General features: G+C 64.2%; 2 protein-coding genes across 5 annotated transcripts in view; one reads left to right on the forward strand and one right to left on the reverse strand.

Annotated features, from left to right (window-relative positions):
- Window positions 1–21,898, reverse strand: part of GPSM1 (G protein signaling modulator 1) — a 30,478-nt gene extending 8,580 nt beyond the window's left edge. The window contains exons 1-11 of one of the 4 annotated variants that reach the window (XM_027104281.1): window positions 21,722–21,895; window positions 12,983–13,204; window positions 12,180–12,315; window positions 11,310–11,452; window positions 10,894–11,017; window positions 10,540–10,655; window positions 10,029–10,184; window positions 8,993–9,101; window positions 7,723–7,846; window positions 1,500–1,570; window positions 498–677 (exon numbers count right to left, since the gene is read on the reverse strand). In XM_027104281.1, coding sequence (XP_026960082.1) covers window positions 498–677; window positions 1,500–1,570; window positions 7,723–7,846; window positions 8,993–9,101; window positions 10,029–10,184; window positions 10,540–10,655; window positions 10,894–11,017; window positions 11,310–11,452; window positions 12,180–12,315; window positions 12,983–13,204; window positions 21,722–21,786 — 1,446 coding nt within the window. In that variant the 5' untranslated portion in view covers window positions 21,787–21,895. Of the gene's footprint in view, window positions 1–497; window positions 678–1,499; window positions 1,571–7,722; window positions 7,847–8,992; window positions 9,102–10,028; window positions 10,185–10,539; window positions 10,656–10,893; window positions 11,018–11,309; window positions 11,453–12,179; window positions 12,316–12,982; window positions 13,205–15,638; window positions 17,980–21,721 lie in introns of those variants that run through there. The other 3 variants (XM_027104283.1, XM_027104280.1, XM_027104282.1) reach the window with 3 other exon arrangements.
- Window positions 21,899–33,026: 11,128 nt separating this feature from the next.
- CCDC187 (coiled-coil domain containing 187) lies at window positions 33,027–55,602 on the forward strand. Its single transcript, XM_027104090.1, has 12 exons — window positions 33,027–33,081; window positions 35,572–35,710; window positions 37,974–38,479; window positions 38,982–39,080; window positions 41,390–41,485; window positions 44,012–44,023; window positions 45,027–45,090; window positions 45,541–46,732; window positions 46,953–47,047; window positions 50,165–50,727; window positions 51,055–51,142; window positions 55,332–55,602. Exons 1-12 carry the CDS (start codon window positions 33,027–33,029, stop codon window positions 55,516–55,518), a joined length of 3,096 nt encoding a protein of 1,031 aa, XP_026959891.1. The 3' UTR covers window positions 55,519–55,602.
- The last annotated feature ends 12,066 nt before the right edge of the window (window positions 55,603–67,668 follow it).

The raw sequence follows: 67,668 nt of genomic DNA on the forward strand, positions 1-67,668 counted from the left end.
TCCTGGGCACCGTGCGACAACTGCCAGGCAGCAAGAGACCAGGTGCGTCCCTCCATCCCCCACCCGTCCGTCTACTCGATCACTATAGTCCACCCACCCCTCAGCCGTCCATCCGCACTCATCTGTCCACCAGACCCCGTCTGTCTATCTACGTCTGTACACTGTGTCCCCAGGACGAGACTGCTGGCTGGGCCTGAGGACCTGAGCTGCACCCCCCAAGCTGTCCTGCAGACCCTTCCTGGGCTGCCTGTTGCCCCACCACCACCAGCACGAGGCCTCCCGTCCAGCTGATGAGTAAACCCTGTCCCTGCCCGGGGTGCCCCGGGCTTTCAGCAGGCCCTGTGCCCACCAGGTCCCAGGGGACGGCCCAGGGCCATGACCTCGGCTCCCCGGAGAGGCTTGGCCCGGCTTCCAGGTGGGCCGTGTAGGATGCCGTGCAGGATGGGCAGTGGAGCCCCTCGCGGCTCCCTGTGGGCCCCTGGGGAGAAGTCGCCTACCGTGCGAGGCACCTGCACCCGGACGTCCGCGCTGTCCAGTGGAGAGTGGCCACCCTCGCGCGGCCTCCTCTCAGCAGCGTCCGGCCCTTCCTGGTACTTCCTGCTCCTCACGGGGGCGGGGAGCAAGTCCCTGCCCGGCCCCCGCCAGTCCCCTGCGTGGTGGCTGTCTCCATTCTGCTCCTGGGGAGCGGGGGGAAGACCGGGCGTGGGAGGGGGCCGGGCCGCCAACGCCCCCCAGCCCAGGACCCCAAGAGGGGCTGAGCAGATGCAGTCAGCCCCATTTTACTGACCCACACGGAGGTGCTCCGGGGCCCGAGGAAGAGAGAGCTGCCGGCAGCCTGGGGGCAGCCTGGGGGCAGAGAGAGGCGGGGCGGGGACCACCCCAAATGTCCACCTGCCCACACTAAGCGATGGGTGACCGTGGGCGGCGCTGAGCCTTGTCCCCACGGTGGGTCCCCGTGGCTGTCCACAACTGAACCCAGTGTGCACTGGAGGGACTGGAGGCTCCAAGAGGCCAGGCCACTGCTCCTGGGCTACACAGCACCCACCCTGGCAGGTACAGAGCGGCCCCGGGGCCCCCAAATCTGTTTGGGGTCTGTCAAGCCCCCGCTGCTTCCCCCTGGAGAAGAGCCCGAGTGAGGAGGGGGCAGGCGGAAATGGGGGCCAGCCAGGACGCTGGGGGTCTGCAACATGTAAGGAACCGGGGGCCTGGGTGGCGGGACCATGGTGAGAGGCAAGGGAGCAGCCCCCAGTGCTGCGGGGTCTCCTGGGGCCCTCTCTGGGCACATGGCCCATCCAGGGTCCTGGGCTGCACGGGGCACATCTGTCGCCCCTGGCAGGGACATGACGCAGACAGGAACCCTGGCGGGTGCTGGCAGCTCGGCAAACACCGCGCCAGCCTCGTATCCCACTGCCCACGCTCTGCTTCTAACCGCAGGCAGCTGTCGCTTGGCTGCCACCTGCCCCACGTGCCCCCGGCCGCCCACCCTGAGCCCCACTCACCCGCTCCAGGGGGAGCCTCAGCAGGTCCCAGGTTTCCGCGCTCAGCCTCTGTGTCCTCTTGGGCCTGGCCCCTGCAAGGCAGCAGGCCCAGTCAGCAGGCGCCGGCCCCGGGCCTTGAGGATCACGAGCTTCCCACCTCCCAGCCCACGTGGGGGCCAACGTGGCGTCTGCACGAGCGCCGCACCCCCGACTGGACAAGCACGCGGGCGTCCAGGTGGGGCTGACGGCGCAGGGGCCCCCGTTAGCTCAGCTCCTGAGCTCTGGGCCCGGCTCTTCCCCGCTCGCCTTCGCCTCCACCGTTCCCTCTCCTCAGATACACTTCCTGCGTCCACACAGCCCCGGGCCTCAGCCTTGGTTCAGCTGCTCCCCACACCCTGTGCCCGCACACCCTCACCCCGCCCACACCGCGGCAGCCCAGGTCCTCGGGGGGGCCGGGCTGAGTGAACTCTCCTCTGGGGGCTGGGCCTGGCGAGGCCAGGAAGCACAGTGGGCAAAGTGACCGAGGCCTCCGGCACCAGTGGACACCCTGGGGGTCGCGTCTCGGCACCACTGGCCTTGGACCGGTCACCCACCCTGCGGAGCTCAGCCCCCTCCACACCCCCCACCGACGCCCCCATCAGATGGTGCCGGCGGACACACTGCCCGCAGAGCGGGGGGACTGGAGAGCATCTCATGGCCCCTGGTGCGTCTCGGGCGCCCAGCAAGCTGCAGCCGTGGATGCAACGGTTCGCTCTCCATCCCCACCGCCAGTGCCCACCGCCCACGGCTCCGCTCGTGAAGCTAAGCTGCTCTGTGCACGCCTGCGGTGCAGCGTGGGGAGCCAGACCCGGAGCCCGCCCTGTCCAGCCCCTTGCTGCGGTCAGGCGCACGCGCCACAGCGAGCGGCCTCGAGGGGTGGGAGGGGAGCCCTCCACCCGGCCCCCGACCCCAAGCCTGGCCTGGGTTCTGGGCCCACACCCACTGCCTGGGACACGGTCCCCAGAAGGGTCTGGCGCTCGGGCGTTCAGACCGGCCCAAACCAAACAAGCAGAGCTTCACAAGAACTAACTGGGCAGGTGGCCTGCAGCGGCTGGCGAGGGCGGCCGTGCTCTTCTCCTGTCCTGGCCCCAGGCCCTGAGCAAGCCACACGCCGTCCCCCTGCCCTCCTAAGGCCGAGAAACGTGCCAGTCCGAGGTGGGGATGCAGTGATCCTCGGAGGGGCGTCGGCGGTTGCTGTCCCGGGAGCTGGGGAAGGAGTGGCCACAGCGGCCCGACCAGGTGCCAGCCGGGCAGTTCCTGGAAGCGTTCCCCCAGGACTAGGCCAGCTGACGGCCCCCTGTCCCCACCGCTTGGCCGTGGTGGTCGTGCGGGCCTGCCGCTGCCCCCCCAACCCCGAAGAAAACAGCCCCTGGCTGGCAGGCTTCTGCCAGGCCCCGAGCCAGAGGGGTGCAGCCTCGGGGCACACGGCCCACCCACAGGTGAAGGAGAGGAGCAAAGGAGGTCGGGTCCCCCCGCCCACCCCCAGCGGCACGAGGAAGGCAGCTCTGAGAAGGAAACGAAGGAACTGGCCCTGAACAAAAGGACTGGGGACCCCATGCCTGGCGGCCCTTACCCCACCCCACCCCCGGCCTGCAACAGCCCTGCTCCGGCTCCTGCCGCCCCAGCGAGGGGCCCCGCCCCGCCTGGCCCTCCACCATGAAAGGTCCCTCTGAGACGCAGCCCGCGCCCGGCTGCAGGGCGGGTCCCTCCCGGCCCATGAGGACAGCGGGCGGAAGGCCCTCCGGGCCTGGCTAAATGCATCCTCTGTCTGGAGAGCGTGTTCCGAACCCAGCGCTTCCAGCGGCCCCTGAGCTGAGCCCGCCCTGACTGGGGGCATTCAGGCACCACTGGCTGGCTTCCTGCCCCGTCCGCCCGAGAGTCAGGCCTGGAAACTTCCCCGGGACTGCGCACCACGCCTGACCTGTGCGGCACCCTCGTCATCCTCTGTCCCCACCAGGTGTCTCGACATACTCTGTCCCAACCCGCTGGTTTCCAGCTGCCCAGCCTGGTGCCCCCGGCCTCCTACCTCATGTCCACTCCCTATTCCTGGCGGCTCCACCTTCAGAGCCGACCCAGAATCCGAGCCCCTGAGCCCCACTGCCTCCCTGCCCAGCCTTGCCCCGTGGTCCCTTCTCCATGCAGGGGCCAGAGAGATGCCCCAAGGGTCTGGGTTAGATCTTCCTCTGCTGCTGGACCTGCAAGGGCCCCTCTGCTGTGAGGGCGGGGCTTACTCAAGGGCCCACGGCTCCTCCCTGGCGGGATCCCTCCTGCCTCAGGGCCCTTGCACGGCTGTTCCCTCCACTAGGACTGCGGTTCCTTCTCAGGCTCAGGGCTCCCTCCCTCCACTCTCTCAAGTCTTCACTCAAATGTCGCTTCTGGATTGAATATTCTGCATCCTCCCAGATTTCATGTTGAAGCCCCAAACCCCAATGTGATGGTACAGCAGGTGGGGCCTGGGGACGTGATTAGGGTCGGCTGAGGTCATGAGGGTGGGGCCCTCACAATGGGATCAGTGCCCACATGAGGAGACCAGAGAGCTCCTTCGCTCTCTTCCCCCCACACCCCACCCACCCCATCTGTAGATCAAGAGGCCCTCACAGAACCCCGCCACGCTGGCACCCTGCTCTTTAACATCCAGCCCCCAGAACTGTGAGAAGTAAATGTCCATGGTTTACGCCGCCCAGTCTGCGGAGTTCTGTTACGGGGCTCGAGCTGCCACCCGCTGCTGTACTTATGGCTACGCCCTGCCCCACCCAACTTTCCTAACCAGCCCCCAAAGCACCTGCAACATGTGATTCTCTTTCCACACGTTTATCATTTATCACTGCTGTGGCCCTAGAGCTCGGACAGGGCGTAGCGTACAGTAGGTGCTTTAAGGATGGTGGAATGAGTAGCTAGCGTTTACCGAGTGCCTACCGTGTAAGGCCCCATGGGCAGTTTCATTCACTGTCCCCTCCGGGCCGTCGCCAGCATAAGAGGTCCTAGCCACCCTCCCAGGACTTTGGACACAGGGGCTCAAGAGAGGGTGACCACCTGGCCAAGGCCAGCGAGCCCAGAGGGGTAGAGCCAGGTCAGGACAGGGGGAGTCGGGGCCATAGGCGTGCCTGCACAGGGTCCAGCTGAGAGTGGCTGGAGAAGAGTCAGACCTAAGGACAGATGAGGGCCCCTGTGGCCCCGTGGCCCTGACCTGTCCATCACAGGTGCCTGGCACGTGGGTGGGCTGCAGGCCACTTGCTGAATGCACAGATGGGCCGTGCTGTGTCTGCATCTTCAGCCCTCCTGGGGACATGAGCTGTGCCCGTCCCCACCAGGTGCTCTTCCCAAGATGACCAGCGGGCCTGCTTCCCAGATGGGCACATGGAGGCACAGCTAGGTCGCCACTTGCTCTGCCAACCAGGACGTGCGGAGCCAGGGCCAGAGCCCGCAGCCTAAGCAGCCGCTCAGACATCACACCACGAACATCCCAACCTCCCAAGGCGGCTGGATGCGGTGTTCCGGGACTCCTGCTGCTCTGGGCCCAGGACGCCCTGAGCAGGGCACAGGGGATGAAGGGACTGAGAAGCAACACAAGTGGGGGGGGCAGGGCAGTCCACACCCTGTAGGCAGGCAGAGGCGTCCACCAGAGGGGACGAGCAGGCAGCCCCGTGGGGCTCAGCGCCGACTCCCCCATCTTACGCGCTGACCGTGCTGCCATGTCGAGGGGGCGCAGCGGGACCTCCATCCAGCATGAGCCCCCGCCCGGTGCCCTCCTGGGGTGGGCAGGGTGGGCACAGCAAGTACCCTGGGAGGACCGACCCTGACCCAGGCAGCAGTGGCAGGGAGGTGCCCCGCCCACCCAGACTCACCCTGGGACCTCTTAGCTGGGGTGGGGGCAGCGAGGGCCGTGAGGGTAACACGTGGGCTGAACCCAGCCAGGCTCTGGGTCCTCCAGGTGCACGAAGTGCCGGCCACCCAGGCCCACGGCCCACCACAGACCACACCTGTGATGCAAGGCCACGCCCACCACAGGCCACGCCTGTGATGCAAGGCCACGCCCACAACAGGCCACGCCTGTGGTACAAAGCCACGCCCACCACAACGGTCACGCCCACCACAACGGTCACGCCCACCGGCTCCCTCCCGCCCCCGACCCAGCCCAGGGCCTCCCTCCTCCCCTGGAGATGCTCCTCCACCAGGGCTGGTTAAGGGCCCTCCGGGGGCTCACTTGGCCCCCTTCGCCCCCCCACCGCCCCCCACTGCCAGGCTCTGGATATGCAACACCCCCACCCCCGCACCCCAGGGACAGTTTCCAGAAGACAGGCACCCGGCTTTCTGGAAACTGGGCCAGCCCACCACCCACGCTCAGTACGCCCCTGAAAGAACGAGTGAACGAACGGATGAAGGAATGATGCTGTCCCTGCAGAAAGCCCTGCCGTGGCCTGCACCACAGGCCCTGCCCGTCCGGGCTCACCCGATCGGGGGTCTCCTCCAAGCAGAGCTCTTCTCCAGGGCCGCCTAGAGTCAGGGCGCTGGCCCACCTCCAGCAGCTGCATCCCAGGGCCGGGGCCCCCAGACCTGCCTCCACGGGCCTCGGGAGGCCGTCCCGGCCACTGTCCTCCCAGGAGGATGGCCTTTTCCCAGCGGCTGCTGGCTGCCCGGCGCCGGCAGCCTGGTGGGAGGAGGCTTCCTGGGGCCCCGGCTGGGAAGGGTCTGGGCCCGGGGCAGAGCAGAAGAGGCGGCGTGGGGAGGACAGAAGCCGCCTTGTTCCCGCACCCACCATGTGCCCCCCTTTCCTCAGCTCAAAGGAGAATGAAAACACCAGGAGAACCCGGGGCTGGGCCGCGCCTCCGCGGGAGCCTTTCCAGACGCCGGGCTCAGCCCTGTCCCCACCTGCCGCTGGGGCTCCCAGAGGGTGGCCTGGCAGGGCCAGGCGTGCCAGGGGCTCTGGGCGGAGCTGCCCACCCTCGGAAAACCCTGGCCGGAAGGGCAAACACTGGCCTGCACGTGCCGGGACGGGGTGGGGAGCGAAGGGGGCCACACTCCATCCCATCCCCACTGGCTACAGCACCCCCAAAACAAGGGTGGCTGAGGGTCCCGGCAGCCCATTTCCTCCCTTCCGTCTCAGCCTCTGAGCGAGGGTGTGGCTCTGAACCCTCTTCCAGGACAGGCCGTTGTCACAAATCCATGAGCGTTACAGCACAGAACCCCGGAGGCCTGACACCACAGTCAGATGGCTTCCCAGCCTCGTCCTGGGCGGGCCTGGGGGCTTTGGAGGTTGGGAAAGGTGGGCGACCCGGGAACACAGCCATGAGGGGCCTGGGTCTGGACTCTCCGAGAACTCGAGAACCACGAGTTGCGGACTGTGTGGGCTGGGAGGGAGGAGCAGCTAACCCCTGCCCAGAGCCTGCCCCGTACCCACCAGCAGCGCGGGAGGCCAGCTCAGGGCGGCCCCTGCCCCAGCGCCCACATTTATTGATCTACTTGCTTGGCCGCGAACTTCCTGTCCTTGTGTGGGTAGCATCACTGACCCACACAGGGCGACCAGCAGCCCGTGAACGAGGTCGTCACAGCAGCCGTGGCTGAGCTGCGGGCCTCAGTTGATGCGTCCCTGGCTCACGGCTCCCTCGGCCTCTGGCTGACCTGGCTTCTCCCTCCTGCCAGCAGCCCCCTCCCACTCCATCCCTACAAGAAGCCCTCCCCCAGGCCCAGCCCCCAGCCTGGAGGGGGGTCTTCAACCCCAGAGGAGTGGGGTGGCTAGGGAGGGGCAGGGAGGGGCCCCCTCCTCCTCGTGCCTGAGAAACCTGGGGGGTTCAGGGCAACCCCAGGGCCCCACTGCCCCAGAGACCTGAAGGACAGGCCTGAATGCCCCTTTGCCCGCGCTGTGTCCCGCACCTTCCAATCTCAGCGTCCCGACTTGCCCCCAGCACCCTGTCACTTGCCCATGCCACTGTGAGCTCTGGAGTGAGCTGGCGACGGGGCTCAGATGCTGACACGCCCCAGGGACAGGGGCTCAACACGTTATATGAGAGATCCCTTCCCTTGGCTAGCAGCTCTGTTAAATATTCTCCTGTTCCAGGGCGGAGCCCATTGGGCCCCAGCGTGAGCCAGCACCCCCTCTACCCTGGCAGCCCTCCTGCCACCCCCCTGCCCTCTCAGGCCCCTGCATCTCAGGCTGAGGTCTGAGCCCACGGGAGAGCGGCACCCCCCGCCCAGCCCAGGAGCTCACCTTGGGCCTCGTAGCCGGCCAGGTCTGGCTTCTCCGCGGCTGCCGGGCTGGACAGCCGGCCCAGCGCCAGCTGCAGCTGTGCCACGTTCATGCGGGCCGTGAGCTCCCCACTGCGGTCCCCGATCTGCAGCCGGGCAGGGCCAGGTTAGTGGGCTGCGAGGCCCCCGTGCACTCCCACGGGGCAGTCACGGCCCCGGGTCTCCAAGGGCACTAGGCCCACTGCGCCCCAGAGGTGGAGTCTGGCGGGGGTCCCGGGGGTGGGGGTAGCCTCACGTGCCCCTGACAGCCCCCCTCACACCCCAGTCCGGCCGTGCCACGTGGGGCCCTCCCGTGGGCAGTCAGCCTGCACCTTTCTCAGCCCCGTGCCCGCCAGGCTCCCGGCGGGGACCCTCCCTGCAGGGAGGCCACGTGCTTATCCAGGAGCAAAGCCACAGGTAAGGCGGGTGGGGGGACCCCCCACGTGGAGTTCCAGGGCCCCTGCCTGTGCTCAGAGGGACGCAGGGGCCGGTCCCGCTGGCGGCCCAGGCGGAGGGGCTTTTTCCAAGCCAGGACCTCCCCTGACGCGAGCTCTCCTCCCCTCCACCAGGACACCTAAGGGCCTTGCCCGCCTGTGGACTTGGGGCTGTCTGTGGCGGGTCTGGGGAGCGCTGGGGTGGGAGGTGACCTGGCTCTGCCGCTGGGGCTGCTTCCTAGAGGTGGGTGAGGGCTGAGGAGGGGACCGGCCGGGAGCCGGGGAGCCGGGGCTCACCCGCGCCGACCCTGGAGTGCCCCATCGCGGGCTGCCCTGACCCCAGCAGGAGGGTCCTGGGTGGACAGGCCCACTTCCCCAGGAAGGTGTCTGGTTGAGGGGTCCCAGGGGAAGATCCCCCAGGGGCGGCCGTGCCTTTGTGCCCCTGGGCTGCCCCTGGCAGGTATTTCCACCCTGGGTGTCGGGCAGAGGCATCCCATGGCCCAGCCTGGCACACTTCCGTCGGAGACAGAAGCAGCCGGTGGTGGCTGCCCAAAGGTGACGCTAACCCTCTATGGGCGGAAAACGGGCCCCCACTCCCCCCTCCCGACCCCCTGGCTACAGCAGACAAGCAGCCACCAGGTCTCAGGAGTCACGGGGTGGCTGGGCCCCTTCGCAGCAGGTGGCGACAGCCAGGGAAGGGCCTAGAGCACACGGAGGCACCAGCCCACCTGGAGGGGGCTGGGCAACTCCGGGGATGCGGGGCTCCAACGCTGGCGAAGGCCAGGGTTGGGGGCTGAGGGGAGGGCAGGCCTGGCTCACCTCCTGGGAGATCTCCAGGTGCTTCTTGGCGAAGGTCAGGGCCTGTGCTGGGCTCCCCATGGATACGTAGGCGTTCCCCAGGCTCCAGCACGCCCGGCCCTCACCCACTCTGCCGGGGAGGGAAACTGAGTCCACGTCTGCACCCCAGGCCTGCCAGCCTGCCCACTAGTCCAGCCGTCCCAAGCCCCCAGCCTCCGGGTGGTCAGGCCCATCACGAACTGGGGATGGGTGTGGGGGGGGTGCTCCGTGGGTGGTCCAGGGTCCCCGGCGTGGCCTTGACTGCCCCCTAGTGGCCGGGGAGGCTCTCACCCCTGTGGCTCCCTGAGCAGCAGTGACCTCATTCCCTTGGTCATAAATTTTTAAACGGAGCCGTAAATAATGGAACATAAACTCAACCACTGTACAGCGCACGACTCGGTGGCTCTGCGCTCGTCTACCACCTACGACCATCGCCTCTATCTCGTTCCAAAACATCATCACCCCAAAGAAAAACTGCAGGCCACGTTAAGCCACCCGGCAGAGCAGCCTTCTAGAAGACGCCTCCCCGCCACCACCCGCGAGGGGCCCCGGCCTGGGGCTCTGGGCCCTCTTGCTGCCACTGCGCCCCCAGACCTACGTGCATGGCTGTGTGTTTAGGCGTCTTCGGCCAGGCGGTCTGTCTCTCTGTAGAGACTGCCGTTTACACGGACGTGGAGAGAGGGGGGCACGGGGGTGTTCAAGGAGGCAACGGGGCGGGCACCGGGGCACAGCCCCCCAACCAGCTTGCGCCAAGGGTCACTGCGAGCAGCTGGCCCAGCGTCCACTGGTCTCACCGGGTCCCACTCAGTGGGCGGTGTGGCCAGCTGATGGGGGAGGCTGAGCGCAGGCGGGGCCGCCTCGAGCAGGGTCCCTTGGCGGTCGGCGGCAGAGCAGCGCCTCAGACCCAGGCCGGCGAGCCCAGGCCACTGTAATCAGCTGTTACTCAGCCCAGGGGCCTGAAGGGGCGATCGGGGGCCCCGGTGTGGGCCTGGCAGCCACGCGTCCCCGCCGCACGCACCTGTCGGCCAGCTCCTGGGCGATGAGCAGGTGCCGCAGGTGGTACTCGGCGGCGCGCTCGTAGTCTTGCAGCAGCGTGTACGTGTTGCCCAGGCTGTAGCAGGCCTGTGCCTCCACTGCCTGGTCCTTGAGCTGCCGCGACAGCTGCAGAGTCTTCCTGTGGGGGGCGGGGGGTCACCCCAGGAAGGAAGATTCCAGTATTCCCCTCCACGGGGGCTAGGGCACAGCTCATGCTCCCCCAACGCCCCTTTCCAAGGGCTACGTGGGGGGCGGTGGGGAAGCAGCCCTTTGGCCCCGAGGCCTCCAGCCCCAGGACCCCACTGGGGCGTCTCTCTGGGCTCCATCGGTCGCCCTTCCAGGGTGGCACAGAACCCCCCGCACGGCCCCTGGGGAGGCTGGGAGGGCAGAGCTTGAGGTGGGCGCCTCCTTGGCCTGGGGTCCAGGCTCCCTCACCCTCCCAGGGCCCACCCTCTCCCTGGCTGGGCGGTGGGCGTGGGAAGGGTGCTGCCTACTTGTAGTACTCGGCGGCCACGTCGAAGCGCCCCAGGAAGATGTGGGCGTTCCCCAGGTTGCTATAAGCCCTCCTCTCTGCCGCCTTGTCTCCAAATTCCTTAGCAATGGCCAGGCGCTGAGGACACGGACACAAGGCCCAGGTGGTCCCGGAGCAGCCCGGGGTCCGATGCAGATGGCAGGTGCTGCCCCCCCCCCCACTGCCCAGCACGGCCAGCCCGACGTCCATGTGCCCAGAGGGGCAGCCCTGGGAGCCCCGGCCCCAAGCCCCGACGAAGCGAGGGGGCTGCTGGGGAGCCCCGGCCGTCTCGCTCCGACCCTGTGTCAGGGCCTCCCCGTCGCTGCCACCCACTTACCTCCTTGTGGAAGGTTGTGGCCTCTGTGAAGCTCCCCAGCAGGTAGTGGGTGTTGCCCAGGTTGCCATAGGCCCTGCCCTGGGCTGCCCGGTCGCCCAGCTCCTTCACCAGGGACAGGTTCCTCCTGGGGGCCGAGTCTCTCTGAGCTGTGTCCCTCCCAGCGACCCACCCGCCCAGGCTAGAAGGTGCTGAGTGGGTGGCCTCCACACAGTCCCTCCCAGGGTCGTGCCCCCAGAGGAGGGTGGCTCTGCTCCGTCTGAGCTCCAAGGCTCGGGTCAGCCTCCGCCCCGCCCCCGACTCTGGTTTTCAGCTGCAGCCTATGCCGGCCAGGCCGAGGACAGGGCGGGTGGGGGTGAGGAGGGAGCCCACCCAGGTCCCCGCGTGTGCAGAACGCGGGGACAACCCCGCCTGCTCACTCGTAGAACTCAGAGGCCCGGCGCAGCGTCTCGCGGACGGCAGGCGGCAGGTGCCCAGGGTCCCTTGCTGCGCTCCAGGACAGCTGCTTGCCCTGGGCGTGGTACACGTTGCCAATGTTGTAAAGTGCCCTCGCCTCCCCAACCTGTGGGTGACACTGAGGTTGGTGGGGGGCGGGGGGGCGTCTCCGAAGCCACAGCCCCCGAGGAGCCGGCCGCTCAGGCCCTGCGCACAGAGCTGGTGTCCCATCGCCTGGCCCACGGTCCCCCGCTGTTCCTCAGGCCCCAAAGGCAAGGGCCTGGAGGGTGGCAGCACCAGGTCTAGACACTAAGGTAGCGGTCACGGGGAGGGAGGGACGCGTCCCCACCCCTCCCGGTCACCCCTCTCTGACCCCCAAGGGTCAGGGCTCTGCCTCTGCTCAACCACCTCCGAGGCGGCCTGGGGCGAGTCAGTCACCTCAGCCGCAGTTTCCTCGCCCATACAGGGGCAGGGATGCTTACCCCACAGGGCCACGGGGGGAGGACACAGAGCAGGGCTGTCAAGGGTCCAGCAGAGCTGGACCCACCATTGCTCGAACGGTGCTGCCTGTCCAGCCAGGTTCCTTCCGGAGCCGGCCCCCACCCCCGTCTCCCTCTGGCCCCAGAAGTGACTGGGGGTGTTGGTGGCTTCAGGGGGGAGGTCGGGGAGAGGGGAGCTGACGTGGAAGATGGGAGCCCGGGCCTCAGCCCCACAGCGTCGGTGTGAGCCAAAGTGCCCTCGTTTCTGAAGGGGACCGTCGTCCCACGGGAAGAGCACACGGGGCTGTGAGTGGTGTCACCTGCGGCTCCGATCCCAGACCCAGACAGGGCCACAGGTCAGGGGCCGCCGCCCACCTTGTCCCCCTGCTCCTGGGCGATGTCCAGGTGCCGCTGGCAGCAGACAACGGCCTCGTCAAAGCGGCCCAGCACCTTGAGTGTGTTGCCCAGGTTCCCACTGGCCTTGGCCTCCCCCATGCGGTCACCGATGGTCCTGGAGGGCAGGAAAGAGGGAGGGGCTGGACCAAGGACTGGCGGGACCCTGAACCCAGCAGGGAGCCCTGGTGACGGCAGCAAGAGTCTGGGGGGACCGGGAGCCCCCAGACACTGGGATGATGCTGGGCAGGGGTCCCACGGTGGGTGGGCCCAGCTCAGGACCACTTCTCTGCTAGGCCAGTCTGGGGGAAGGACTTGCGAAGACCGGCTTGGAGGCAGGAGAGTTGGGGGCCTGGCAGAGGGAACTAACCATGCAGTGTGCATTTGCTGCGTGTCTGCCGCCACCACACACTGGCTGGATGCTGAAACCAGGGCCCACCAGCTGGAGGGGAAGGGCCTGTGGGCACGGTGGTCGGAAGCTCTGCCCCCACCTGGGATATCTGGGGGCTCATGGGGTGGGGGGGGCTCCTGCAGGCCTTAAGGAGCAAAAGAGGGGGCAGGGAACACGCAAGGGGAGGGTGTTCCAGGGAGGGGCAGCAGCGGGGAAGTTCTGGAGGCCCAAGAAGAACGGAGACACTGGGAAATGGGGGGCGGGGGCCGGTCAGGGGGGGCTGAGTGGGTGGGGCCAGCAGGAGGAGGCTGGTCGGTTAGTGGTGAGAGCGGGGGGGGGGGGGCCCGGGGGAGGGCGGGGCGGGGGGGGGGGGGCCCGGGGCAGGACGGCTCACCGAGCTAGCAACAGGTCGTGTTTGTGGTACTCCAGCGCCCGGGCGTACTCCTTCAGGTAGAAGTAGGCGTTGCCCAGCTGGCTGTAGATGGCGCTCAGCGTCTTCAGGTCCTCGGTGCCCACCTGCACAGCGGCCTCAAAGAAGGCCACGCCTGCCTTGAAGTCACCAGCCTTGCACAGCCGCTCACCCTCCAGGGCCAGCTCCAGGCACGAGGCTTCCATCCTGGGCGGAGAGGAGGGGTCAGGGCTCTCAGCCTGCCCCCCACGCTCCATCCTGGGCGGAGAGGAGGGTCAGGGCTCTCAGCCTGCCCCCCACGCTCCATCCTGGGCGGAGAGGAGGGTCAGGGCTCTCAGTCTGCCCCTCACACCCCTGCACGTCACCATTCGGACAGCGGGGCACCTCGGACGGCTGTGGCCAGTGCGGTGCCCGGGGGCGTGGGCGTCAACCTCTCTTTGGATGAACGCCCAGGTTGGCACACGGTGCGGCTCACCTGTGCCGCAGGCTCACGGCTCCCCTTCCCCACCCCCAGGGCACCCGGCGGCCACGAAAGCAGGAATCTGCAACTGCAGCCGGACCCTCGCCCAGAGGCGGCCTGCAGACACTACCTCCCCCAACCCCAGTCCCAGCTGCTGGGGCGAGGGGCCGCCCCCGGGCCAGGTGCTACCTGCCACAGTGGCTACGGTGGCCTGGGGCAGGCCCTGATCCCCTGTGAGGATGACGGAGGCTCACAGGGTCAGCCAGATGGTCAGGGCCACACAGGCAGGATCCGATCCCAGCCCCTCCTGGGTCCTGCATCGTGGAGCAGGGCCCCCACTCTCCAAGCTCTCGGGGGGGAGGGAGGGGCTGGGGACTCGGCCGTCACCTGTCCTCACCTCCCATTTTCTGGTGGGGCGTGGCTGCATCTGAGTCGATGTCCTGCGCTGGGGCCCGAGGGGGGCTGGGGGCGCAGGTGCAGAAAAAGCCAGGGAGAGGGCCCCCACCGAGGCAAGCGGCCCCTGCCACCCCGCACCCCACTGAGACCACACAGCAGGAGCAGAGCACCCCCTGGAAAGGCGGGAGCCGGCTCCGGGCTGCCACAGGCCGCCCCGTTATCCTTCTCTTACTCCCATTGCTTTCGGATATCATCAGAGTTCATGGAAAACCTACAGAGAGTAATTTATAATAAAACGTGCACCCAGACAGCCAGCGGCACCCGACGCACTCGACCTGCTTCGTTGTTAGAAGTGTGCAGCGATCAGGAGTTGCTGGGGGGGAACCAACGCGTTTCCTTAAAAAATAAAGTTGTTTAGAGTAATGCTTCTCAACCGTTTCTTTTCTTTTTTAAAAAATAAATTTATGTATTTATTTATTTTTGGCTGCATTGCGTCTTCGTTGCTGCGTGCAGTCTTTCTCAAGTTGCGGCACGCAGGCTTCTCATTGCGGTAGCTTCTCTTGCTGTGGAGCATGGGCTATAGGCGTGCAGGCTCAGTAGTTGTGGCTTGCGGGTTTCAGGAGTTGTGGCTCGCGGGTTTCAGTAGTTGTGGCTTGCGGGCTTCAGTAGTTGCGGCTCGCGGGCTCTAGAGAGCAGGTTCAGTAGTTGTGGTGCATGGGCTTAGTTGCTCCGCGGCATGTGGGATCTTCCCGGACCAGGGCCCGAACCTGTGTCTCCTGCATCGGTAGGTGGATTCCTAACCACTGCGCCACCAGGGAAGTCCCTCAACCGTTTTATTCAAACTGCCCCTTTGACAGAAACCACAACGTCCCATTCACTCTGCTCCTGCGTTCTCAAGACAGCAGGGCACTTCTTTTTACAATGAGAGCTACACCTCAAGAACCGGCTGGGGTGAGGCTGGTGAGCCCCTGGAGAAGCTAAGCCCAGCGCCCCGCACCCCACAGGCTCAGCGCCTTCTGTCGGCACCTTCACCACGCCCCTTGTCCAGTCACGACTCCCCAGCATCGGGGCCACTCCTCCTGGGGAAGAGGGCTCCTCCCCCCCTGGAGGATGCAGGGCCCACACCAGAGGACCCCGCCATCTCCCCCACCCCTAGATTCAAGCAGAGCCCTGTGGCCTCTCAGAGAGCCGGGGTCAGGGGCACGGCCTCGAGACCAGGATGCCAGGCCCTTTCACCTCCCGCCCACTCCTCAGCAGCCAGCTCACCAAGAGCTCTGGGAAGGGCCCTCCGGATGCCACGTCACAGGAGCCCATGGGCAGCCGCACTCCACCAGCGCCACGCACGGGGCTCCTTAATTAAGGCCTGCTTGTCCCTGCCCAGCTGCTCACTGCACGGCTAGCTGCCCTCTCCTCCCGGGGACTCGGTCTGAAACGCAGGTGTTTTCGGAGCCCCACTGGCTCGGGCAGATCTGATCACAGGCGTGGCCTCCCCCCGCCCACCTCCCTGCCCAGAGATGTGGCATCAGTGGCTCAGAGCAGAGGAGGTTTCTGGCTTGGGAAGGGCCCTGGGCCTAGAAGTCAAGGGGGCAGGGGCACAATGTTGGGGTGTCTGACGCAGCCTCCCGGAACTACAGACTGGGAAAGCTCACCAGGCCTGCACATGGGGAGGCCACCTGGGGAGGCACCAGGCAGGGTGTCCCAGGTCAAAAGCCCCACCCCCTTCCTTGTCCCAAGAACCTCCAACCGCACGGTGACCTCCAGCTTAGCACCCGTCCGCCGCCGCACCTCTTCCTCTGCAGGTGGCGCATCTTCTGCACGTACAGCCACAGCTCCAGGCCCACGGGCAGCAGCAGCGGGCGGGGGCGGGGGGCGCCGTACACCACTTTGCACACGGCCTTCTCAGCCAGGCTCAGGGCCGCAGGCGGGCCCTCCGTGGCGGCAGCCGGCATGGTGGCGCTCCGGGCCTCCCTCCTGGCCAGCCAGCCCTCGCCCCACCTCGGCTGCTGGTCCTGGGGGTGCGCCGGCCTCACGGTCCCCCGCATCCCCCACCGCAGAGCGGTGGGCTGAGGCTCTGGTGGCCTCGGCTCCAGGAGACCCCCGGCCCCCCGGCAGCTGGTCCGGGGCCTCCCAGGGCCTGCGGTGGATCAGGGGATCAAGGGCGGCTCAGAGCCGGGGATCAGCGCCGTCAGCAGGGCGGGCCAGCGGGCGCCCAGGGGAGCCTGTCCATGCGCTCCCCTTGGGGGCAGGCGCACAGCAGGGGTGCAGCGGCCGCACCCCCGTCCCGCTCACCCAGACTCTCACCCCACTCCGGCCCTGTGGCTGGTTCGGGGCCAGAACCCCGTCACGCAGCACAAAGGAGCACCAGGCACCTAGCTGGCTCCGGGTCAACGTCTGTGAGAGAAGGAGAGGAGGAGGGACACGGCGGTGTGGCCCCCACCTGGGGAGCTGGGGCTCGGCAGGTCTGCACTTGGCTCCACCCCGTCCTCCTGGCGGCCTGTCCCCCAACACCCAGCCTGGCCCATAGCAGCACATGGTGCCCAGCGCCCGGCATGCAGCAGGGTCAACAGGTGGGCACAGAGTCCAGTCACCCTGTTAGTCCCCCGGCCTCTGGGGCACTGCTGGGGTTACCACACCTGACCAACGAGGAGCCCCAGGCCCCAGGTTAACCCAGGTGCGGGCCTAGAGGGGCCTGGGGCCAGCCGTCTTGGGAGGAATAGACACCCCCCCACCCAGTTCCTTTCCTGAAACCACCAGCCCCCTGGCCACCTCCTCGGCCCGGCTCCCAGCTCCTCCAGCCACCACGGCTGATGAGGCGCGAGTGAGCATCTCTGGGCAAAGGGAGAAGCCTCTGGAGTAGCGGGGGTTGGTGCCAACGTCCGGCTAGGGGGAGGGGGCCCTGGGGCTCGGTCAGGGCGGAGCAGTGGCGAGAGCCCAAGGCCCCTCCCCTCCCAGCAGCCCAGCCCGCGGTGCTGCTGCCTCCCAGGAGCCCCTAGGTTCCCACGGGGCTCACGGAGGCTCTCTCTGCCCCACCCGTAGGGGGCCCCTCCTGCCAGGCCACTTGCCCGTCTCAGCAATGGGCCTTGGGTGGGAGGGGGCTCAGCTAGACCAAGCAGCTGGGAACCTGGGACAGGAAGGGAAACGCAGCTCTGGGGTCAGAGGGAACTACAGACCCAGGGTGGGCCCAGCTCCCCAGGACCATGCTGGGGTCTGAGCAGAGGCGGGAACCCAGGGATGAGTAGGAGGCTGTGGTGGTCCAGGGCAAAGGCCGCTCAGGATACAGGACCCGGGGGTCAGCCTCGGCCCAGGAGGCCCAGCAGGCATTGCCACCAGGGAGGGCCGAGACCTGGAAGGGGCTGGGTGGGTGGATGCAGAGGTGGGAGAATGAGGTCCCAGGCTGCCCACCCGCCCACACCAGGCCCTGGTCCCCAGGGTGTCCAGGCCAGGGCGTTCTCCTCCCTGCCCGGAGGCCTCTGTCCACCTCGGGGGAAGCTCAGCTGAGGGGGGCAGGGCAGGACCTGGACCATCTCCCCCTTGCGCAGCTCCTGCCAACAAGCTGAACCCTCAAAACTCTGCACTGTCACCTCGACCCCATGCCCCTCCTCCCCCCCCGGGGCGGCCCCCCAACACCTGCACCGCAGGCCGTCCTCTCCTCTCCTCCGTGAACCTGCCTGCACTGGCCAGGCTCACTTCCTGTTCAGTGAAGAAGGCTCTGGAGCCTGTCTCTCCACACCGCCTCTGCAGGCCTGGGGTATCTGTGGGTGCTCCTGCCCACTGGGGATGCACTGGGGTTGCAGCACCCCTAGGTCACCCACTTCAGCATTGGTCTGCGGAGCCGGCCTTCCCGCCCACTGCCCATGCCCCCATGCTGTAGGACTGCAGGGGCCTCCAACAGGCCTGTCCACCCAAGGACCTGACAAGAGCCCTGTTGTCAGGGCACGAGATGGGGCTCCCTGGGGCTCTGGGCCGGACTGGCCAGGGCTCTCAGGGGCCAGAGGCTGTGGTCTTAGCTCCCCCTTCACCAGCCTCACCACTCAAACTCTGGGAGAGGGGGTAGCCTTCCACCTGGGATTTGCCACCTGGGCTAAATAGATGCTTAATTTTTTTTAATTTGGTTAATTTTCCTTTTTTGGTTGTGTTAGGTCTTTGTTGCTGCACATGGGCTTTCTCTAGTTGCAGAGAGCGTGCTTCTCATTGTGGTGGCTTCTCCTGTTGCGGAGCACGGGCTCTAGGCGCACGGGATTCAGTAGTTGTGGCTCGTGGGCTCTAGAGCGCAGGCTCAGTAGTTGTGGCACACAGGCTTAGTTGCTCCGCGGCACTGGGATCTTCCCGGACCAGAGCTCGAACCTGTGTCCCCTGCATTGGCAGGCGGATTCTCAACCACTGCGCCACCAGGGAAGTCCGATGCTTAATTGTTAATCTACAGTCCTCCACGTCCTAGGGAGAGACGCGGCCCACCGCCTCAGGGGCCTCAGGGGTCAGCCTGCCTGCCCCAGCCAGGCCTCGTCCACCCGTGAGCTCTGCTACCCAACACCACGACGGCCCAGCATCTCTCTCCTCGAAAGCGGCTGACCAGGGTCAGCCTTCCCAGGAGCCAGACCGCGGCGGCCAGGAGGTACGGTAGTATCTGCCAAGCTCCCGCCACCTGCCCCCTGGCTTACCAGTTAATGAAGTGATTACTGACCGCTCAGTGGCCGGCCTTACTGCTCTGGTCACCACGTCAGCCCCATACCCCTCCCACCTGTCTGCGGCACCTGAGACAGCATCCCGGGAGTAGCCATCGGCCCGGCCCCGCCTGGCCCCTACTGCCCTGCTCTCTGCCCCCACGGGCGGTCCATCAGCACTCATGCCCCACCTGCCTGTCTCCCCGGATGGCACGCCGTCCTCTGGTGCGCACCAGACCACCGAGGCTGGTCTCCAAGCCTGGCCCCCGGCTCCCACCACCAAGGCTCACTGGCCAGGGGCTGCGTCCCCATCAGCCCCACTCTCTGCTAAATGTCAGCATCCCTGTCCTGGGCTGTCACCCACACTGGGCCTCTGGGCAGACGCTCCAGGGCCCTTGCTCACCCCCTGTCCTGCCGTCCCCAGAGTGAAGCCACACTGACTCCCCTTCAGTCTGGGCGGGGGATCTAGGAGCATCATGGGACAGGCAGCCTGGGAGAAGCAGGAATCACTGGAGAGGAGAAGGACCACCACCCAGCTTTACAAAGTGCCGAGGGGCACGCTTCTCAGGAGCCCTGGGGTAGGGCCGACTGCCACGGGGCGTGGGACCCCTGTCCGGGCACCTGCCGATGGGTCACGCCTCTAAGAGCCGCCCCGCAGTGGTGTGCTCGCCGCCCAGCTCTGCCCTCGCAGCCCCAGCAGGAGCGCTCAGCTGCTGGCCTTAAGGGAGCCAGAGGGCCAGGAGAGGGCGGCCTGTGGCTTCCCCACTTTCGGGGGCTTCTCAGCCACCTGCCCATCCCCCCCGGGTCCCTCAGCACCCCCTCCCAAACCCCTGCCCTGGGGAAGCACTCCCAGGCGCAGCGGACCGGGGCTCTGAGTGTTAACCGTCTCCCACCCCACGAGACCCCGCCCACTCCTGCCTCCCCGACCCGGTGCCCTCCCCAGGGCCCCATCTGGGGACGTGGCGGGTCACGAGCACCCTCACGCTCAGGCCCTTCTCCGTGGGCTTTCTATGCCCGGTTCCGCCCAGAACCCGCTTTGTAAGAGCTGAGCTCACCTCACCAGGCAGCGGTGTGGGTGTGCGGAAGGGGAGTCACCAGGCGGGGCCACGGCAGAGGGGACCTGGCCTGGCCCCCCACACAACAGGGGTTCTCCCAGAACAGCGACCCCTGGGGTGCTCAGACCAAGGGGATCCTGTCCGCGGGGCATCCACGTGCCGGGCTGCCTGCACCCCTCCACTCCCACGCCATGGGGGGTCTTCCCAGGACACACAGGCTCTGAGGGGACAGATGACCTTCTGAGAGCGTCTCGGCAGCCTCTGAACGCCAGCTCCGACCGGGCACGGGCCCGCGCACGCCCAGCCGCGGCCACACGCGCGGCTCCAGACGCTCACGGGCGTCTTCACAGCCCCGAAGGCGGGCTCTGGCCGCGCCCCCCAAACCTCTGCCGGGCTTTGCCCCTTCGGCCTCCACTCGGGGCTCAGCTCGCAAGGAATCCAGGCCGGGCTCCGGGCCCCTCCCAGCGTTCGCTCTGAGCTCTGCCCCTGCCCAGGGATGGCTCCCCCAGGCCAGGGTCCTGTCTGGTGTGTCCCCGCTGGGCCCTGGTGCCAGCCCACACCCCAGGCTGCCAGGTCAAGCCTGTGGGGAGACCAGCACGATGTGGACCCCAGGGTTGGCTGTGCAGGGTCTCCCAGGGCTAAAGCGGCCTGGACCTCCCCCACCATAGCTCCCCTACACACACACACACACACACACACACACACACACACACACACGCACGCACGCACACAGCCGGCGGCCGCCAGATCAACACGTGTCATTCTTCCGAAATACCCCCTCTCCATCGGAGAAACGACGCTGGGGCAAACGCAGCCCCGCACAGCTCTCCATCCCAAGGGGAGCCGTGGAGAGGGTCCTCTAGGACAGGCCTCCAGCGTCGGCTGCCAACAGACCCACTCACACGCCCCTCCCCCTGCGTGGGGCCCAGGAGCCAGGCCGGGGGCTCAGCGCTCCATCCCGAGACCACACAATGGGGGCTGTGTCTCTGGCCAGCAGCACAGACCAGACCAAGGTGGGAGGGGCCCCAGAGCCTCATTCTGCACATGGGGGGGTGGGCACCCAGCAGAGGTTTGCGGCTGCTGGGCTGCTGGCCAGGCTGGAGAATCCTCGCAGGCCAGGTTAGGCCCCGTGAAGGCTCAGCAGCCCCCAGGTCTTAGGGGTGGCTGGGGGTAGCCAGGACGATGTCCCCCCAAGTCGGCGGCCTGTCCCCACTGTGGGACGGCCTGTCCCCGCTGTGGGACGGCCTGTCCCCACTGTGGGACAGCCTGTCCCCGCCTCCGGGAGCTGCAGTCAGTAAGCAACCCCGGCCCAGCACTCACGCCTGCCCCGCTCTGCTGGACACCTGCACGCCAGTGCCCGTGCCCGTCTGGGCCAGGCCCAGGGCATCACCTTGTGGCACACCTTCGACAAGCCTGGAGTCACCAGCCAAGCACGCGGCCCTGGCCAGGGCCACCCTGTCATCCCTGATGGGCGTGGGGCGCAGAGCTCAGACCGCTGGCATCACTCACGAACCTGCCCGCGGCAGGTGCCTCTTCAGGCAGGTGCCCACCCACCCACCTAGCTGGCTGGCTCTGCAGCCCCACGCCAGCCACAATCTACTGGACCACAGGCACCTGGTGGGCTGGTGGGGACACGGCCCCACCCGTGACACATCCTGGTCTCTTCAGCATACCATGTCCCCCTGCCCACCCAGTACTCGGGCCATGGCAGTGGGGAGGTGGTGCCAGGCTTGGGAGGGAAGCTCCTGGAGCGCCCACCACACGCCTGCCGTGCCACAGGGCCCAGCTGCCAGGAGAGCAGGGCCGTAGAAGCTGCCAGTCTCCCAAACCCTGGACACCGTTTGCGAGGGGGCGATCCGGCAGGCGGCAGTCCATCCCAGCGGCCCACGCTGCCCACCCGCTAGTGCCCTGGTTCTCGAGGGCGTGGGCCGTGGGAGGCCCAGCGCCCCCAGCCTCCGACCCCCTCCCCCCGCCCCTCCTCCCCACCCCGCGCCCCCAACCGCCGCCGGCCCCGCTGGGAGGGGCGTCCCCGCCACGTTGCGCGCTCGCCGCCGCCTTTGTTCCAGGCCGGCCAATCCCGCCTCCAGCGGCCCCAGCTGCCCGGTCCCCGCGCGGCCCCGCGCGGCCCCACCGCCTGCCCTGCCCTACCCACCTGGAGTAGAGGCGCCGGGCAGGGCCGAGCAGCTCGTCAGCGGCGGGCGGGGCCGGACCCGCCATGGGGCCGAGGGCGCCGAGAGCCGGGGGCCGCGCACCCCACGCTCGCGCCGCTCGCGCCGCCCCGCGCCGGTCCGCGGTCCGCTCTCCGCTGTCCACCGCCCGCCAGCCGTCCGTCCGTCCGCGCGGGCGGGAGGCGCCGAGGAAGTGATGTGCGCGGCGCCGCCCCTCCCGCCGTGGCCGTGATGTCACCGCCGCCCGAGGGGGAGGGGGCGCGGGCCGAGCCGCCGGTCCCTCCCCCCGTCCGCGCGGTGGGGGGAGGGGAGAAAGCCGGGGTCGGGGGAGCGGCCCGCGGCGGGGGAAGGGGCGGAGCCTTTGAGCGTTCGGCTGGCAGAGGGCTCAGGAGGGTGCGACCCCAGCCCCCCAGCGTGAGTGCAGGAGAGGGGCCTGGCGCGGCATCGCTTCTGGGGGCTGCTGGGGCTTGCGAGGACGTTTGCGTGGAGGCGCAGCGCTGCTGGCCTCGTCACCCCCGTTTCTTCCCCCCGTTGGAGGCCTGGCCTCCCGCCTTTGTTTGGCAAGTGACCTCTCCCCCCTTGGTGGTTCTCTGCCTCTCCTCCAGTCCAGCCCCAGCGTGCCTCAGCCCCTCTCCAAACTGGCAGTGGGGTGCAGGCCCCGGGGATGCCCCTCTAGCTGCTATAGCGAGTCTGTCCCCCATGTGAATTCGTCCGTGTGGGAGGATGGAAAAGCATTTACCTAGGCATGTGTGTGGCCTGGCCCCAGAAGCCACGGATCCTGAGAGCACGCCCCCCCCCCCCCCCCCCTTCCCCCCTTCTGAGACCTTGGGTTGCAGGGTCCCCCCACCAACCTTGGCCTTCTCAGCTGTCTGTGAAATGGAGATGGCTGAAAACTTGGAAGGATGCAGGTAGAGCAGCCGGGCCGTGCCCACCCACCCGAGTCGAGTATCCCAGTGCCAGGCCACCTCCTCCCCTGCGAATTCCCGGGAGCCCTGGTGGCCCTGACCGGTGATGTGGCCTCAGCTCCACCCCTGACTGCCCTAGGGTCTCACTGGTTCTGTCCTGCTCCCCTTCTCAGCCTCAGCCCCCCTCCCCCCCCCCACCATGCAGCCAGAAGACTCCAAATCCTGGAGAAGTTGCTGTGACCGAATGGGACAGGGACAAGTCTGGGGGCAGGAAATGGGCTACTTTCCCCGGGAGCACCCTGGCGCCTATCCGGAGAGCTGCCCCAAGGTCAGGAAAATGCCATGGCCACGCCAGCCAGACCCTCGGCGGAGCGCAGACCCCAGGACGCCGGCTTCAGGCAAAGGCAAAGGCCGTGAAAATAAACACGAGGTAGAAAAGGACAGTTGGCCCCGAGCTGGTTTGTTTTTCCTGCGGAAGAGGCAGCGGGGATGGAACCATCTGTGCCCAGAGCACAGCGGCGGCGGCTTGGCCCACTCACCCTCCCCCGATGACCACAGGGGCTGGGCAAGGCCTTGCTCTTGGCCGCGGCCGCCGCTGGCCCCTGCAGGGTGGGTGGTGCAGTGGGTAGGAGCACCACCCTCATTTACGGCAGCCCCAGGCCTGCGTCCTTGGGGAACCCCTGAGCTGGCAACAGTGTCAGGGCAGGGGCTGCTGTGGGCCCCGCCTGTTCCAGGCCTAAGCTCAGTGTTGACAGGAGGCCGCTGTTGTGAGCCCCCTGCGGGTCCCCTGGGTCTGCGGCCGGGTGCCTCATGCCAGGAAGGCCACCCTCATAGTGATGTGACGTGAATGGTGGAGTGAGGGAGCGATTCCTGGCCCCAGAGTGGTCCTGCAGGGAAGGCATCTTCTTTCTTCCTTCCTGCGAGCAGGGATACTGGGGAGCGCAGGTCTCAACTTTCTATCAGAGCTTCCCGGGGGAGCTAGAATCCTCTTGGGGGTGCTGGGCAGTGAGCTGGCCAAGGGCTCCGGCTCTGAGTTAGGCCATCCCCACCCCCACCCCGCTGCGTGCCTGGTACAAGTGGCTCTCCCTGTCCGAGCCTGGGTTCTGCCATCTGTAAATAGGGTTCAGCAGCTCCGTCCTGCAGGGGTTGGGAAGGATTGTGGGGTCTGGACAGTGATGGTCACTGTGCCTGGCACACAGTAAGAGCTCAGGGAATGCCGGCTGCTGGGACCATGCTGCCCGTGCCAGGGCACCTGGCCCCACTGGACCCCTGCAGGCAGTCCTCGCCACACGGCACAGAGGTGTGTCTTCTTCCATCCAGAGACCCGATTGTCTGCCATCGAGAGGACCCACAAAGGAGAGTGGAACGTGGGCAGGCACCAGGCCCAACAGGCATTGCCCACGTGGCCACCCAGTCTTGAGACCAGGCGTGGCTCGGCTCCACGGAGGGCAGGGGGCTGCCAGGTGACAGGTCTTGGGGGGCAGGAGCTCCTGGGGGCACCGACCCTCCATCACCACCTGCCCCTGCGGGCGCTGCACCCATCTCGCCCCGCCATCCACTCTGCTCACCCTCCCGGTTGCTCATCCCACCCCCCCGCAGCCTACAGGTGCAGAGACCTGCTGCCCTCAAACACCTGGGCTCTGTGCATTCTGTCGTGTAAATTCGCCTGTGACACTCGGCGCACCAGCCCAGGCAGAGTGCTTCCTCAGGAGGCTGTGAGCACAGCCTAACAGTCCTCATTGCCGAAGGAGCATCGGAGGGAAGAAAAGCAATTTCGCACCTGGATCCTCCTTCTAGGCGCAGTCGACAGGGAGCAGGGAGGGGCTGCGACGGGCGGGTGCAGGCAGTGATGCTGGACCTGGTCCCAAGAGGCACCACCTCTCGTGAGCCGGCCCACCGCACTCAGAGGGCCAAGGGTTTAATGTCAGCACACCCAGGGCCCTGCTCCTGGCGGCCGTCAACAGTGCCACCTCCAGCTGGGGGCACCTGCCGCATGCCCGCCTGCCATCACTCACCCTCCCTGGCGTCCTGCCCACGCCCTTCCCATTGACGAGCAGCCAGGGCCGTGATGCCCCTGGTGGCAGGGCTGGGCCTCGGGGGAGCTGAGGTCAAGCCCTGATTTCCTAACTTGCGCCTTCCTGGTTCTGTCCCCTGGAGAGGCCAGTGAGAGATGACAGTGGACAGTTGCAGGGTTGTGGCTGAGCCCTTGGGAGTGGAGAGGCCTGGGCGCCTGCAGAGAGGTGGTCACTCAAGGCTGACACGGACCCCAGATGAGGACCAGACTGGGGGAAGGTGACCGGGCTACCCGGAGCCATCCCGGGGACAAAGAACCAGCACCCGGGCTTCGACAGGATGTTCGACCTCTGAGACCTACCCAGGCATCTGCCGGGGCCGGCGGGAGATGGGGATGTCCTGGTGGCCGTGACAGCTCCCAGACAACGGCCTCCCAGACCCCGCCTCCTCCTACCCACACCTCCCGGGGCCCCCTCCCCTGCTCCTGCAGGGCCCAGTGGGGCTGGGATCACCACCAGGTACCACTGGCCGAGGTGCCTGACCTGGACCTGAGGAAAGAGGTAGACAGAGAGAGGAGAGACCCAAACACACAGGTGCGTGCACACACATGCACGCACATATGTGCTTAAGTAAAAAGAACACTCATTTTCACCACCATTTCTAAAAATCTCATTTCCCCCGGGCTTCCCTAGTGGCGCAGCGGTTGAGGGCCCGCCTGCCGATGCAGGGGACACGGGTTCGTGCCCCGGTCCAGGAAGATCCCACATGCCGCGGAGCGGCTGGGCCCGTGAGCCATGGCCGCTGAGCCTGCGCGTCCGGAGCCTGTGCTCCACAACGGGAAAGGCCACAACAGTGAGAGGCCCGCGTACCGGGAAAAAAAAAAAAAATCTCATTACCCTGAGAAAGAGCTCCTTCTTCTGCACAGTTTTAGGGCATGTGCCCCCCATTGCCCCAAGGCCCCTAAGACATCACCCACAGCCCCTTGGGGCCTCAAAGTCCCTGGAGAGTGGGGGCTGCAGGGTGGACAGCGGGTGTTGCAGGAAGCCCGGAAGGAAACGGTCTGTCCACCCACGGGGTCCTGAGCACCTCGCTGGGAGATGAAACACATCCAGGAAATGGCTGGAGGTGTGCGTGAGGCTGTACGCCACCGTGTCATCGAATGACACCTGGCCATGCGGCGTTCCTGGGCCTCTGGCTGGCAGCTGCCTGTCACCCAGTTTATGCCCCCAGGGCCTGTGGGGAGGAAGCAGGTGCCCATGAAGCAGACCCGCGCTCACTTGTCCATGGCGGGGCTCGTCCTTGGCCTGTGTGATGGAAACCCCTGCCCCTGCCTGTCTGTGCCCCCAGGCCTGTGAGTGCTGGAGAGAGGGAGAGAGACAGACACAGAGAGAGGGAGAGACAGACAGAGACAGAGAGAGAAGGAGAGAGACAGAAAGAGGAGAGTGTATCTGGGCTCCAGGCTCCTGGGGGGCTCCAAGCCCCCCAGGCCTTGGGTGTGGGATGGGAGAGGGAACCTTTTTTTTTTTTTTTTGTGGTACGCGGGCCTCTCACTGTTGCGGCCTCTCCCGTTGCAGAGCACAGGCTCCGGACGCGCAGGCTCAGCGGCCATGGCTCACGGGCCCAGCCGCTCCGCAGCATGTGGGATCCTCCCGGACCGGGGCACGAACCCGCGTCCCCTGCATCGGCAGGCGGACTCCCAACCACTGCACCACCAGGGAAGCCCGGGAGGGAACCTTTTAACAACAGCCTAAACCAAACAAGTAGGAAGGCCAATCTGCTGATCCAAGTAAATACTAGGAGGCCCCCCAGGCAAAGAGAAAATGCGGTGGGTTTCTGCCTTTTGGGGGTTCTCTGCCCACTGGCAGCTCCCCATTCCAGGAGTGTGATGCTGGATCGTGGACCCAGACCCTCTGGGGAGAGAAGCCAAGCCATGCTGTGGTTAAGAGCCAGATGCCTGGGTTCACATTTCAACCCAGGCAAGTTCTGTCTCTCTGACACTTACCTCCCGGGCTCGCTGGGAGGCTGGACCCGTGGGGACTGTGACAGGAGGCACAGTAAGTTGCTGGTTAAACTACCTGATGGGGCGTGGGCCTCTGTCGTAGTCTCCTAGGGCTGCTGTAACAAATGACCACGACCGACTGGCTTCAAATGACAGAAATTTGTTCTCTCTCAGCTCTGGAAGCCAGAAGAATCTAGGTGCCGGTGGGGTCCCCCTCTGTCTGGACGGTCCAGCAGGAGTCCTTCCTGCCTCTTCCAGCTTCTGGGGCTCCAGGTGTCCCGTGGCTTGTGGCCAAATCACTCCCATCTCTGCCTCTGTCTTCGTGAGCTCTCCCCTCTTCTCCCTGTGTCTCCCCTCTTCTCCGTGTCTCTCCTCTCGGTCTATGTTTTCTCTCCTCCTGAAAGGACTTGCGTCGGATTTAGGACCAACCCTAACTGGGGATGATCTCATCTCAAGAGCCTTCATTTAATTTCATTTGCAATCACCCTTTTTCCCAAATGAGGTCGCACTTACCACTGTAGGTGGATGTCTCTTTGGGGACCGCCATTCACCCCACTACACCCAGTTCTCAGTGTGCACTGACAAGGGTTGCTACATAACTTGGATCACGTAGCTCAGGTGGTTTTGTAGCCTTCTGCTCCCAATTAACATTAAAAAAATATTTTTTTGGCCACAGCTGCACAGTATGCAGGACCTTAGTTCCCCTGACCGGGGATCAGGCCGTGTCCCCTGCAGTGGAAGCGCAGAGTCTTCACCGCCGGACCGCCAGGGAAGTCCCTGCCCATTAACATTGCATTGTGAGCATTACCTGGACGTCACAGACACAACTGGGGGTGGAGGCTGCGTGACAGTCACCTTATAGACGTGTCCCTGCTATGTACCAGGTCCTTCCTGGTGGGCAGGAGGCTGGGCAGAGCACCGGTGTGCTCCAGGTGGGCAAGGCGCAGCTGGGATCGCTGAGCTCCTGGCGTGGGGCTGACACACAGATGCTCACTGACTGATGGCAAGTCCTCTCTGCATTTAGACGCCCCCGTTCATCTAGGGCGTAGGGCAAGTGTGGGGCTTGGGACACGGCAGGGCTACTCACGAACTGGGGCCCCAGCCCTCCTCTGGGCCTCTCTGTTCTCTCTCAAATGGGAGCCCGGTGAATGAGGTCCTGCCTGCGAAGCCCTGGGCGTAGCCCTGGAGCACAGCAGACATGAGACTCCTGTGTGGGACCGATGGGCTGGGAGTTTGCCTGCCCCTCTGGGACAGGTGCTCCATTTGACAACAAGGCCAGAGGGAGCACAGGTGCCTCTGGGGCCACCAGGCAGAGGGACAGGAGCAGGCCTGCTGGCTGGGAACCTGGAAAAACAGCTGGAACTTGAGGACGGTCCCTGAGCCCTGGGCCCTGCAGCAGGGGCCTCCTCCCTCCAGCACCCCTCCCCTCGTTCTCATGGCCCCTAGCCTCGGCCCCTGAGCACCGGGTGCTCAGCACCTGTGTGCCACCTGCCACACCGGGGGTGTGGTCACAGAGCCTGGAGGACACCTGGTCCCCGGGACACCCACTCACCCCTGCGGGAGCCCCCCACACCTGCCTGAAGACCCTGCCCCCCGCCAGGTGTGGAGGAGACGAGGCCCCAGCCCCCAACCCTGCCCTGCCCTCAGACACCGTCACCCCCAGGCAGGCCGCCCCCAAGTCTGGGCTGGAGCTGCAGGAGTGCAGAGCCGTGTCAAGGGGACGGAGGGCACTCAGGGGGCGTGCGGCCACTTCCCGGGGGGGAGGGGAGGGCAGGGAAGGCAGAAGGCAGGGTGCCGAGCTCAGGGGTGCCCTGCACCGGGAAGCAGTGTTGGGAAGGCCTGGGGGTACAGACTCTGGGCACAGTGGGGAGGCGGCCAGCTGTTCAGCGCACCCTGGGCCCTGGAAGCCCTACCACAGGGGTCCTCCAGAGGTGCTACGCACCCCTTGCCCTTCCCCGCCGGCCCACGTCTGGACTTGCCTCCCGGGAGGCGTGAGGCACAAAGCAGGCGTGCGGAGCAGCTGCCTGCCTCAGTGGGGTCCCTCAGCAATGTCCATCTGTCCGTCCAGCAGCGATGAAGTGAAAGGAGAGGAGAGTGGGACCCCACTCCTGCCAGCCTGGCCCACACACCCACGGGGGTCTCTTCCCTGAGCCTCTCTGCCCCGTGGTTCCCAGCCTAGGCAGCTGACGGTTGCCATGGAAACCCGGCGTCCTCCTCAGCGCCCTCTCCTGGCCCTCCGGCTCTGCCAGCAGCCTCCTCTCCCGGGCCTGTGTGGCCTCAGCCCAGGCTTACAAAGGGCGGGGTGGTAGGGGCCATTCTCATGGGTTGATCCTTCACAGTTGCCCTGGGACAAGGACAGTGGGTCCTTTCCCTAATTTCCGAGTCATCTGGTCAGTCCCTTGGGGAGAGGGAAGGACCCTGGGGACGCTGAACCCTGAGGCCGTGCATGGTTTTCAGGTTGCCCTGGGTGTGGGGCCTCTGTGTCTGTGGTCCTAATTAATCCAGGGCCGATGGCTGAGGTGTACAGGGACGGCAGCCTTAATGGAGCAAAGCGCGTGAGGCCCTAGGGAGCCCCCAGTCGGGAGAGCACCTGACCACCTGCCCCTCCCTGTAGCTGGCATTGCCTTCCCTCCTTCAGACCGTGAATCTCCCAGGGCGGGAGCATGGACTTTTCCCAACAGAGCTGTGTCTGGCCCCGGGCAGCTGAGAGGGAAAGCAGCAGGAAGGAAGGGGGGGGCGGTGCCGGGGCCTCCCTCCCCAGATACGGGGCCCCAGGCCCCAGGGTCCCTGCAAAGCTGGTCAAAGCTCAGAATTAGGGCAAGGAGCCACTGTGAACCATCAAAAAGCCCCTTTGTGACCCGGTGGCCCGATTGGGCCCAGCTTGTGGTGGGCAGTCCCTGCCATGTCATGTCTGGAGCCTGGCCGGGCGTCTGTCTCAGGGCCCAGTAGGCATGTGTCTTAGTCAGCTCAAGGCGGGTAATAAAACACCACCGACTGGACAGCTTAAACGACAGACATTTATTTCTCACAGGCCTGGAGGCTGGACATCCAGGATCAAGGCACCAGCAGATTTGGTTCCTGGTGAGGAATTTGGGGCTTGCAGATGGCCACCTTCTCGCTGCGTCCTCACGTAACCTTTCCTCTGTGCGTGCACGTGGGGGCCAGGAGACAGAGCGTAAGCTCTCTTGTGTTTCCTCTTATCAGGACACCAATCCTATCGGATCAGCCCCCCTTCCCCATGGCCTTTAACGGTAATTACTTCCTTATTCCAAATACAGCCACACGGGGCCTTAGGGCTCAACACATGGATCTGGGAAGGACACAAACATTCAGGCCACAACAGGGTGAAACTTTCCCTCTGATGGTGTGGCCTCCACGCAGAGCCTGGGGCCTGGGCCATGACTCTCCCTCCCTCTGGGCTTGCCCCCAACCCCACAAGCCTTGCCCATCAGAGATGCGGGCAATGCCAGCCTGCCTGCTGGGGGCCCTCTCCCACTCCGGGTCGCCCTCCACGCTGGCGGCCTTCTGCGTCACCGGGGAAATGGCCAGAGCACATTCCTAGGCGTGGGCTGTGCTGCCTCCGGAACCCGAGAAGCTTGTGGGGCATGGTGCTTCCCTGTTACCGGCGGGAGGTGCAAGATGCAACCACCTGGCCTTTGCTTGGAGGGCACGCCCGGGGAGGCCCCCCTCCCCTGGACCTCTAGAATGTTCACGGTGCGGCAGGCCTTGCAGTCCCTCCGAGTCCTGGCTGTTCTATCTGCTGCCGCTGGAGGCCGCCCTCTGGAGAACGTGTGTCACCCCGCGTCTTGTCCGGCCGGCACAGCAGCATCGCGCCCCTGATGAGCTGGGTCCCTGTGATGCCTGTGGCTCAGGGCAGGGAGTCAGACACAGCCCCAGACAGACCTGCGGTAGGTGCCATGTGCATCCCACGTAGAGAAGGCGTTCTGTCTCTGAAGGGGATGGAGGCTGCACCACACCGCAGGGCCTCGTATCCCTGGGGCCACGTCACCGTGCCCTGGAGGCTGTGGTCGGGCTCCACGACCTACTCGCTTTCAGCAGGGACTGGGCTGGAGAATGAAATGGAGGTACGCTGGGGACCAGCCCCCCGCATCCTTCAGCTCCTCCAGGAGGGCACCCGTCTCCCCCGCCCCCTACCCTGGAGGTGATGCTGTTTTTGCTTTACTCTCTGGGCCACGGAGGGGAGACGTTTCATATCCTTAACCTTCCCACCATGGTCACAACAATGGCTCTTACCCCACAGACCACGGATCCGACGTGGGGTTTGTGAATGCTACATCCGCAGACTGCGGAGGGTACCAGCAAGGGGTCTGTGACCCAGCGGACCCACTCTAAGCTGGACCGTGGACAGAACTCTGTTAACTGCCTCTCTGACGGGGTTCTCTGGGCATCCGTGTCAACCCTGGCCCTGTGTCCTGATGTCTGTACCATGTCTGCCATTCCCTTTCCCAGTGCAGCTACCCCAGGTGCCTCTGGGGAAGGCCTCTTACATTTGTCAGAGTAAATTAAGGACAGATGACTAAGAGGCGGAGGGTGGCTGCCCCGATAGAAATGCCACAGTCCCTGGCGTGGGTTTTGGCCGCGCCAGTTTTCAGACCTGGAACCCGTGGACTGAAGAGGTGGCCCGGCGGCCAGGAGAGTTGTCTCGATGTTTGCATTGACGCATTTCCTTTTAACAAAGAAAAAAATGAACGTGTTTTCAGTCGTGGTGCTTTTTGGATCTGAAGTCTGCATCTCAGAATTCAGCGGGAGGTGTTCTGCACAGGCTGGTGTGGCCGCTCAGGGCAGCGACCAGACAGCGGGACCCCCCAGGGGGGTGCCAAGCTCCTGCGGGCTGAGTCTGGACAGCGGATGCACTGCTGCCGCCCCCTGGAAGTGTTGGGGTCTTTGTTGGTCGACGTGGGGTGGGGAGGATGTTCCAGAAACTAAGGGAGGAACTCGGCTCTTCTTAGGCTCCAGCCACCGTGTCCAGCCCTCAGGCCAGGGGGATTCTCCCCATCTCTCCGACATCGATGGGACAAAGCCAAGCCGTGCACACACCTGAGCCCATCCATCTTCGGGTGCCAGATACCTCCTGGCTCGTGGCGGCCGAGGCAGGCCCAGGCAGGGGTGCAGAGCTCCAGCACCACACCTACCGACGGCAGGGGTCGGCGCCCTACGGACCCTCTGGCCCAGGGTCCCAGCCACTATCAGTGTGGTGTTTCTTGGAGAGTCCAGCTCCAGTCCAAGGTGACCTTTCTCCCAGGACAGCATCCAGCAATTCCCCAGGGCCTGAGGGCCTGCTGCCCCCCATACCACCTCCAGGGGGCAGACACACCCCTGAGTATTTAAGAGGCCAGCCTGCTCTGAGTCTCCGTCCCTAAATCCAAACTTCCTGAACACCAAGAGGAGTTTCTTCGCAAAAGACTTTTTCTAGAGTTTTTTGGGAGAGGGGCATAACTGTGGGGGTGGGGTGGTGGCAGGAACAGCAAAGGCCTGTGGAACAGTCCCCTGGCACCCCCGCAGGGGGCTGGCTCCCCCTCCACGACGGGAACGGGGCGCCACCTGCCGGTGTGGCCCCATAGCCAGCTAAGTGGGCAGCTGGGAAGACTGGATGTTTACCGGGCAGCCCCCAGGACCCCTGAGCACCCACCCTGCCCCCCTCCCCCGCAGGCCTGTGGTTGGAGCTGCATGGGGGGACAGGGGGCGGGGGGGACAGCACGCCCTTCCCCACACTCACCAGCACCCTAGGTTGGAAAGCCAGTGTAAGGGCCACGGGAAAGCTCCACCTTCCATCGCTCGGCCGAGACTGCCACGCCGACCCCGAGGACGCGAGGGGCTTTCTGGTTTGTGAGTTCCGTGTAACTACACTGCACGGCGCTCTGTGCCTGCACACACGTCACCCCCCAACACACACACACACACACACACACCGCCCACCCGGTATCCACGCCTGGAGGGCTGCTCTGGAGGCGTGAGCTGTCACAGTGACCCACGCCTCACGTCCTGGGTCAGAAGGGATGGCACTTGTCCACCTCCAGGCCCCCTGCTTCCAGCCCCCCAGAGCCCCGGTGCGGGGTGCAGGTTCTGGGGAGGAGGGCGAGAGCGGGGCTCTGGGCAGCTCCTCGTGCGGTAGGGAGGGTGCCCCATGTGTGTACCTCTGCCCGGGTGGGGCGACGGTGCAGGTGAGGCCCCTGGCGCCTGGCACGGGTCCTGCAGGCTCCCAGCAGCCTGGAGGAGGAGCCCGCACTGTCAGAGGGACGCCCGGGGTTTCTTTGGCAACGTCGGGGCGGGCCTCTCCCCGCCTGACCTCCCCGGACCTGGAGGCCTGGGCGCCCGGGTCCCTGCGCTCTGCTTGCCACTGGCCTTTGAGCCATGGCTGCTGCCCTGCACCCTCCCATGGACGGGGAGGCCTGGAGCCTTCCAGCAGGTGAGTCCTCTGGGGCCTCTGCCTGAGCCCTGCCTGGCCTCCCCAGGCACTTCCTGCCGTGGGCTTGGGAGCGCAGACCAGTCACCCCTCCTCCGCCCTGCCCCCCTTGGGAGGGGTCTTCCTGTTTGAGGGCTCCCTCTGAGGACTTGGGACCTCCTGGGGGCAAAGCCATGCTGGGTGTGTCATGTCCCCAGGCTCCTTTCCCAGGGCTGCCAGGTGCTCCTAATTTGGGGGGCCAGGGCCAAGGGCAGGTCTCTGCTCTGCGTTGTGTGACAGTGGGCAAGGTGACAGGGCCAGGTTACCTGGGGGACATACTGCGCCCGTGTGTGTGTGTTATGTTGTTTGTGTGTTCTGGGTGTGTGGTGTATCTATGTGTGTGTGTGCAAGACAGGTATCAAAGGGGAAGCGTGTGCCTCTGAGCAGCAGGGCGCAAGTGCCCAGGTGCCCTTGCCATCTGTACATCACTTCCTCGACGTGCCTGGAGCCTGGGTCAGCCTTGGGACGGCTTCCTCTGGCCTCTCAGCCCCTGTGCCCCTCGGGCCCCGGCTGACTTGTGTCTTCTGGGCGAGGTCTGCTCCGCTGGAGACTCTCGGTGCGGCTGGGGCTGGCGTGGGTGTGTCCCCTGCGGGGCTGCTGCTTCCCCAGGGCTGCGTCTGGCAGGTGGCTGTCAGGTGCCATGCCAATGTCCAGGCCTGTGCCAGCTGTTGTCGCTGCCGCCTCCTGTGTGCTTTCTGACCCTGGGGCCCCGGAGGCTGTGGACAGGGTGGTCCAACTGTCCCCAGCGTGCTCAAGCCTGTCAGGGCTGGCTGTCCTAGGAACACAGTAGGGAGAGTAAACAGTGTGGCTGATTACAGTAGAGCGAGGGCTGCGTCCAGAGGCGGGAGTCCCTCCCCACCTGCTGCCCCACCTGACCCACCAGCCAGCCCGGCCACTTCTCACGGTGCAGCCGGCTGCGGGTGCGGTGGATGGCATGCCAGGCCCCAGGCCAGGGGGAGCCCCTGGTGGCAGCGAGGGACAGAAACGGCTGCCCTGGTGGGTCACCACTCTCTGGCCTCACGGCGCAGGTGTGTCATGGGGGCCTGGGCTGGGCAGGGTGGGAACAGAGGTGCCCGGCTCTCCTTTCTCAGTCTGTGCCCAACGCAGGGGGCACTGAGTACCAGGTGTCTCCTGACCCTCTCGAGAACCCCGACAAGTGGGGGCTACTGTTGCGCCCACTTTCCTGATGAGCAAACTGACCTGCCCGAGGTCACCGGCAGGCACCTGGCATGTCTGGAGTCAGGGCTCTACCTCTGCGTCCACCACGTGCCGGGCAGGGGGGCACAGGCCGCTCTGTTTGCTCTTCATACAGCCCCTCCCAGCTGAGAAGCCCGTCCCTTGTGACCCCTCTCAGACCTGGCCAGGCTTGGCGTGGCCCCGGGGACCCACGGGTGCTGTCTCTCTAGGCCCTGAAGACCCCCGAACCCCCGCTTCTGACCCTGCCGGGCCCAGGATACTAGACTGGGGCTGAACCCGAGGAGGGGAGCTGGACTCCTCCCACAGGACCGTGGGCGGGACAGCTGAGATGGGATCCCCACGCCACGCCCCACCCCGACCGTGCTGGGGGCTCCCGAAGCCAAAGGCATCTATCTGCACACAGGCCACCCCACCCCCCCAGCAGTCCCCACCCCGTGGGGGAAAGAGGGACGGGGCCCCACTCACGGGAGGTGAGGGGACTTTCCCAGAGTGGCATCAGGCCGGCACAAGCCGGTGGGGGGGTGGTCAGGACAGGTAGCTGCGCGTGCCACACCCGCCGGAGGGGCCTCGGCCTCAGGGGCCTGCAGCTCTGGGCTCAGCTGCAGCGCTGCCAGGTGGGCGAGTCTGCATGGGGGCTGCACACTGCCGCTCGCGGCCACCCAACTGCAGCCCAGAGCCAAGCCCGGTGGCCGCCGCAGCCGGGCAGGGCGACAGGAGCTGGGGCCCTGGGCAGGGAGGCCGTCGGGTTTGTTTTCAAGTTCACCACGCACTTGTTTTCATTATTTTGCTTTCATCGCCAGTAGAGGGTTTAAACTGACGGCGCGTCATGTCTATGACGCGGCTTCTTCCTGGAGGAGGAGGTCTCCTTGACCCCCGGGGGCAGCTTAGTCCCTGCTAAAGGGAACAGAGGGCCACCAGTTCCTCCCGTCAGGAGAAACTTCCTGCGTCTAAGCTGCTGCTTCTGCTCGCTCGGAACGAGGGCTGGAGAGTCCAGCGGACCCTGGGAGGACACCCCCCCAGAACCCCAACTGCTGGGGGAGCCTGAGGGTGTGGCGGGGAGGAAGGCCTGCAGTAAACGGGCCAGGCCTCTGCCTGCGAGCACGACCCTGCGGCCCCAGCGCAGGCGGGGTCTCTTCCCAGCGCGGTGGGCGTGGGCTTTCACTCTCGCCACGGGGCACAGGGATTCTGCCCAGGGGTCGGGGCGCTTTGTGAACGCAGGAGGCGGAGCTGTCTTTGAGCGGCCCCTCCCCTATCCAGGCTCTGGGGGCCGTGTGGGGGACGCCCTGGTCATCGCTGATGATACCGCCCCACCCCCGAGGGGAGCGGAAGCCTTCCGCAGGCCCGCGTGCGTGCGTGGTGCGTGCGTGGTGCGTGGTGCGCGCGTGGTGCGTGCGTGGTGCGTGGTGCGTGCGTGCGTGGCGTGCGGGCGTGCGTGGTGTGCGTGCATGCGGCACAGCGAAGGAGCCCACGCCGCTGCCTGCAGCTCTCCCGGCGGGGGCCGCCTTCCTGTGTGGCCCCAGGTCAGCGCCCTGGGATACCAGCCGCTTGCAAACGTCCTAAAGAAACATACAGATGGGACCTGCTCCCTTTCAGCCTCGCCGAGCAAGGTGCCCAGTGGAGCGGGCGAGCCCAGGCAGGCCGGGGCTCCAGGCCAGGAGGACGGAGCAGAGCCGGATGGTTGGTCGCAGTGCTGCCGGCAGGGGGACCTGGCCGCAGAGGTACGTTGTCTGTCTGGGCCACCAGGTGTGGTTGAGGGCCCTGGAGCCGGAGGCTGGATCTGGGGTCCTGCTGGCTCTGTGCCTGCCTCACCCCGGCCCCAACTACAGAGGAGTCTCCGCGGGGGTGGAGGGGGCACCTCACGTTCCCGGCAGGGTCCGTCCGGGGCGACTCCCCCTCTTGCTGGCCGCTACACGTGGGGCTGTGTCTCAGTGACCAGAGCCCCGCCCTGCGCGCTGCCCAGACGGCAGCGTCTCCGGGTGTCCCCGGTTCCCCAGGACGGGTCCTCTAGAAGGAGCCTCAAGGACGGCTCTCCATTCTCCATGCCCGCCTGCAATTAGGGGGTCCTTTGCTGCAGACGCGCCTTTCTCTGGGGCCTGCTCTGGAAGGAGTGCCTTTAGGGCAATTCCTAAAATGGAGGAGTGTCCCTAACCATGTCAGCCCCTCCCTGAGGGCCACTCCGCAGGGCCCTCCTGTGGTAGTGAACTCACCAGTCTCCCAATACCCAGAGGCAGGGTGGGGCGAGGCGTCTGGTCTCCTCCAGCTCTCCTCCTCGGGCACCACGCTGAGCCCAGGGCCGGCAGATGGCAGAGGCCGCGTCCCCCTCACCGCACTGCCCTGCCAGGGCGGTCGAGCAGGTGGTAGGAAGCCCGCTGGAGTTGGACCGGTTGGGATGCTCTCCTGGTGCTCAGGCCTCTCCAGCCTCTATTTCTGTGGTCGAAGGGGTGCCCTGAGCTCGTGCCAGGGAGAGCGGGAAGCCGGCGCCCGCTTCCCCCGACCAGTCCCCACGAGCCGAAGCGTCGGGGCCAGAGCGCTCAGCCCCTCGTCCACCTGCTGGGGACGTGGCCCGGGCTGGCTCCTCTCTCCTGCACCCCGACTCCCAGGCTGACCCCACCCGGAACTGAACCTTGAGCCGGCCACCAGCCTGGGGCTGAGCCCATCCCAGCCCCCAGCCCCTCACGTCGTCCCTATTCCAGCCCAGGCCGAGCCTGACCCCCGGCGCCCTGGGAGGACTGGGGTGGGGTGCTGCCTGGAGCCCCAGCAGGAGCTGAAGGCCTTGGCTGTCTGTCACTGAGTGACACGGGGTTATTATGCTGTCACAGGGCCGTGCGGAATTCTCACCCCTTGCTGAGAGGCAGCGCGTTGGGAAGGCCCCAGGCTTTTGCTAGCCCAGGGCCCTGCAGCCCACTGTGCCCCCCCAGTTTCCATAACCGTCCTTAGGGCTTCCATCATGGGCCAGGGGACCAGCACAGACCGGCATCCGGAGCTGGGCAGGAGCCAGCTTGCCTTGAGTGAGGATGGGTGCCGGGCTGCAGACCACGGGGCTGCCCTGGGAAAGCACCCTCTGACCCCAGGGCAGCTGGTGATGGGGGTTCACTGGCTCCACCCTTGATTCCGCCGTGCTGCCGTGTCATTCTTGGTCATGGGGATGCCGCCCACCTGCCCGGGGGAAATGATCCAGCCCCGCCCCAAAGATAGATAGAGGCAGTGCTCTCTCTCCCTTGGGGCCCCAGGGAGACCAGCCGTTGGGAAGGCCAGTGCCAAGTCCAGGTAGTGTTTGTGCCGACTTGGGTGCATGTGGAGCACACAGGGGCCGAGGCACTGCTGGGGAGCTGCCTTCTTCCTGGAGCACAGCCAAGTTGGTGTGAGGAGTGAGGACTTGGGCCGGACGGTCTCTGCCGCGTGCCTTCCCCAGAGCCTGTACGTGAGGCTGGCGTAGTGCCCACCTCAGAAGGGTGTGGTCGGGACCCGAGAGAGAACACTGCAGCACTGCCACCAACGAGGGGGGGACTTTTTATTGGCACCTCCCACCTTTCTCAGTCTGAGGCAGGAAAATGGGGAGTAGGAGGGCGCTGGAGACAGTGGGCGTGCACGTGACGTGTTTTGCTCAGCACCACCACGTCTCCGCACCTGACAGGCTGTGTCTGCCTCTCTCTCCCAAGGGAAGACAGGCTCCCTCTGCCTGCAGCTGAGGGTGAAGTCATGGCTGCTGTGAGCTGGCCTGAGCCCTCCCAGCAGGCAGGCGCCCAGCGCGGATCTCCCCACGTGGCCTGGTCTGACTTCCCTGAGGAGCCCAGCCCCCGGCAGAAGGCCCGCAGCCTCCTGGTGTGGTTGACAGACGAGGAGGCCAAGGATGGGGACAGCTCGGTGTCGTCGGGCCGCCTTTCCGGCTCCTCGGGGGGCCATGAGTCATGCACGCCTCCCCACGGGACCTGGAAGGAGAGGACCCTCCGGGTACTGGGGCCCCTGCAGCAGCCCAGGGAGAGCACTCCCCGGCTGGAGCAGCTGAGGGAGAAGATCCGGGCCCAGGCACGGTGGCAGGCGAGCTGCACCTCCCTGGGCACCTCGGCACCCGCCAGCGCCTCAGATCTCTACAAAGCCCGCACGCCAGCCCCCCGGAGGAAGGCCCGAAAGCCGACACACCCCGCTCCGGCCCTGGCCTACCCAGGTCAGCGGCAGCTTCCCCTGGCGAGGGACAGGCAGGGGGCGGGGGGAGAGGGCTGAGGTTGGGCTGCTGCAGGCCGGGCGGGGCTGGGTACATGGGTGGCCCCGCCTAGGCTGGTGGCCAACTGGGGAGGCCGGTACAGCATGCCCCGTGGCCCTGAGACGGTCTCGGAGCCTGGGAAGCCAAGAGGAGGTAGAGTCCTCCCGGGGATGGGGGTGCATCTGAGCTGGGTTTAAGCAGAAGGAAGCATCGACTCATCCAGGAGATGGAGATGGAGATGGGTGGGTGGAAACCAGAGGGATCGTGGGTGGGAGGGCGGGTACAGGGGGGCCAGAGGGCATGCGGGAGGCATGGAAGGGACTGGTCCCCGGGGGGACTGTGCCCTCAGGCTTGGGCATCAAGGCCATGTTTAAAGGTTTTTGAGCGGCTGCCCAACGGGGACCTTTCCCTGGACATTTCTTCACGGCCTCTCTGTCCTCACAATTCTCCTTCTTGTCTCCTTCAGGCTCAGGCATCCTGAGTGGGGCTGAAAGTGGAGTCGAAGACAAGGCAACACCTGGCCAGGGGCGTGAGGCCTCCAGGGTCTCCCAGCGGCAGGCCTCAGGTGAGTGGCTCTGCGGCCAGCCATCCTGGCATCCCCCCACCACTGCCCCCACTGGACACTCAGGCCCAGGTGTGGGTGGCACGGTTCTGGAGCCAGCACTCTCCAGACAGCTTCTCTCTCACTCTGTGCGATTGTCTCTATTAGCTTCCCACTCACAGAGGAGGACACTGAGGGTCAGAGGGGACCCCAGCCATGAAGGGGCCAAGCAGGGATTTGAAGCCAGCCCACCATTCTCTGGAGCCCGATTTCTAACCATCAGGGAAGGAATCCAAGCAGGCCCTGAAGGGCAGGCTGGGGTCAAAGGGCAGGGGGGCTGGGCAGGGGCATCTCCTCGCTGAGCTCTCCTGCACAGAATAGGTGAGGTCTTCCCTGCATGGTCACATGCCGGGCCTGAGGTCCGCCAGGCCCCATCAGCTCCTGGGCTCGTTGTTGCATCTTGCAGGCAAGAGGCGCTGCCTGCCTGTCCCGCAGATGGCCTTGCCCTGCCTGGGAGATGCTGACGGGTCGGCAGTGGGTTGGCAGACGTCCAGATGGGGTAGGAAGGGTCCCGAGGCCCAGGGAACCTCTAGTCTTTGGCTGACTCGTTCACTCGACAGACAGGAGGGATGAGGATGGAGAGGCGGGCCGGAGCTGCTCCTGGGGGAGCATTAAGGAGCCTCGGCGTCCCCGGCAGCGGGGCGCTTGGAGGGCTTTTAGGCAGGGGGGCCGTGGAGGGTTTGGGCGTTGGCGGGCTCGCTGTGTGTGCAGGGTGGGCCCTGGGGGGAGGAGCGGTCTCTACCGTCCAGCAGGATTCTGGAGACCCCGGGAAGCGGGGGAGAGGGCTCCGGAGCAGGGGTCAGGCTGTCCTGGAGGCCTGAGACTTTCAGGGTCTCCAGCCAGGGTTTTCCATGGGGCTGTTGGGGGAGAATGCGGGAGACAGTTGCCTATTCCAGTGGCGCCGTGGTGACCAGGGTGGAACAAAGGCTGGTTGACACTCGAGTCGGGACCCTCTGGGTGGCAGCTACAGACTCGTTTCCGGTCTGTCCCAGCCAGACGTGCAAGCCAAGCACAGCCCTAGGTGGGGTGCGAGGGGCCGGCCCGAGTACAGCCAAGGGGCAGAACCCTCTCCCTGAGCCCAGCTCTGGCCTAACTGGGCACCGGCAGCTCCCCCAGGAGCGGGGCGCCCGCCCATCCCCATTCCAGCTGTGACTCACGCGGAACGCCCGTCTCTCTCCTCGGGGACAGAGGGCCCCGATGACCTCAGCTCGTCCCGCAGGTCATTCTCCCCGTCCCCACATGCAGGGCCCCATCAGCCAAACTCAGGACCTGGCCATTGGTCATTCAGGGGCTCAGTGCCCAGTGTCATCAGTCACCAGCTCCCCCCCGGAACCCTCTGGAAGCAGGGTATGGGGCAGGGCCTGGCTCTTTTTTTTTTATTATTGTGGTAAAATACACATAACGTAAAGTTTACCGTTTTAACCGTGTTTAAGTACAAAGTTTCTTTGTTCCTGCGGGTTTGACTCCTCTAGGGACTTCACGTGAGCAAAATCCTATAGGGTTTGTCCTTTCGTGTGGGCCTCGTCTTGAGGCCCCTCCTGCCAGTGGGGTTGGGTGCTGAGGACGGAGGGACGGACTGAGGCCGGGACCCAGCTGCACCGTGGAGGCCTGGAGAGTCCCTCGGGAGAGACTTTCCCCGTGCTCCCCAGGCCCCTGGGGACGCGATGGGCCAGGCCCAGCTCTCACACGGTCACTGGCTGGTTGGCTTCTGAGATGCAGCGTCCACCCAGGGGGGGACAAAGACGAATAAGGCCAAACAGAGCAGGGCCGGGTGCCCACACTGGCCCTCGGGCAGCTGCTCCACTCCAGTCGGCCTCTCTGCCTCCTGTGGGACTTGGATCTCCTGTCCCCGCCTGTCCAGCCAGGCGGATCCCACTGTGCGAAGGCCCCTCTGGGTCTAGTGCTCACTCCTCCTCTCCCTGAGGAGCCGATGTCCCGTCTGGCCGGCTGCCCTGCCATGGCTTCGTCTGTGGGCCTGTTCAGTCATTTATTCATTCAACAAACATGAGTGCCGTGGGCCGGCCCCAAGCTGGGTGCCGGGGATGGAGATGGGAGGCTATGGCTGTGCTCGGGGGCTCTCAGGACATGTGTCCAGTCGAGGCTGCGAGGGTGGGTGAGGTGAGCCCAGCCCGCGGGGGACTGCCCGGGGGGGTGGGTTCCCATGCAAAGGGCCGTGAGGGACAGTCAGGGGCCTCGCGAGCTGGCTGATCCCGTGTGTTGCACTGCGACTCAACCTTCTCTCCTTTCCTTCCGTCTGTCTCCTCTCTCCAAAGTTCCACGGGAGAAAACCAAAAGGATGAAAAGTAGGTCTTGCAAAAGAGAGAAGACCCCCAAGCTGCCTGCCCCTAGGAGAGCTGCCAAAGACACAGGTAGGGTTGGCCCATTCGGGGCCAGGCAGGGCGTGGGGACGGGAGGTTACCATCCAGGCTCAGGAGGTGGGCACACGGCTTGTTTCTGGAGCCAGGACGGCTGGTGCAGCGCTGGCTCCGCCTCGGAAAGGCGGGCGTGCAGTGGGGGGCATGTGAGCTGGTGGCGGACAGATGTGCGTGCTTTCTCGTGACTCGGTGTCACTGGCTGAGCTCTGGCCGTTTTGCTGCCGTCGGTGGCGGGAAGCATGGCTGTGGCCTGTCGCCTGGTTTGAGACTTAGACTCCAGGCAGTGAGGCCGGCGTGCCTGTTTCCCCTGGGGTGCCCCGCGGTGGGAAAGGCTGGGTGACGTCCGCTTCCCTTGGAGACGTGTTGGCCGTCTATGACCCAGGAGAGGTCTGTGCAGGGGTCTTGGTGGTGCTGGGCCACACTCACAGAGGAACTCCTAATTCAGCTGTCTTTCCCTGAGGGCTGGGTGGGGCGTTGGCGTCCAGCAAAGACCCAGCTGCCCAGCCTGGTAGGTTCGTGGAGCTCGTGGGGTGAATGCGCCGGATGTGGGTGTGTGGGGAACAGAGGGGGCGGCCTTCCTCCGGGCCTGCCTTCAGCATGTTCGGGGCCAGGGAGGAGTGGCCTCGCTCAGTGCCAGACTCTGTCCGAGTGCGCCGTGTGCTCGAGCGACAGTAGCTCACGTGACGCTCACGGCTCTCCTCGAGGGCAGGTGGGCTCGCTCCCACTGTGTAGATGAGGAAACTGAGCCTCAGACAGGGTCAACAGCCCTGCCCAGGACCACACAGGCGAGCCGGGGTTGGGCCCTGACAGCCCCAGGCCTGTGTTCCCTACCCGAGAGAGCCCAGCTGTGCGTACCTGGGCCCACGCCAGGGCACCTTCTCCAGGCCCACCCTCGGGGCCTGGGCTCTGGGACCACTGTACCATGGGCTTCGGAGACGCCAGCCCTGGGAGGCTGAGGTCGGCTCTGTGGGGCCCCTGGTCTCGGAGTCAGCAGCACCGGGGGTCGAGCTGTTTCTGTGCATCTCTATGCCTCAGCTTCCCCAGGGTATGAGGTCACAGTCCTGGATGGGAGTGGGCCATGTGTGGTGTGCCCACGCCACCAGCCACCGCCTCCTCTGCCCTTGGGCAGGCCGACGGTTCCAGCAGGAGGAGCACCTGTCCTCCTTCTCTGGCTGGAGGTGGGCCCTGAGTGAGGTGGGGATGTGTCGGGAAAACCTCCACCGGAACCAGAGTGAGGGATGCTGGGAGACATGGAGAAGGTTCCGGAAGGCCACTGAAAAAGCACAAAATATAACAGTTTTCTGCATCGCGTTCCCCCCACCCCACCCTCCACCATTCCTCGGCATTTTGGTTTGTTTTAACGGCTGCCTTGAAAGATAACCTGCCTTCTGCCTGACACTGGGTCAAAAGGACGTGGGCCGCATTTGTCACCGTAACCGCCGTGTCACTCTGATGGACGTGGCCATTAGCTTCTGTCAGTTACGAAGTCACAGCTGGGCTAAGGAGAGATGAGTTTGGGTTCAGAGGTCAGAGCCACAGGACTTGGGAATTGGATGAATTAGAAATTTGCTGTAGTTAACAAAAAATTAAATCACAATAGTTATAAAATATTCATCCATCCGGGCTGCAGGAAAACGAAGCCCGATATTTAATTTCAGATCGTAGCACCTCACTTTGCATTTTTTATCGTAGATTAGGTCGGCCCTGGAACTTTGACAGGGCACTTGGGCACTTCATCCATTTCCACAGATTAGAAATCCTTTCGTAAAAAAATTAATTGCCGTTAAACTGCTCCGTGGAAGAAAAAAATGTGCCCATCAGGACCCATTTATTGACCTGGACCCCTCTGGCGGGCTAATGGGGAAGCCAGTGATGGAGGGGCCTGGGGACAGGGGTGCCGAGAGGGGCCTGGCGAGCAGGTGGCCCCCTCCCTACCTGGTGTGGTCCCTGCCTAGGGCCCCGACCAAGGGAGTGAGGCCATTTTTTTTTTTTTAACATGTTTATTGGGGTATAATTGCTTTACAATGGTGTGTTAGTTTCTGCTTTATAACAAAGTGAATCAGTTATACACATACACATGTTCCCACATCTCTTCCCTCCTGCATCTCCCTCCCTCCCACCCTCCCTATCCCACCCCTCCAGGCGGTCACAAAGCACCGAGGAGTGAGGCCATTTTTATGCAGGACGCAGGACCCTCTCTGGGGAGCCCAGCCCCCCAGGTCCCACTCATAGGTCGCATGTGGCAGGTGGGCAGTGCAGACTCAGTCCTGATCAGCAGATCCTGACCTTTCTGGGCAACTCCTGTAGTGAGCGTGACTGCTTTGCTTTTGCATCGTGGTGGCCTTGTGGGGAGACGCTTACAGATGGCGAAACTGAGGCACGGGGGAGTTGTCACTTGCCTGAGGCCAGTGGCTACGCAGGAGGAGCTGGGATTTAAACCCAGGTCTGGGACTCCTGAGACCTCACTCTTACCTTCCGGTGTCACCAGGGGCCTGGGGCGGAGGGCGTGGTCTCAGGGAGGGGCAAACGAGGGTGCCTTACAGCAGAGACCACCCACCTATCACACCCTGCCCCCTAGACACAGCACGTTCCCCAGCCCAGACCAGGAGGGACTTCACCCATAGGCCTGAAGACAGAGCTCCTGCAAGGGGAAGGGTGGTACAGAGCCACGCCCCGAGGCCACGCTCCCAGAGGCCACGCCTCAGGAGGTACCCCCCAGGCCATGACCACGCCCCCATAAGCCACGCCCCTGGAACAGCTCTGCGGGACACACCCTTCCCTGGGCTAGCTCCCCCCACCCGGAGATGCAGGCTGTGTAAGCGTGTGAGCTTACACATGTGTGTTTGTGAGCTCAAGGCCGGCGCTGCCTCTGCCGGGGCCCTTGTGGATGGGTTTGTTACGATGGTGGGGCTGCTATCGGCATTTGGTGAGCGTAACGTGGGATTATGAAGTGAAACGTGATGAATGATGTTTCTTATGTGACAGCATTTATTAAAGAAAGCTGGTTTGTGTGTGGGATGGGGTGACTGTTTCCACGCTCTCCGGGACCCCTTGTCCTGCTAACCTGACTGTCTTCCTTGAGTCCCCTCCCCTATCCCCGCTGAGTCTCACCAGTTTAAAAACAAATTAATTTCCTCTGGCTCAGAGCAAATGATCGGCCATAACATTGCCTTCCCCCTCGCCCTGTGCGAGCCCGCCTTGTGCTGGTGACTAGCGTTACTACTGGCCAGCCTTTACTGAGCGTGTGTGGTGTTCCTGGGCCTGTGTTGAATGTTTTACAGACAAATCTGAAGGGAGCACGTTTTATTACCCCCAAGGGTCAGAGAAATGAGGTCACGTTTCAAGGTCATCCTGGGACTCAGCCCTGCCAGGATGCTGGCTAATGGCTGGGGGTGTGGCCCAATCCCCAGAGGGGCCTGGACACGAGGGTTTTCGCCCCATCCCCTCCGGGAGCGTGTGAATTGGTCTCCTGGGTCTGCGTGGAGTTGCCAGCCTCCCTGTCTGGGCCAGCATCGGAGGGCACCCTCTCTTTAAGATTCTGAGTTGGTTGGTGTTTACGCTTGGAGAAAAGGACGAGCTCTGGTGAGGCTGCTGCCTGGGCCCCTCCTTCCTCCCTAGGCCTCCGCCTCTGCTCCGCTCGGGGTGGCATCTGGAGTGTGGGCCTGAGGGAGAGACGCCCAGGAAGCAGTGGCATTGGGGTGCGGGCCCGGCACCTCTCTCCCAGCGACCCGTCAGACGCCCTCCAAACCCCCCACCAGACGGGGACTTTGGGGAGTCGCTCCGTTCAAAAGCCCAGGAAGAGGATTTCTGTCCCCGAGAGGCACCCTTTCGGCTCCCAGAAGGCAGGGCGCGGCCACCAGGCTTTCCTGACTCAGGGACTGCAGGACGGGAACCACAGCAGCTCCCGGGAGACGTGTCACCTCCTCCCGCGCCCCCCCCCTTAGTTTTCACCACATTCAGAGGGGGTGGCTCTGCGCCAGGTGCCCAGGCTCAGCCTCGAGTCACCCGACGTGGCACCTGCCCCCAGAGGGCTCTGTGAGTGGATGATGGGTGCAGAACCAACGGGGCCTCAGGGAGAGGGGAGGGGCCGGCTCTGCTCCTCTTGAAGCCCTGCAGCTCTGGCCACCCCTGCGACTACCTGTCTTTGCAGGACATGGCAAGAAGTTGGGAGCTGGTGAGAGTTCCCCTGTCTGCCCCCGGCTGCCTAGATCCACCTGTGCCCGCAGCGCCCCGCAGGTGTCAACCAATGCTCCCCACCTGGCTTCCTGCCATCAGCCCGTGAACATCCAGGCTGCTATGGCCGTCCTTCGAGACCTCCACCAGCAAATCCAGGCCAGCCTGGAGCTGGCCCAGGGCCACCACCCAAGGCGAGGGCTGGAGCCGCGGGACCTGGCGGGGAGGAGGTGGCAGAGCCCCTGGAAGCCCCCAGACTTGCGGGGCTCCTGGAAGAGCCCTCGGGCCGTGACGGAGGGGGTGCCTGCGTCCAAGAGGGCTGGGAGCCTGCCCATGGCGCCGAGCTGGAGCGCCTCGGCCAGGTGGGAGTCCTATCCGCAGAGGACCTGGGCAACCCAAGGACGAGATCCCTCCTTCCGGGGACCCGGGAGCCCCACGGAGAGGCTGAACTCCTTCCCTCAGCGGCCCTGGAGCGCCTCGGCCAGGCGGACCTCCTGTCCACCAAAGGCCTGGGCGGCCCAAGGATGGGACCGCTCCCTCTGGAGGCCCGGGAGCACCCCTGAAAGATGGGGCCCCTTCCTGCAGCAGCCCCGGAGCACCTCGTCCGGGCAGGCTTGGGGTCTGCAGAGGGCCTGGACCTCTCGTGAAGACCGGGAGGGCCCCGCCCGAAGGCCCTGGAGCCCCGCCTTCACGCAGGGGCCCGACCCCCGGTGCCAGGGCAGGGGTCCACTGCTAACCCCCGCGGGGGCGAAGCTCACCTGGCCAAGGCCCAGCCAGGGTGCCCTTTGGAACATGCCTGGGAAGGAGAATGAGGTGCGACCCCCGCCGCCCTGCCCGAAGCCCCGGGGGCCCCTCCACAGCTCCGAGTCCCTGCGGGAGTTCATCCAGCAGAATATGGAGCCCTGGTGGCAGCAGGCCCTAAAGGAAAAGGCCTCCGCCATGCAAGCGCTGGAGCTCAGAAACCAGAGGCTGCAGGGCGTCTACAGGAAGCAGAGGGAGGCCGTCCCCGTGGTCTCCCAGACGACGCCCAGCATCGTGACCTTCGTCCCGCATTCTGCACAGTCCGTGGTATGCACCAGCTCAGCCACCGAGGTCCCCCGGGGTCCCCTGGCTGTGGCAGGGCTCTGCAGGGACCCCACTGCCTCTGTCTCTGTCCCCAAAGAGGGGACCCCTGAGGGACCCAGCCTGAGACCCTTGTGGAGGCCGGGGCCAGCTCTGAGGCTGAGACAGGGCCTGGGGTCTTCTGGTCCAGCCTGGGCTCTGATGACGTCCTTCTCCTCTGCTTTAGGGCCTGGAAGCCGCCGGGGGCCCAGGAGCACCTGTGCCGCAGTGGAGCAGGGTGACTTCCGGCATGGTGCTGGGGGACCAGGACGCCCCGGGCAGGTGGGTGTGCAGGGGCTGGGACTGCATTTCCCGGGGGGCTCTCCCGGGCGGGGGGTCGCTCCCTCCGTCCAGAGCTGCACGGAGCCTGTGATCAGGGCTGCGTTAGTTTTCGCTGAGGTGAGCTTCCCGTCACGTTAGGTTAACGTTTATAAAGAAAACTATTCAGTGGCGTTTGGCACGTTCACAACATCGTGACCACCTCCAGCTGTTCCCCGAAAACATGTCATCACCCTGAAAGGAAACCCGTCCCCATTAGCAGTCACTCCCCGGCCTGCCGTCCATCTGTGTGTATGCATTCACCCGTTCTGATGTCTCGTGTCAGTGGAATCCTATAGCATGGGGCCATTGTGCCAGGCTTCTTTCCCTGAGCGAGTTTTCTAGGTTCGTCCACGTTGCAGCCTGTGCAGGACTTCCTTCCTTGTCATGGCCGAGTAATACTCCACTGCACGATCTCCCACGTGTTGCCTACCAGGGGCAGCTGATGGACTTGTGTGCTGTTCCCCCTTTTGGCTGCTGTGAGTGGAATGTCTGAGCGCCTGTTTTCGGCTCTCTGGTGCACGCACCCAGGAGTGGCATTGCCGGGTTGTGTGGGCTCCATATTTAACTGGTGGAGGAACTGCCAGGCTGTTTCTGGCAGTGGCCGCACCGTTTTGCATTCCCACAGCAGTGCACGGGAAATCCAGTTTCTCCCCGTCTTCACCAACACTTATTTTCTGGGTTTGTTTTCTTTTCCCTTGCATTCGTTTTTGCTCTGTTTTCACTGCCGTGTGTTTTCATTTTTCTGGGGCAACTGTCCAGGAGGCCACTCCCCGAGCAGCATCTTGAAGTGCAGGGTGGGAGACCTTCCCCCACTTTGCTGGGGGAGTTGAGTGTCCAGGCTCCCTAGAGGCTGGCCTTCCCAGCTCTTGCCCTCGCGGCGAAGGGTTCCGGGGAGTGCCCCGTGGGCTCCAGGCCAGTGCCAGCCACTTCCTGGCCACCTGCCCAATAAAGGAGGGGGAACTCACAGCCAGGCTCCTAGGGTATCATCCGCCCATGGCTAGGGGGAGGAGCTGGCCCAGAGGCTAAGGACAGGGGTCCCCACAAGATGCCGCCCACCGGGAGCTTCCTGCCCTGGGCTCGCTCTGAGCCTGGCTCCTGCATGGGTCTTTGGCAGCCAGAGTTCTGGGAGGGGGCTTTGGGCTGAACCCTTTGGAGCTCAGCGCCCACCCCTCTTTGCAGCCCCTCGACCCCCCACCCGTCCACCTCGGTGGGATGGACGCCCTCCCCTGGCCCCTGGCTCCTGGAAATTGCCCTCTCTGGGTCCTTTTTGCTTCATTTGTCTTTAAAGTGCGCACTCCTCCCCAGGATTCCAGGTCCACAGGGCTGCCCAGGGGCGTGCATTGTTTTTTAACTTTTTAAAGTTGACATCTGATCATATCCAGACACGGGCGCAGGTCCTAGGTGTGCAGTTCAGTGAATGCTCGCACGCTGAGCACGTGTGTAACCTGCACGGGGGCTGAGAAACCGCTCGCACCCGAGGGCAGCCCCCCGCCGTGGGAAATGCTGGCAGGGGCTCCTGCCTGTCGGGCTCCTTCTGCTGGGCACGATGCTGGAGGGGGGGCTATCTCTGTGGTGGAGGAGGCTGCAGGTCCTTCATCGTGCTTCACTCTGTCCTTTTTTTTTTTTCCACTTAAAAAAATTGTGGTAAAATACACATGACAAAATTGTAAAATTTTGTTAAGATCGTAAAATTTTAAGCAGTTTTAAGGGCACAGTTCAGGGGCATTATGTACATTCACACTGCTGTGCAAACATCACTACTATCATCTCCAGGACTTTCTCATCTTCAGTTTCACAAACTGAAACTCTGTCCCTGTGAAACACTCGCTCCCCATCCCCCACCGCCCAGCCCGGGGCCCCACCGTCCTACTTTCTGTCTCTATGAATCTGATTCCTTCTGGGACTCTTTTGTGACTGGCCTGTTTCGCTCAGCATGACATTCTCAAGGTTCATCCATGTTGTAGCCTATTTCAGAATTTCTTTCCTTCTTAAGGCTGAATGCTATTCCATTGTATGGATGGATCCCGCCTTGTTTATTCATTCGTCTGTTCATGGACACTTGGGTTGCTTCTGCCTTTTGGTTGTGAATGGTGTTGCTGTGAACATAGGTATGCAAACATCTCTTCAAGCCCCTGCTTCCAACTCTGTGCGATATGTACCCAGCATTAGAATTGCTGGGTCATATGAGAATTCTGTGTTTACTTTTTGAGGAACCTCCATCCGGTTTTCCATTTTATATTCCACCAGCTGCGCACGAGGGCTCCCACTTCTCCACGTACCTGTCAACACTCGTTCTTTCCTTTTTCTTTAATGGTGCCCATCCTGAAGGGTGGAAGGTGGGATCTCATCGTGGCTCTTTAAAAATTTATTTATTTGGCTGTGCTGGGTCTTAGTTGTGGCACGCGGGATCTTTAGTTGCGGCATGCGGGATCTAGTTCCCCAACCAGGGATCAGACTCGGGCCCCCTGCATTGGGAGCACGGAGTCTTACCCACTGGACCACCAGGGAAGTCCCTCACTGTGGCTTTCGTTTGCATTTCCCTAATTATTAGTGATGTTTAGCATCTTTTCACATGCTTCTTGGCCATTTGTATGTCTTCTTTGGAGAAACGTCTATTCAAGTCTTTGCCTGTTTTTTCATTAGGTTATTTGGGTTAGGTTATTTGTCGTTGAATTGTAGGAGATATACTCAGGGGAGTAATCTCTGATCAGATCTGGGTTTGTAAATGTTTTCTCTCGTTCTGTAGGTTGTCTTTTCATTCTGTCGATTGGGTCTTTTGATGCATGTAAGTTCTTAATTTTGCAGTAGCCGGTTTATCTGTTTTTTCTTTTTCTGGTTACCAGTGCTCTTGGTGCGTATCCAAGAAATCGTTGCCAGCCGTCCTCCTCCTTTCTAACAGCCACGTGTGGTCTGCCCTATGGATGCCCCATAATCGCCCCCTGCTCATAAGTTGACGCAGTGAATAGACTCTGGGCCTGGCACAGAAGCTGCAGCTATGCGCATCCCTGCACATGCGTGTTTCCCACGTGCCTGGAGAGGGTGCCCTAGGGCTGACGGTCTTCCCCTCTCTCCCTGCAGCTTCTGCCTGTGTTTGAACAGAGCCTTGAACCCGGCCGAAACTCTGGAGGTGGGAGGCCCCCGAGATGGCTGGGAGGGCGCCCCCCTGCTGACGTCGGCCAGTTCTTCCCTGGGCCCCCTGCAACTCCAGGACCTGACCAGCCACTGCTCAAGCCCGGGGCTGTGCATCTGCCTGGACCCCGAGGAGTCCGAACGCCTGGGCGCGCCAGGCCCCCTGCACTTCCGGTACAAGCAGGCTCGGCTGCAGGCCCTGGAGACCATGGCCAACGTCCTGAAGCAGCGAATCGACGTCCTGACCGACAGGCTGAGCAGGTCCGAGGCGACGGACGCAGCGGGGGGGCCCGTCCCAGGCCCGCCGCCCTCGAGCTCCAGCACGCCAGCCTGCCCCAGAGCCCTGGTGCCCAGCGTGGGCGGAGGGGCACCCTGGGACTGGGCGGGCATGCGGGCCAGGCCGCTTCTCTCTACCACCTGCTTCCCGGACACTGAGACGCTGCCCTGGAGCCCTGGCTGGGAACGGCTGCAGAGCGTCAGCCCGAGGGGCCACCAGGCCAGCAAGCCCCAAGGTAGGGCCGGCCCCGGGGCCGCAGATGACCACTTGCCCCGTCGGTGGCCAGGGGGACCCCACTTTCTCCCTGCCTCTGGGTTTCTTCTCCTGAAAGGGGCGGGGGTACATTGACAAGACCACAGCAATTGTCCCTCTGCAGCTGTTGTCACCATCTTGCCTCTGGCTGGGGGAGGGGTGGGGCCTGGTTCTGAGCCTGACGTGCCCACCACCTCTCTGCCTCCTGCAGAGGGGCAAGAAAGCAGGACCAGGGTCCCTCCTGCCAGGGGGGTGGGGGCCCCGTCTTCACTCCCCACCGACCAGCTTACCGGCACCCGTCTCTCCAAAGGTTTCATGGAGGATGGGCGCTCGGAGCGGGACAAGAGGCAGGCGAGAACCCTGGCTTCCTTGCAGACCCTCAGCCCCTTCGCAGGGAGGTAAGCCTGGGCGCCACTCCTGAGCAGCCTTGTGCCCCCAGGGTGGGTGCCGCCAGGGTGGGTGCCCCCAGGGTGGGTGCCCCCAGGGTGGGTGCCGCCGGCCCGTGGCAGAGCCCGTACAGGTCCAGTGACATGGCTTCTGACCCGCCCGGGGAGAGGTGCTGGCCTCGGACGCCTCTGGCGGGGCTGTGCACAGTGGGCCATGCGGAAACACTCGGCCAGGCGTCCTGTGTGGCTGGCAGGCTGGTTGTGTCTGGGGGACACGGAGACAGGCAGCCCTCCATCCGGTCGGTGGCCCATGTCGAGTTCTCAGGACCACCCGTCCACAGCCCCTTGCACCTTCTCGTGGCTTCCGTCTCCAGCACTGGCCTCCCCTGGGGTCACTTCACACAGGTCCCTTTGCACGGGCCCAATTACAGACAGATGACCGGCCCGGGGCAGGGGCACTTGTGGCCAGCCCCACCTGGGCCTGCAATGTGGCCTCAGTAGCTACCACCCAGGGCCAGCCGCTCTCCTGGGGACCTTCTGCTGTTCCAGGCCTCAGCCCAGGCTCCCAGAGTCTCGGCCGGCCTCCCCCTGAGGTCCAGCTACTGTCACTCCCTGTTCTCTCTGTCCTCCGGCTCATTTCCCCCCAGCAGCCAGTGACCCTGCTCTGTACCCCCAGCCCCTCCAGGAGGGGGCGTCCTCCAGCCCGGGGCAGGTTTTGTCCACAAAGGCTCCAAAGGTTGGGCTGCGCAGGGGAGCTGCCTTCTTGTCACCTGGCCTTCCCTGAGCAGCTGTGGCCCCCAGTCTTCCCAGGATTCGGGGACAGGCTTGTCTCCTTCTGCAAGGACACACCCCTCTCCCGCCCCCAAGAACTGTTCCTTCTGCCACATCGCCTGCCTGTCTGCCCGCCCAGGGGTTCCTGCAGGCGCGGGTCCCCAGCCCCGCCCACCTCCTTCCTTGGCACCTGCACCAGGAGGTTGTCAGACACCCCTGGCCCCCTCCCCTCTCCGTCCTGGGGCTGAAGCGCCGGGGGGCAGCCGTCCCTGCCTGGCCCCCACGCAGGCCCTCCCTGCTTGCCTGCTCACCTTGTGCGTCCTCCGGGACTCCAGGCTCGACAGCTCAGAACCGGGGCGGGGGAGGGGGGTCCAGAGGGGGACAGGCCAGTGGATGGTCTCCGGGGGGCTGGCCTTGGCTCGTTGCCAGTATCGGCCAGAGCCCGATGCCGGGGGCTTCTCACCGCCCCCTTCACCCGGTCTGTCCCGGGCTTGCTGCCCTCGTATGTGCGGCTGCCCTAGGGCCTCCGGGGGTCAGTGCAGATCCCAGGTCTGTGGTTAAAGCTGGTGGCCTCGAGCATATTCACGGCCCCCCAGCCTCAGCGCCCCCCCTTGGAGATGGGGGTGGCCCTGAATCCACCCTGATTCCCCCAGCCCTGCCTCACCCTCCCTCCTGTCCCCCAGCCCCTCCCCTGCCCAGCCTCAGCGCAGTTACTGAAACTGAATTGTTGACACCAGTAGGGGTCAGCATCGGGCTGGACTTCACGTCCTCTGCACCTGCCCCCCCATCCTGCTCCCCGTCTAGAGCTTGAGAAGGGGAGACGGGTGGGAGAATTCTCCAGAGGTTACTTCCGGTGCCCTAGGCTCTAAGGTGGACAGCCTGCAGCTGTGTGTCCCGCTGCTGGACAGCCAGCAAGGTCCCTGGGGCTCAGGCCCAGAAGGTGTTCGGGACCTTCCCACCAGGGGCACTGTGTCTCCCTCCCCACCTCAGCCTGACCAGGCCGGGAGAGACAGGAGGGGGTGGAAGTCGTTCAGAGCCGTGCCCTGGGCGTCCCAGCACCCTTGGAGCCAGGGATCAGGGCCCAGGGGCTGGCTGGGCCTCTCAGGCCTCCGGAAGGCACCTGGCCCGGCCCAGTCTTCTAAACTAGCAGTCTCCACTCACTGCTTCACGGGGCTGCTTTGCTGCCGTGCCTCTGGTCACCTCCCTCGCTGCCCGAGTGAGTCCAAGGATGCAGGTCACAGCTCTCTTCTCCAGGGCCTGGCCCGTCCTGCCACCTCTCAGGCCAGTTCCTGAGTCGGGGTGGGTCTCCTCCACCGAGTCCTTTCCCTGCTGGGGCCACAGTGCTCAGTGGCCGGGTGGGGGCCAAGCTTGTTAACCAGCATCATGCGGTGAGGACACCAGGGTTTCCCACCCCCCATGGGGCTTGGGCCCCTGAGGCCCAGTCCACCCCAGCGTCTCTGGAAGGAAGGACAGAGGAGTGTGTGCCCCAGCTGTGTGCCTGCCGTCACCCCGCAGGCCTCCCTGCACCTCATGCAGTGCTTGCAGCAACCCTGAGGGATGTGTGCTCATCCCCATTTTACAGATGGGGAAGCTGAGGCTGGCAGAGGAGAATTGACCTTGCCCAGGATCACGTAGCCTGGGGGAGGACAAGCCAAGTTTCAGACCCAGGGCATGGACTCCAGAGCCCCCAGTTTTTCTGCTACACCCGTTCCCTGGCCAGTGGTTCTCAAACTGTTCCCTGGGGACTCGTTAGAAATGCAGAGTGCCCGGCCCATCCCAGCCCGCCTGAATCTGCTATGCTGGGGGTGGGCCCAGTGATCAGGCGATTCTGATGCTCACTGAAGTTTGAGAATCACTGCCCTAGAGAATCTAGACCAGTGGTCAGCAAGCCACAGCCCTCTAGACCCACCGCCGGTCTTTGTAAATAAAGTTTTATTGGCACACAGCCATGCTCATCATTTACATAATGAGTGTGGCTGCTTTCCTGCTACAAAGGCAGAGCTGAGTGGTTTCCACGGAGACAAAGACCGTGTGGCCTGCGTCTGTTCCTCTGTGGGAAATGTTTGCCGTCCCTGCTCTAGACAATTGAGGGAGAATGGCTTGTGGACCGATGGCATTCCCTTTAAGTAGCCTTGGAGGACGCAGCTCCTTCCTGCCCTTTGTTGATCCCAGGTGGGGGTTGTAGCATCCTAAGTTCTGGGTTGGGAAGGAGGGAGCTAAGAGTCCCCCTGTCTCCATGACTACGCATTCCTGGAGCAGCCCCTGCTGCCCCTGCCTCTAGGAACCCACCCCTGACCATCGGAGCCCGTGGTCAGCGCTCCTGCCCCAGCATCCCTGGGGTCATTCTAGGATCAGCCCCTGGACCCATCCCTCACCTCCTCAGCATCTCTCGTCTGGGCCGCAGGGCTGCTCCCTCTTCCTGGAACAGTCTTTTCACGCCATCTCGCCGGCAGGCCTGCGAGCTGTAGGGTAGGGGCGGGGTGGTGGGTCACCTGGGAAGAACAGCAGGTGCTCAGCGAACACCTGTGGGGCTGGAGGAGGGCCCACCTCCATGGTCTGCAGGTGTGGCCGGTGTCTTCGGTCACCCAAGGGCATCCGGGGTCACTCGGTGCAGGAGGGACAGCCACGTGCGCTGATGAGACGTGAAGTGAGGCGGGCTGTCGGCACAGCTCGTCCGAGCCCGTCACACACACCTGGGCTGCACAGTCATCTGTGCCCCAAGCCCCTGATCCGGGCAGCTGCAGCCCACCTGTGCCCGGCGGCTCTCCCACCCCACCTGGACTGCTGCCCTCTCGTGGGACCCAAGGCCACGCCTTCCTCCTTCTCCTGTGGCGGATGTGCTGGGCAGCCCCGGGTGAGGCTGAGCTCGCCCTGATGGAGGGCAGGTCTCTGAGTCTAACTGGACCAGTTTGACCCCGGCCTCCTTGGTCATCCGGCCAGCTCAGGCCCCTCTGTGGACAGGGCAGCAGTGCCGGCACGAGAAGATGGTCCTGAGGCTTAGAGCTAAGATGTGGGCCCTGCTCCACTCTGGGCCTGGTGGACAGTCCTCCTTAGCAGATGGCCGAGGGGACAGAGGCAGAGGACATGCCCCATGCCCGTCACTGCCAGAGCAGACCCAGGGCAGGTGAGGGCTTCCGGGCGAAGGGCGCTCTGGTGCTGGCCCCAGCGCCGATGGCGACTGTGGACGCCGAGCGCTCCTGCTGGGCGCTGGTCCCCCTGGGTCCGAGTGCAGAGCCCTGAGTCGCCGCTCACAGACCAGGCCCCGCCTGCTCGCCACTGCCCTCCTGGCCCTCTGGTCCTTTGGCCCTTGGGTCTCCCTGGCCACTGGGTCTGCAGGAGAGCCCAGATTACCACCCCTCCCCGCGCAGCCGTCAGCTGTCTCCTGCCTCGAGGATGTTCGCTGCTCACACAGGTGTTTGTGTGTCCCCAGCTCACTCGGGGTGCCAGACCCCCGCTGCGGCTCCCTGCGGCTGGAAGAGATGCGGTCGGCCAGAGGGGCGGGCTTGGTCACGCCCTTGACCCTCCGGAGCTGCGGTAAGGGCGAGCCCGTGGACAGGCCCTGGGCCGGCTGGTCGGGTGGCCAGGGAGATCCGCTGGGGACCCGCTCCACGGCCTGATGCTCGGCCAGGTTCTGCGGGTGTAGAAAGATGCTTTTCTACGTGGAGAGCGTCCACGCGTCAGTATTAAAGTTTTCTGGAGGCTCTCAGGGCCCAGCCTCTTGCTGTGTTCTCTCGCCATCCATGCTTCTGTTGTGAGTTTGCTCCCCCGAGAGTCAACGGCTTGTCTCATCAACGGCTCTGCTCCCGGGGCCCAGCCTTCTGCCTTCTCCTTTGAGCCGAAGGGTTTTTCCCCCGTTATAGCAGAGGAGGCTTGCCCAGGGCCCCAGGGCTGGTGCATAGCCAGGGCCGGGGCAGGGGCTGCTCCCGCCTGGAGCCCTCCTGGGTTCAGGCCTTCTTCGTGGCAGCAGGCCGGGCCTAAGCCCCAGCGTGTGCGGAGCGGGGCGTGGGCTGGACTGTGGGACGCTGTGTCCAGTGGGGGCTCAGGGAGGGGCAGCTGGAGGTCCCTGGCACGGTGCTGGGGACCGAGCACCTGCTCTGAAAGGCCTGGGATGTGACTTGCCGTTTAAGCCTCATTTTCCAGTTGGTTTTTTTCAAAAGTTTTAAGAGCGGGAATAAAAACATGCTCACGTCTGTCTGTAGGAGAATCGGGCACTGCAGGTGCCTTCGGAACAAACCCCCAACCCCTGCTCCGCTCAGGAGTGGCCCCAGATAAAACCTGCACCTCCTTACAGGGCCGGCTGGAGTCGCCCATCTCACAGGGCGGGCAGTGAGGCGTGTGGGGTCAGTGGCCTGCGAAAGGCCCGGGGGCAGTTAGAAGCCCCGGGTTTCCCTCTGGTGTCTGGGTGAGGGGAAGGGAGGGAGGAATTTCAGCCCTGGGCTCTGGCGTCCCGCAGACCTGGGGTTGCAGCACGGGATGTGGCAGACCCCTCGTGGACGAGCAGCTTCCCCAGGGGCTGCCCGGCAGCGGCCTCCCTGACAGACGCCTGCCCCTCCCTGGAAGACAGAGGGCCCTCAGGCCAGGCAGGGGGGGGCTGGGGCCAAAGTCCTCAAGGGGCTGCCAGAACCCTCCTGCAGACCAGGCTTCCTCAAGCCCACCGGGGTGGGGCAGATGTGTGCTGTTGGACACGTGCACGTGCGTGTGTGTACGCGTGTGTGTGTGTGTGTGTGTAGAAGGGGCCCCGGGCCCTCTGAGGCAGGGGGCTCTGTGCCACCACATCCCCCTGCCCCTTGCTCTGGGAGACTTTCCCAGCATGGGGAGGGGCTGCTGGGGAGCCCCCTGGTTTCTTGGTTCATCTTCCCTGTGCTCAGAACAAGCTCGCTGAACACCTGCTGAGCCTGGCACTGACTGGGCACCAGGCCATGCCCTCAAGGTGCCTGCCTTTTGGGGAGGGTGGGGCAGGTGGTCAGAAGACACACGTTACAACACGTAGCACGTCAGATCCTGGCCAATAAGTGCCCAAGGGGAGAATCTACCCCGAAGAGGGTAGACATTTCCAGCCCCTCCTCGTCCAGGAAGTGGGGCCCAGTGAGGGGCAGTGAGCTGCCTGGGGCGCCCAGGGACGGGCTGGGACCAGGGCGTGGGCTCAGATGCCAGTTCTCTATCCACCCCTCTCCGTCCTCCTGGCTGAGCTGGAACCGGGAGCCTGGGCACCGCCGTCTGTTCCAGAAAGCTGGGAGAGCTCGGGCAACCCTGGCCCCTCTGCACCATCAGCTGCGTCCTGTCTGTAAAATGGCGTAACGCAGGGACTCAGGGAGCTAAGACAGAAAGCAGGAGGGCCGAGCACTGCAGCGCCCTTAGCTTTCACTCCTGCTGGTCCCCAGCGCCAGCTCACTGCGTCCTCCCGGGACGCACAGCCCACGTGCACCCTGTAAACTTGTGTCCACCCATGCAGGGTGGGCAGACAATGCCCAGGGCGGCGGCAGGGAGGTGGTACAGCGCCTCGGGGGACGGGCAGCCCCGCCTGGATCCCATGGTGAGGGCAGAGAAGGGCATCCTCTCAACATCCCTAAGGGGAAAACCATCAGTTGCTGGTTGAAAGGACAAAATCCCTGGATGGTGGACCACACATCAGGGGTGGGGAAGGTGTGAGCTTTCCCACGATTCACGCCCTCGAGTGGTAGCCTGGGTACCAAGGCAACGGCAAACAACAACTGAGGTCAGCAGCCCCTTTGTGCGGAGCTGCCCTTTCCCCAGGGGTGCCTCTTGGCCGGGCAAGGGGCTGGGCCATAGCCCTCCTGAGGAAGGAGCAGCCTGGTGGGAGGGTGCCTGGCTGGCCAGCAGGGAGCCCACCCACCCCTGCTGTGCCCTCCAGGGAAAAGAGACGGGGCAGAGCGCTGCTTCCCCCCAACTCCGCCGCCTCCCACGAGGACGTCCTCCAGGTGGGCGGAGCTGTCGGCCAGGCCCCATCCCCCCATGACCCCCAGAAGGCCCAGGGCCCGATCTTCCAGAAAAAACAGCTGCTCTCCCAGTTCTGCCTTCAGGGAGGCGGGGAGGTGGCTGGACTAACGGCTCTCAGCTCTCAGGCCCTCCTGCGTGAAGGGGCGGAGCCCCAGCTGCCCTCACGCTGTCCTCTGGACAGGGCTGGGCAGAGCCCCTCTCAGTGCATTTGTGGACTGAAATTCTCTGACAGGGTCTCTTTATCCTGAGGCTACAGGCAGCCCCAAAGAATCTTCTGAAATCTGAGCTGCTCCTGCCTGGAGTGGCTGAGAGCAGGATCTCAGGAGCCCGACGCCAAGCAGTGAGCACAGACCAGGGTGCCTGCACGGCGCTCCCGCCAGACGCCTCCTCCAGGAAGCCTCCCAGATAGCACTTGGGCTGGGTCAGGTGCTGCCGCTCGGCGTGCCTGGTGGGAGTGAGACTCGTGTTTGTGCCTCTGTCTCTGTGGCCCACAGGAACTTGAGAGTCTGGCTTTCTTGGCAGCTCTGGCTCTTGGAACAGTGCCTGCCAGGCCGGGAATACTTGGGGAATATTTGCTGAAAGCATGAATGATCTCCTGAGGGCCCCGAGGGCCCCTGGGCCCGGCACTGTGTGTCACACACGACGTCTCGCCCTACCTCGGGGCAGGTCCCATCCTCGTGCCCGCGTTCACGGAGGAGGACCCGAGTGCTCGGAGGAGCACCCATCACCTCCCTCCAGTAAACGGCAGAGCAGGGATTCGAGCCCAGATGAGTCGGCCAGCCTCCAGCTTTCACCACTGGCGGCAGTGTGTCCCATGGAACTTTCTCCGATGAGAGAAATGGTCTCAATGCTGGGCTCTCCGATACGGTGCCCACCAGCTACATGTGGCTGTGAAGCCACTGGGACGTGGCCAGTGCCACTGAAGAGTGGAATTTTACATTTTTGTTTCCTTTGAGTTTAAATGGAAGCGGCACAGGCAGCTGCCGGCTGTGGTCGGACAGGGAGGCTCTGGCGCTCAGACGCGGTGGCCTGACGCCCAAGCGGGGCCCCGTCGGCTTCGTCCTGGTTTGAGGCCGTGGGTCCCCGACCACAGCCCTGTCACCGAGAACACACCTGTCCTCATCCTCATTGCCACGTGTTGAGTGTGTGTTAACCCTCACGGCCACCAGACGCTCTTGGGGGGCAGGTCGTGCTGGGTTCTTGGGGCTCCTCCCCGATTGCCGTCAAGAGCTGGGGAGCAAGGCCGCTGCCATCCTCTGCTCTGCAGGGTGACTGCCAGCTGCTCGGCCAGCCAGGGCCACGCCTGCCTCAGGGACGGCTTGCTTTCTCCTGGGTCACAGCTCAGAGCTCAGGGACACGCAGCCCATGTCTCCCTGGTGACCTGTCGGGGGTGCCAGCCTGGCCACAGAGGAACACAAACTCCCCTCTGTGGGCTGAAGCGCTGGGGGCCTCGGGTCTCTGAAGCTCCTGGGCCCCTGGAGCAGGGTCAGCGGGAACTCGGGGCGGGACCGGGCACCTTCTCCGGCTTCACCCTCTCTCGAGGGCCACAGACAAGAGCAAGGGAGGAGTTTCCCCTTCTCGAGGGAACTGCAGCTCGGAACAGACACCTTAAAGGAATTCTGCAAAGTGTCTTCATTTCCCGATGTGGCCAGTCAGCCGGGAGCAGGAAAGAGCACGCCAGGCATCACCCCGGGCTCAGCACGCCAGGCGGCCGGAGCCCTCGCCCCTCCCCTGGGCAGGCGGCCGGAGCCCTCGCCCCTCCCCTGGGCTCGGCGCTTCAGCGTCTCCCGAGCGCGGTGGAAACGCCCAGGAGCAGGTTTAGCCGTCGTTCACAGCTCTTCGGCCGCTCTAGCGTGGAAAGCTGAGCCGCTCTGTTCTGGGAAGGAGGGCACAGTCGGGAGGAAGTTACCCTCTCGGCACGCTGGCCAGTGACGACCCAAGAGCTTGTCCAGGAGCCACCAGGAGGGAGTGGCCGTCCTGCGTGCCCTCCTCTGACGCTGTCACTGGGGTCGGCAGAGAAGGTGGAGGGCGGGGCGAGGAGGGAGCCCGCCGGCAGCCCCACCCTATGACTGTGGAGTCAACCCCACCCCCGCCTTGACCTAGGCAGCCTCCGCAGGGCCAGGATGGGTCCTCGGAGCCACCAAAGGGGAACAGAAGCCCTCAGCTGCCCCTGGGGAGCCTGAGGTTTCTGTGCCCACACTCTGGACAGTCCCAGAGGCCCCAGGGAGGCCTTGGGCTGTGACCCTCCGCCTGTGTCACCGTGTCCCCACTGGGCTGTGATCGTAATTAGGGCAACCGTGACGGCTACCCGTGCGGAGCAGGTGTTAGGTCACCTCACTACAGGGACGTCCCCGTGGAGGCTCTGACGGGCTGGTGCTTTGCTCCGGGTCACCCAGCGGATGTGTGGTGAGCCGAGGCCTGTCTGGCAGCAAAGCCTGGGTTCTTGGCCCTGGTCACGTGTCTGCAGACTGGGGTCCCTGCTCCCAGAGGAGTGTGGCCCAGGGTCAGGCAGGGCGAGCCCCTCCCCACCTGGGCGGGTGGGGCGACGCAGCAGCCTCTGTCTCCCTCCCCCGCAGGCTGCAGGCCTGCCCACCCTCCCTGCAGGTTCAGGAAAGGGACCCTCCCCAGCGTGTTTCCCTGCAGGCCCAGTGCTGAGGCTGAGCGAGGGCTCAGCCGCCCCTTTTCGTGGTTTCTACAGGTCTGCTGTCCGACATCCGGCAGAAGTCCCTGAGCTTTCTGGAGTCCCTGAAGGTGTGTCACCTTTAGGCCCCTTCTGCTTGGGGGTTGGCCGAGCAGCAGAGGCCCCAGACAGGGAACTGTAGAAATTAGAGGGAGGGAGGAGAGCCTGGACAGGGAGAAAGCCCTGGGACCGGCCCAGCCGAGGCGGGAGGCTGCAGGCAGGGGAGCGAGGTGCTGGGCTGGACGGAGGGGTCCTTCCGGGGGACCCTCCGAAAAGGCTCCTGTTCTTGGAGGTGGTACCGCCTGCCCTCTGAGCTGAAGACTTGCCAGGGAGCCGCGGGGGGCAGCGGGGGCGGCCCGGGGAGCCCTGAGGCTGGGCCCTCCCCGCAGCTGGGCGAGCGGAAGCAGGAACAGACGCTGGCCCGGCCCTTCTGCGGCAGCAGGTGGAGCTGGAGGTCTGGGAGACGCAGAGGCCCTGGGGGAGCTGCTCTTGAGACATGGGCTGGAAGTCAGCCGGCCGACCCTTCCGGGGCTGCCACAGGCTGGCCCCACTCCCTGCCGAGGGGCAGCACTGCCCCTGCTGCCCGGCCAAGCCTGTGGAAGGCTGGCGGAAAGCATGGGTCAGGTGGGGAGGGTGTGCCGAGGAGGGCAGAGGCTGGAGGATGGGCTGAAGAGGATGCCCATTTTACAGCAGAAACAGGACTTACTTCCACCAGTGTCCTGGGGGCCCCTGGCTGGGGTGACAGATGGCAGCCTGGGCCTCCACCTGCCCGTGTCCCGGGCTTGTGGGCACTGAGCTTCGGGCTCTCCACTGAGCTCAGGAGCTGAGGTGTGAGGGCCCCGGGGGGTCTGCCCAGAAGGGAAGGGGCCGCATCTCCGAGCCCGCCTCTGCCCAGCCCCCTGGCCCAGCAGCGCCCCGCGAAGGGGAAGATGGTACCCAGCCCCGGCGAGGACAGGATGTGTGTGATCTAGCTGCATGTGACGACCCTTCTGGGAAGGAACTCTTTCTTCTCTGGGTCATTGGTCCAGGGACTGTTCATGGGATGTACTCACAGTGCATTTAGGGAGGCCTTCCCAGGAGAGCAACCAAACCCCAGGCAGCATGCTCATGCTTGTGCACGCGTGTGTGTGCACATGTCTGTGTGTGCACACCTGGCCCCGTTTCCCTTTCTTCCTTCCCCTTCTGCCTGTTTGCAGCCTCCCACCTGCTGAGTAATTGTGGCCACAGCAGTGGAATGCAGAGCTGTGGTTTCCTTCCCAGGTGCCCATGAAGCCGCACTGCACCCCCCTGTGTCCCTCCCCCAGGTGGTGCTCCAGGCCTGGCCGCGCTACCTCTGCTGGGCAGCTGCCACCCAACCCCCACCCCTGCCATGTCCAGCCCTCTCTGGGGGGCAGGGAGGGTCTGTCGGACCCCCATGGAGGATGGACAAACGAGGCCTCTGAGGTTGGAGACTTGCCCGGCCTTGGGTGCTTCCCTGGGACCCTGCCTGGCCCACTGCTTGTGAGGCTGCCTGGTCCCCGCTCCACAACACACACCATCTTCCTGCCCTCCCAGCGGCTGCTGGAGAAACGCTCGACACAGGCCAGGCCAGGCCAGGAATGGCCTTGGGGCTGGAGCAGCCCCAGGTGTGTGTGGACCTGGAGCTGCAGAGCTCTGGGAGCACCGTGACAGCCAGACCCAGGTAGAGTGGGGGCCGGGTGGGGTCTCAGACAGGCAGCGTGAGCCGCAGTGGCCGCGCCCTCTCCGAGTCCCGAGGAAGGAAAGAGTCAGCGGACGAGTCAGCTCCGGCAGGTGAGAGTCTTCAGAGCCAGCCACGCAGCAGCCGGTACAGAACACTCCCCGCGTGGGTCCCGAGGGGGCGGCTGGGTCAGGCACCCAGCAGAGAGGCCCAGTGATGGGGCGACCTGCCCACGGCCACATGGGGAGCGTGGACCTGGGGTTTGAAACTAAGTGTGTCTGCTGCCAGAACCGTGTGGTTGACCATCGGGCAGCACTGCCTCCTGCTCGTAAGGGCAAGCACGGGCCACCATCCCCACCCACCCAAACCTGGGGGCGGTGAGCCTGGATGACAGCGAGAAAGCTTTCGGTTAGACACGCAGGGAAACAGCCCAACAGTGGGGCTCTGGCCCAGTAAGGAAGAGTGCGGGTGGGTCGTCTGCCCGGCTCTGGGCAGACCTGCAGGGTGGCCGTCACCATCTCCCCCAAGTCCTGCTTACAGCCTGTCCCTGCCCCTTGGGGAACAGGCGACCCCACACTCTTCCCAGGTTTGCCAATACGCCCACCTCCGTCCCTCTGAGAGGTTTTCCCTGAGGTCTCTCAAGTGCTGGCCCCGTGGACACCCTGCTCAACTCCCCTTACTGCATCGTGTGTTGGCAAATAGGGGTCCCTTATACGCAGGTTGTAGGGACAGCGCAGCACAACCTCTGGGAGTTTGAGCCCTGGCTGAGCCGGTGGGGGCAGACGGTGTGAGTGCACCCCCAGCCGGGCACATCCCTTCCCCGTGAGGCTTTGCTCCTGCACCTGACTTCCAGTTTCATTTCCTGTGGTCGTACGAGCCTAAATATGTCGAGACGTGGGTCTGTCTTGGCGGAAGTTCCACGTGCTCTCGAAAAGAAACTCTGGCGTTGGGCACATCACCATCTAGGAGTGTCTGCGCTCTTGGCGAACTGATTCCCTTAAAATTCTCTCCTTATGGAATAACCCTCTCTGTCCCCCGTGACCCGCTCTGCTCTGCAGCCTGCTGTGTCTGCTACTGACCCAGCCACTGCGTCTTCCCCAGAACGAGCGCTGGCTGGTCTGTCCGCTTTTCCCTGAGCTGTGGTTTCGTATCTCAGGTGTGTTTCTTGGAGGCAGCACCTCGCTGGATCTTGGTATTTGTCTTATCCGGTCCGGCAACCTCCGCCTCTAAACCGGAACGCGTGGCTGTTTCCGTTTAACAGAATTACCAGTATCGTTAGGCTCTGAGTCTATCATCTTGCTGTTTTCTTTTGTCTCAACTGTCCTTCTTTTTCTTTCCCCTCTTCTGCCTTCTTTTGGATGAAACAAGGTTTTTTTTGTTGTTTTTATGATTCCATTTTCTCTCTGCCGATGGCTTATGAGCTCTAACTCACCTTAGTGCTTGCGTTAGGATTTACTGTGGTACCTGGGTTCCGCCTTCACGTGGCATTCCACCGGCTCACCTAGTGTAGGAGGCCCTTACAGCCCTCCATTTCTTTTTTTCTGGACTTTAGGCTATTGTGGTCGTGCATTTTACTTTATTTTATAATTGCACAATACATTGTTATTGTTTTAAACACTCAGCAATCTTTTAAAGTTTATATATCAGTATATTTATCTCTATGTGTATATACACACACGTATGTGTACATGTGTGTGCATATATATATATATACATTTTTCCATTTCTGGTGCTCTTCATTCCTTGCAGTCACCCAGGTTTTCATCTCTGGCATCATTTTCCTTCTGCCTGAAGGACCTCCTTTAACATTTCAGGGAATGCTGGTCGCTGGAGACAAATTCTTTTGTTACCGAGTCCGAGCTCATACTCCTCACCCCTGAAAACACAATACTCGAGAGACAAGTGTTGGTAGAAAGGAAAGGTTGTTTTATCCCAAAGGCCAGCAACTGGGGGGAGAAGGCAGACTCGTGTCCAAAGGCCAACCCCCCATTGCCTATCAAGGGGCAAGAGCTTTTTTTTTTTTTTTGGCCACACTGCATGGCATGTGGATCTTACTCAGACCAGGATTGAACCCCGTTCCCCCTGCAGTAGGAGTGCAGAGTCTTAACCACTAGACTGCCAGGGAAATCCCAAAAGTCAAGAGCTCATAAAGGGGACTTTCAGGGGTAGGTGGAGGGAGGGGGCTACGTGCAGAGCAGCACAGTCAGCTCCGATAATCATCTTGAAATTAGTCACGTGGTGGTCTGACCAGCATCCTCTTGATCGCTTTTTTTTTTTTTTTCCAGCTGCGTTGGGTCCTCGTTGCTCAGCACGGGCCCTCTCTTAGTTGCGGCGAGCGGGGGCCACTCTTCGCTGTGGCATGCGGGCCTCTCACCGCAGTGGCTCCTCTTGTTGTGGAGCACGGGCTCTAAGCGCAGGCTCAGTAGTTGTGGCGCACGGGCCCAGCTGCTCCGTGGCATGTGGGATCCTCCCAGACCAGGACTCAAACCCGTGTCCCCTGCATTAGCAGGCAGATTCTCAACCACTGCGCCACCAGGGAAGCCCTTGACTGTTTTAAGTACAGTTAGTCTTCAGTTCCAGGGTCGGTTTGTTCCCATTTCCTTGAGGCCAGTTCTCAGAATTGCGGCAGCTTATGTCATGGCTACTGCCTGGTCATCACGTAGGTAACTTCTTCCACCCGGCGGGGGTTTCAGTATCTATAAGACAGCTCACAGGATACGGCTCAGAATGTGATCTATAGCCCTTGAGGAGGAACTAAAGGTACTCGACTTTGTTTAATGACTAAACTATTATTATTTTGTCCTGTTTGACTACTTTCCTTTGCTTCCACATTTTCTCACTCCTCTGATTAAATTTATTCTTTGACAAAAGTTTTTCTACAGACGAAAGGCAGGCCAAGGACATGGCGGGGAAGGACCATAGGGTCCTGCTCTGTTTCACGGCCTCTTGAAGATTTGGTGTGAAGGTTATGTGTGTGTGTGGAGGGTGGGCATTAGGCAGCCCAGACATCCTAGCTCTGTGAGGTCCTCTTGTAAAAAAAGGCCCCTGGAGCCCTACGTGACCCGACCATGCCTGCTTTCTGTCCTCAGAGCCTGTGCAGGAACGGAAACCAGACCAGACCCCCTCCCAGCTGCCCCTGGCCAGGCTCTACCCTTGGGACAACCCCATCCTCCAGGTACAGGAGAGGTCCCTGGGGGAGGGGCACGCAAGTGGGACCCAGTGGTGTCACTGGTACTGGGTATCAGACCCAGTCCTCCCTCAGCTGCCTGGGGCCATCAGGTGTTGAGACCCACCTCTCCTAGAGCCTGCACCAGGGGCCTCCACTGCAGGTCCTGGGCTGTGGGAGGCTCTCCCTGCCGTGGGTACCACCCACCCTTCCAACTGACATCTGCTCAAGCCCCTTCCTCACGCCTGCGGTGGCAGGTGACGGGGAGGCATTTCAACAGGTGTTTCGGGCTGGGCTGGCCGGGACAGTGCTGGTGGTACATTTCAGGGAGGGTGGCCCAGCCTTTCCTGACCCTTCTAGAGCACAAACAAGAGCCTGGCTTGGGCGCAGGGCCAAAACGATGCGAACCCCACCCTGCCTTCGGGAGCCAGCAGTCGGGAGGCGGGGTGGTACCCTGCCCCGGGAAGGGGGGCATGACATGGCGAAGAACGAGGCAGCCAGTCCGGGAAGGCTCCCTGGAGGCGGCAGCCTCTTCCCTGGGCTGCGTGCTGCTCCCACTCGGTGAGGCTGGTCTCCAAGCGGCCCGCAATCTCAGAGGTGGTGACACAGCCCGGTCGTCTGCCCCATCGTAGTGGAGCCAGACGAGGCCTCAGAGCGTGACGCCCTCACAGTTCAGCCACTTCACGCTCCAGATGCTGGAGCAGAGCCTGCGGAAAGGGCAGCTGCGCGCGCAGCACCAGGCCGCACTGCTGCGCCTGCGCGAGAAGGCGCTCGAAGAGAAGACGCGCGCAGAGCTGGCCTGGCTGGAGCGTCGGCAGAGGTTGAACGCATGCGCGCCGCGCTGGCCCCGCCCGCGGTCCTTGCCGCGGTCCTCGGGGCTAAGGGCTGCTGCGTATGGTGGTGGGCGTTTCCAGAAAGTTAGATAAGACGGGAAGTGCCGAAAAGTGAATACAGAGACAGTAAAACCACCCACAGTCCCACGTCTCTGAGATAATCTCTGCTCATTTTCCAGTCTGTCTTGAGAGCTCTTGTTGATGCAAATGCACGCATGTCTATTTAAGCAGCACTGGGAATAGTCGCACATATTGTTTGTAACTTGAGTTTTCGTAGAGACAACACAATCGCCCTAGCCAGCCCCTATAGCTGGACCTCCGGGGGTGTCTCCAACTTTGTGTCGTGAGATACGACCATCCCAGAGGCGATTTCCTTAAGGTAAATTTCTGGAAGTGGAATTGTCGTCAGTGAGAAAGCATTTTTTAAAGCTTCTTGATATTCCCGTATTGGTCTCCGAATAGGTCCTTCCAGTTAAGATCACTGGCGGTTTACGATCATGCCAGGCTGCGGGTCTTCTATTCCATGATGGCCGCCCCCTCCATCCCCAAAGAGCCCTCTGGCTGGGCGGGGGCACCAGGGTGGGAGGCGCTGCCCTCCCTCTATCAGGCCTAAAGATGGTCGTGAGGGGTGGGAAGACTGACAGCCTGGGCTGCCCATGCACGGCCGCCTCCTCCCAGTGCCCTGCTGTGGGAAGAGGGCGTGCCAGGTCCACCTGGACCGCCAGACCTCTCCAGGCCTGCGGTTTTCACACCTGCTTGCTGGACCCAAGGTCAGCAGTCAGTCCATCTCGTGTCCCAGGTATCTGAACAGCGCCAGCAGCCATGCAGCGCCGGTGGCCTCGGCACAGGAGCGGCAGCAGGCCCTCAGCAACCTTGAGCGGGAGCTGGTGAGGGCCGGATCCACCCGGGCCAACACCGAGGGGGTCCCGCTGCCCTACTGGGGCTGCGAACGTGAGCACAGTGGCTGGGCCTCTCCAGGCCTCGTTATGGGAAAACGACAGCAGTGTGTGTTTGGTGGGGCTGCGGGAGGGGCTGGGTGTGCCTGACCTCAGAGGGGATTCCCAGCTGCTCTGAGCCCAGTTTCCTTTCCTTTTGGCCTCCTGACACTCTGTGGGGTGGAGGCTGGTGGCCATGCTCTTTATACAGATGAGGAAACTGGGGCTGGGGCTGGCCTTGCTTGGGGACCCTCAGCTGGGAAGTGAGGGGTGGTGGTGGACTCCATCACCTCCATCCTAGGTGACTTGTGTGGACCGGGGAGGTGGGGTGGCGGGCGTGGGGCATTCCAGGCAGAAGGGGCAATGGGAGAAGGACAGGGAACTGCGAAGGGGGCTCGGAAGGGGTCCAGTTATCAAGTGAGGCGGTGACCCTGGGGTCCTGCGTTGCAGGAGGAGACACTGGTGGACTCTGGGTCTGGGCCCCTGACCACTGGGGCGAGGGACCCAACCCTGCTGA

This window comes from Aethalodelphis obliquidens, unplaced genomic scaffold (genome assembly GCF_003676395.1).
Source record: "Aethalodelphis obliquidens isolate GAN/ISIS:26980383/991018 unplaced genomic scaffold, ASM367639v1 scaffold7, whole genome shotgun sequence".
NCBI lineage: Eukaryota > Metazoa > Chordata > Mammalia > Artiodactyla > Delphinidae > Aethalodelphis > Aethalodelphis obliquidens.

What these genes read in the sequence shown, in the direction of transcription:
- CCDC187 (XM_027104090.1), top strand. Translation starts at nt 33,027, where the DNA reads ATGGCTGCTGCCCTGCACCCTCCCATGGACGGGGAGGCCTGGAGCCTT. An exon ending in CGCATTCTGCACAGTCCGTG is followed by an intron (nt 46,733 to 46,952) that starts GTATGCACCAGC and finishes CCTCTGCTTTAG; the next exon opens with GGCCTGGAAGCCGCCGGGGG. An exon ending in GACCAGGACGCCCCGGGCAG is followed by an intron (nt 47,048 to 50,164) that starts GTGGGTGTGCAG and finishes CTCTCCCTGCAG; the next exon opens with CTTCTGCCTGTGTTTGAACA.